Raw genomic sequence first — 65,354 nt, forward strand, 5'->3', positions numbered from 1 at the left:
ATTCAGTATCTTATTTGCATTTTAACCATTACAATTTATCATGGACAATTACAGTTTTATGCTGCTTTACTAACTTTATTTTTAATTCCTATGTAAAATTACCCCATTTTTAGTTAGGCATCATAGTGAAATTGCCATAACGTCTTTTAGTTTTCAAGAAATTTGTTGGGATTTCCTTATGTAATTCAAATAGATATGTCTGTTAATGAATATACTAGATTTATTTTATATGATTAACTCTGTATCATTTCCAAAGAGGTAAAGATAAGGTACAATTACCCCCTGTATAGGTGTTTTGGGCTCTTTCTTGAATAGTTGGAGTTCATTAGATTTATATCCTTTTCAAATTATAATTTATATTTCCTGGTTGAGAAGATAGGAACTATTAAAAAAGGAAATATTAGTTATTATCACGTGTTTGGGAAATTTTAGTAATCAGTAAACTTCATTATAACGAACATAAATTTTAGTAATTATCATGTAAATTATATAAATAGTTACAAAAACATGTATGGAGGAAATTGGTTTGTTTTGGTGATTTTGACAAATATTTGCGTTTATGAACAATGTCATACAATTATGTATGTTGTCATTCTAGTAAGTATATTATTATTTCACTCGATTAATGATTTGAAATAAGTATATACGCCAAAAGAATCTTCGAATACAATTATGAACAAAAAGAGCTTTTGAAATGTTCGAGTCTGTTTCATAGTACAGACTTCATCGTCAGTTTATAAATATTCCAAATTGAGAATTCATTTGTCTTTCGTTAGCATGTAATGCTTGTATTTAAAGAAAAAACAATGGTTGCAAAAAATATTATTATATCATATCACGTATTTGGAAGTTGTACAGCCACCAATACTCTTTTGCAAATGAAATCTCTTTTTTTCGAATTTGTAGTTTTGCGACCGTCGTGTATGAGTGCGAGAAATAGCGGAAAATTGTGACATTAGTAAAACATCAATTAACAAGATTATTACTGAAAACATGCCAATGACTAAAGAGTGCGCTACATGGGTACCGAATCTGTTAACAGATAAGCAGATGAAAATAAGTATTCCAGCAGAAGGACGATTAGATACTTTGAGAAAGAGTGAACGTTAACGTCGTTATCTCCAAAACGTCGTTGTAACAAGGGCAGATGCGACGATGATTTATATTTATATAGTTTTATAATTTTGTACACAATGCATAGAATTAGATACATTTGCGCATGATAGTAGAAATGTAGAAGGAAATTAAGCGGCTTGTTTCATTTTGAAATCTATCAACATTATTTTTCAAATTAAAAATCGTCCGTGTACTTTACGGACGCACCTCTTAAATCAATCAAAATTTTAAACATCTAACTCAGTTCCTAACTCGGCAAATAAAGAATAAAACACAGCATCTGGACTGAAACTGGTGGTCTTGGATAAGGGGTGGGGGCGTCAGGGATGTTGCACTCTGTACATTTCATGTAATTTTGTTGTGATTAATGCTTCCGAGCGATCACACTTTTAATCCAGATTATTTGCTCAATTGTTGGTCATGTTACCATTTATAAGAAGAAAAAGTAACTCCGTTTTTTAAAACTGGCATTAATAGTGCGTCCGTCTTGATTCCGGAGTGATCTTAAGTAAGGTTCATATTATTTATCACTACACTACTTATTTTATTATCAAAACAAATAAAAGATTCACAATAAATTAAGCACTGAAACATTGAAATTCATTATCATTACCATCTTTTTCGAAGTTAGCAAAAATCGTAATGCACCTTGTTTGTTTTTGATTCGTAAGTATTCGATTGTTTCAAGTACAATTTAATATTTTCTCCAATAGGCCTGTTAAAAAAACATTCCGGGTGTTACTCAATATTTTTATAACTTTTTAAACCAATTTGCAATAATTTTTGTTGCAATTTTATACTAACATTCAAATGACTAACAGGACACAAATAATGAACGGTTGATTTTGATTTTCGGTTGGCATTATTGAAATTATTCATTGTGCGTTCTATTTGTTTCATTTGTTAGAAATATTGACTGAATCCGAAGGGATAATATAAAATTGACTTGTTATTTTGTCTAATTCTGATATTTTTAAATGCATTTTTGTTTTCCAGACAAGAGAAAATGTTACTATATTTCTTTTTAAGATTTGTATCAAAACTTGTTTGATCATTTAATTGTTAATTTGTTTCAATTCCTGTTTTTTATGTTTTAATTATATTTAATATTATTATGATTATCTTTATCTATGGTAATTTTATTTTCCATATTTTATATTTCTTTTTGAATTGTACTTTAATCTTCCCAACGTTACATGTTTTATTTAAACTTATTTCTTTTCTGCCAACATATTTTGTAAGGTACACGTCCTTTCCTTCTTAATTACTTTTAAAACAAAATCACACTTCAATATTAATTAACCCTTTTCACGTTTTAGTGGCGCACAATCATAAAAGAGATAAATATGTCTGATTAAAAACAATTTTTGTTTTTAAAAAGTTTTACTATTGACACTATATACTTTTATAAATATGATAAAACTATAAATGTTATAAAATATGAAGAACATATGCATTTACAGTTTAAAGTGTAAATCTTACAGACTGATCTAAAAAATGTACATTTTTAAATGAAGATGAAACAAAATATAAAATAACTGTCAACGTAACACTAATATGCTTTTGTTGCTGACAGTTATATAAAATATAAACAATGACATTTAGATATTACCTCATGTAAATGCAATCCAGAAATATTCTCAGCCTATCCTCAGATATTAAAACGGTGAAATAAGCCAGCAATATTGTAAAATCGCACAAGAGTTACACATAAAAAAGTAAGCGTAAGCAGGCATGCAAAATTAAAACGCCATACAAAAAGTATAAATTCATAAAAATAAACATGCACCTGTCTCCAACTCCAATTTTCATTATCGAAACATCTAGATATCTATATTGTGAAAACAATTATCAAATTTTAATCAAATTGTAATTTCATCTATGATATATGTGCAATTTTATGATGTGCATCGAATACCAGTGTCAATTATGTAAATCATAAATTTTGTTGTGATTAATGCATGGAAGTTGGAAGTTTGTAGTTGACAACAATACTTCAGTCATAAATACGTTGAAATTTTACTTCTTTTGGGAAAAAATGAAACTACTTAACAACATGATCAGTGGCATTGTGGAATATCTAAAAGACATAAACATTAATTAATAATGACACACACCATAAAACATTTACATCATGGAACAGAAAATATAAAAAATATCGGAATTTTTTTCACCAAAATGGACTCGTCCCATGTACCTACATATGTGTTTACGTTACCTTACATTTTAACCAATGTAGGTAGGTAGGTAGGTAGGTAGGTAGGTAAGAAGATACAATGTTTCATAATAGAAAAAAATCAAGTTAATTCAAGAATAAACAATATCAATATTAAATATAACAGGGCCTTATTTATACATTGATTTACAGACCAGTAAGTAATTCAATTTGAGATGCTTTGAAAAATAATATGAAAATTTATCTAAACCTTATAATTCAGACTCTTTTTTAGTACTTAAAAATTCAATCAGTTTGAACGTACTTGGTCTTCTTTAATAGTATGGTTTCAATGTAAAGAGAACGTATATAGAGTAACTGTTGCATATACATCATTACTAGCAGAAAGCTGACATATGCGGTCCTCGCGGGTATTCTATTAGCAACATATCTACCCGTTTCAGTCCCAAGTTTATGTGACGATTATCTCTATTTGGCTAAGCCATTTCTATAAGTTTTGTTATGAAGAATTGTCAGATAGCTGGCCATTTCAAATGAGTTCTACAATTGCGCATATATAATACTTAACAATGGACTGTTTGAAATATCGCTTGAAAGTTTTTGTCAAAAATAGTCAATTACCATTTATTTTAAAAGTTTAACAAAATATTTGACGTCATATTAATATGGGTTGTTCAAGACATCAGATACTTCCGTACTCATTTAGTATTCTATGTGCATTAGAAGCGCAACATTGATTATTGTGTTCATTTAATTCAACTGAAGCGTACATAACAATTTTCAAAAGTATAGTATCGCTTTTAATTTCTTCAGCCAGTATATGATATGTTGCAAACATCGTTTAATAAATAATGGACAACGGCCTAATTCGCTATTGATTTCTGCACTGCGCAGTTACTTTATATCTGTCATGATAACAAAAATGTGAACTGGCAGGCCATGACATATTAACTGTATATAAACAATATTTAAAGATTTAATAGAATACTACATACTCGTATGTGTTTATTCTTCCGAATCCTGCTCCTACATTTCTTAACCTTTTAATTAAAGTTATAAATCTGCTCTATTCAGCCTGAAGAAAATATTGAGTAAAATACACGTATCGCAAGCAATAAATCGTGGGAATTATGTCATAAATTAGTTCTTTACGCTAATCAATCACAGTTTATATCAGAATGAAATCATGTTGATCAACAATTATCTAAATAACATGCTAAGATTAATACTCTCTGTGACACAGATACGTGCATGTTCATCAATGTGGTGTGGTATCGTTAAATACAATAGTAGTTGAAAATAAATCTAGGATGAAATGGTGATCGTTATTACGTTACTTACGTTATTTCATTTCGTTTTTATTCTTCAGGAAAGACAATTTCAAATCAATGGAACATATTTACGACTCTATTTTCTGGGAAAACTAATATTTGCGTATATTAAAGCTAAGACTATTTTAACTTAATGACTAGTATTTACATCAGAAATGTAAATAACAGCAATAACGTTTGCAGATCACAAGATTACATTTTACATTTTAGAACAAATCGGCAATACAGCATCTGTAAACAAGAGGAAAATTGCACATTTTACATATCTTTCTGCTTCTTAATGGCTGTCATTAATAGACATATATAATCGAATATGTCTTCATCTGAATAATGAGTGATGTCTCTGCCACATTCAAAGAAATTCAATTTCGCTCGGGGATCATTTAAATCAACGTTAAGTTTATTCGTTTAGCAGGATAAATTTCCTTGTCTGTCACTTAAATACAGGAGCTATTATTACTGTCGCCATTTGTTAGTCTGCTTTTATCGTATCTACCAGTTTGCAGGCATGTGTCTATTTATCAGAATTAATCAACAAACAGGGTGATAAATAATAATAAAAAAACCGTTTGCAGTGAATTTTAGATCAAAATCCTCTTTAACACCCTAAACGGCAAACTGATTTTTGTTCGGTGTGATGAATGGTAATGAAAGATTTAAGTTATCGTCCCCCCACGACCCTTCCGGCACCGATTTAAGCTGAAATCGAAACATTATTCAAATATGGATAAAGATTTGTTAATATGGAGTGTTTGAATGGATGGATTGATTGTGTGCTTGTAGGCGAACGGACGGACACTCTTAGGAAATAATCATCTCATTTTTAACAACTTTATGCAACTCTTTTCTACACCATCACTACATGTACGAAATAGATCATAACGTTAAGATGTACACAAACCCAAACCCCATAATATCTAACCCCTTTGAACGGACAGATATGCGATTTAATTGGGATAAGAGGTTATTTCTGTTGTTTTTGTTCTACAGAGGGTCATTGGCTCTATTCCTCTTTTGTTACGAAATTAATCTGTTGTTCTCTTTTGTTCTATTCTCTCTTTCTGTCCTTAGATATCCACCCCCTATTTCTTTTAAGACGAATGGTCGGAAGGACGGACGGATAAAGTGACATGTTCGGAGTGATTATATTGCCTAAGTCTTTAACATGATCGTATGATGCAGCTGATAATTGAATATTAGCAAATCGTGTTTACAAGTACGCAAAATGTAGGCTTTGTAAATTAACAAAGTGGAAAGTCACCCAAAATATTGAGCGAAGTACAGCTGGTACTTACATAAGTTCATAAGGAAAACACTTATTTAAGTGTATTGAATAATGACTTTGGATCGAGATTAATGTCCCTCGATTGAGTCAAACACGCATATAAAAGGTCACAAGCCGTTGCATTTACGTCAAGATAGAACTAGTAAGTGGATATTTAAATTACCAATGTTGTTAAAACTTAGTAACTTAGGCTTCATAACCTCTGATCCCCTTTCAAAATTCCATTTTATTTAGTTCCGCCCATTGTTTTTCTCGTTTAGGGCACACGCATTCTTTTTTACATGGGGATCATATGCCGCTTACATGGAATGGCACTTTCGTGTCACATTGAAGGTTCCATGGTAATCGCCATATGAACACATCTGCGGATGTTTCAAAATTCAAAATTGTACCAGTTCATGTTAAATGTTGAATTCTGCTTAAGCCGGTGCTAGGCGGCGTGGACGGTAGTTTGCACTTGACAGTACCGTCCATGAACAGGCTCAATAAATCCGAGGCTGGAACATTTCCAATTTTACCGTGTTAGGCTTTTTAGGGGTTCTTATTTTCTCGATTTTAATGTAAATTGCTTCTTCAGAACTTACTTTGAGTACTTTACTTTAAGTCAATTTTAAGATTCAATTTAATTCATAAGTCCCCTGCAAGAGATAGTGTTGTTTGATTAAATATTTATGGAAAGTCAGTCTTCATAATATGCAAACCATAAATTCAGCTATTATATCAAAAATAATTAATTTCCTTTCCTGTAACAAAGGTTTAAAAATATTTACGATTTTCTACCGTAAAATATGTTTATTTGTGAATACATTTACAGTAAAAGCATGGTTCTTTTAAAATCACAATGGGTAACGAAAATGTTGATATTGGTGATAACTTGAAGTATTTTGTATCTTTTTGATAAGCCCAATGTAAAAGAAATTCAAATCAGTTGCAGGAAAACAAAAACTATTTTGATCACAGAATGGTGCCAAAGAAAATTAGTAGTATAAAATCATGCTTTATCTCCGTAATACTTAGTATCTAAGTGTCAAACTGGCAAATCTGTGTCATGTGCTCTCTACTTTTCATAAAATTCTAAATCATTTTGTCAGTTTCCATTACCATATATACATTATTGAACTACATTGTATATGTATGATGCTTCACATGCGTCTAAAATAGACATTTGGGAACCGGTATATATCGAAAGGACAGGTAATATTGTTGTTGTTTTTAACCTTTCATTTCTTTTCTTAATATTCGTATAATCATTATGCTCCTTACAAGAAATGAAAATCAAATCCCTCTTAACTTAATTGTACTTATTATATGATCTAATATAGCTGCAATCTCATTGGTCCAAACAGTAGTCAACAGAACTTTTTATAAAATCATATTTACTGGGTTGGTATCATATTCACTGGCTGAATTGGATTTTCACAGTCTAAAAATGGATTGAGACTCATATTCAATGACCATACACCGTTGACTGTTAATTACGCGTGTTAATTAAAATAAATATTGTTGCGTTTTGTTCTTTAGGGCATATTTCTCGATTAAAATATCATTACTTTACTGTTTTACTTAAAGGCTACAGCGCAATGATGAGTATTAACTTGAATTACTTTTGTATGCGCAGCGTTCGAGTAGTCGTTGCACGCCTAACACGTGCGTCTTTTTTTCCCGCGCTTCAACGAGGCAAAATGTGTACATGTATATAAGGTTGTACTTTTTGTGATTTTTTTTTCAATTCTTAGCCTATTCATATAATAAAACAATTATTGACTAGTGAACCATTGAATATGATGTAATATTCACCGGCAGAAAGTCATATTGACCGAGGCGATAATATTCTGTGGCGTAGCCAGGCCAAACATTATAGAATTATACGGCTTTGAGTGGGTAAAGGGAGAGGATGCCCCGTTCAGTAGCCAAAAACAGGGTGTTTAGGGGTCTCCGCTCAAGTGAAGTTTGATGAACGCAATCTGCTAAAACTTAAGAGCACGTTCGCTGGGATACAATGTTCATTCTATGTCCCAGATAAAACTTGACATTTACTGTCTGGTTCCACAGTATTTATCTCTAAATTAAAATGCCAGGCGGGATTGTTTCTTGCTGCAAAGTTAACCATTATGTATTCAGCGTTAATTTCCATTTCCATAAGGACTAGCCCAGATAGCACGTCTTATAGTGGTCGTAGTGGATCTGTGGTACGTTTTCACCCTCTTTCTTTTGCCAAATGACCATTCGGCTGAAGCCATAGACAATAGCATAGTGAACAGTACAACAATACAACAACAGGCATTGGAGCAGTACTGCTCATTACCCAGAGGTAATGTGCTTTGTAACGTATCGAGAGTTTGTGTACGATCCATGGCAAGTTCCCGTCGGTCCACCATGTAACCCTGAATTATTCGGCGTTGAATTTTATATAGAGCCAGCATCTTTAAATGGAACCTTGTTTCATTATGCCCCCGCCATATAATGGCAGGGGCATGTAGTGTTACCCTGTTCCGTAATTCCGTCCAAAATGTTCATGTATATCCTGAATATCAAGATTTTCGGCAGTTCTTTTACTTTTTGTATATTGATTTTTATTTTTCTCCAGAATTCTTTTGGGTTAGCTTTACTTAGCTTTGCCAGCCTTTGTTTTTCATCGTTATTATATTTTATTTTATTGAAACGTATGGTTTTATTATATGCTATTTTGGCCTGAATATATTCTTGTCGTGAATTAGCACAGTGTTTGTTACGTAAGAATATATTTGTTTTTCTTTTGAACATAGATCTTGCATCATAAAAACACTCCGAATTAAACCAAGGTTGTATGTTATTTTTAAAATGTTTGTTCGGCTTCATCTTCCTTAAAATGAAATAAACATTTAGATAGTTTAAGCCATAACTTGCCATTTTGTATTTTTTCAATAATTTCTATATGTTTACTAAGATTTTGTCGTTAATATATTGATAGACCGCCGCTATATCGACCTTTCTTCGTGTTAATAGTCTTATTGCCATATAGGTGTTAACTACAATATCCACTTAAATCTAAGTTTAAACATGTTTGCTTAGAAACCCATGTTTCGGACAAAAGAACTAAATCATATTGATGATTAATTTCTAAAACGTCTGTATCTGAAAGTTTTCTACATAAACCATTTATGTTCCATGTTAATAATCTTATGCCCGAATTCTCGTGACAATCCTAATCACGTTTGTGCGGTGGTTCACATATCTTGCGATCAACAAAACACTTTACTTATTTCTTGTTAATAAAAAAATGTATTCCCGGATATGCGCGTAGTATGGTTGTGTTGTTCTGCATCGTCTACAATGGTTGGAAGGCGTTACGTGCGTCTCAATATTCTAATTTCTTGGGCGATTGAATTCCCACTCCACGTTTATTGTTTTTTAATGATTGTTTAATGTCAGTTTGTAAGGACTTAAGGCGTACCATTTCTCGTGAGTTATAGTCGTGAAATTTCACTATGGGACGAACTTTCCCACCACTTGTTGGACTGAATTGATGAGCACGAGCGAATGTGATTCTATTTTCGATTCAGTTTCTAATAGATTCTTTACAAGCTCGGAGCAGTTTTCATTTATGCCGTGTATGCTTTCTGGAATTCCATAGAATATGAGATGTTCTCTCATAGATCGTGCCTTCAAATCAAGTATTCCTCTTTGAACTTGTTTGCCTCTTGTTGATGTGTTTTAATGCTGGATTCGGCTTGTTTGTACATTTCATTGAGCTAATGCATTTGTTGTTTTATTGTGACATATTCTGTTTTTCGTTCGTCATTCTTATCACTTATAAATTGACAGGACCTTTACACATCGCTACCTTTGCCTTCTGTTGTTGATAGTCTTATGGAATTCTGATAAAGTTACTTTTATATTTCCTAATGTATGCTCCATTTGTCCTATTCTGTGCTCTATTTTGTCTATTTTCGGGATAAGTGCCTTTATAGATTTTACATCAATTAAGTCTGACGCCCATGACGGCGGGGTATTATCGTCATCAGTATGTACGAGTGCGTTTGAAGTCGCTTTATCGTGCGCCATATTTGGTGTCGGATAATGTGTTACTGGTGAGCCTGGTGTCGCGGGTGGAGTAATCATATATTGGTATAGTGGCTGCCCTTGCGGTGTAAGGAATTGTAAGTGTGGTGGTATGTAAGATCCAGTAGTAGCAGTTCCAGTCATATTTGGCGATGCATTGGGTTGTATTATCGATGGTGGGGTAGAGTCAGCCATTTTGTGTACTTTATCTGGTTGTTCACTATTGGCTCCCGGGGATGATTCCTTTTTTGTACGGTCTTTGCTGTTAGTCATGACGATTAATCTTTCAATTGTATAATTTAATGTTGCAAGTCATTATATCCATCATAACAGTAACAACTAAATAATCGCTCACAGCAATATAATAGTGTATAATAGAATATCAGTTAAATAGGATTAGCTCACTTATAATTATATCCTTTTGTATCCTTTTAAGTTCATAGAGATGTGTTCACTAAAGGTAAATGTTAAGATAAAATCCACGCAATCACATTGCATCTTATCAAAATATCCAGAAAATGGTCGTCAAAAGCACTTTTTAGTTAAATATTCCAAACAAAAAACATATATTCTTGTAAATAAATCCATAAGCTTTCACTTGATATAAAACTTGTCAAATTTTGTTGATATTTATTATAGATTAACAAATAAATATGCGAGAGAAAAATAACACGTCTAACCATATCTTGACCCTTAGGCTATTCAATTTACAAGCGACATTTCTTGGGTCATCCCTCTTATGATATAATGATTACATGTTTGATATACATTAACTTAATTGTACAATCAATATACAATGATGAGTATACAACACAAGCAAATGGTTTGGGCAACAAGTTCTTATAACATTCAACTAAGTTTTTCCTACTAAATGAATGATAACTTTTGAAGCAAGTTAAAAATAACATAATGTACATTTAAACATTATTTAAATCAATATTTAATTAGGTGTCACTATCTTGTCTGTCAGTGTTGTAAAGCAGTTTTCTTTTATATTTTCAGAGAGGCAAAACTTTCAGGACGAATATATAACAAAGTGAATACTATGTTAAAACCTGATATTTTACATTTTCACAGTAAATATTTTCCTTCCACATTCAAACAGATAAAATATTTTACAATTTTCTTTTGATCATCAGAGTTTTATACAAAGGAGAGAACAAAACACAAATGACATGCTATACATTACACGTACATCACCTTACTTTTTGTCCGACAAACACCAATTATTGGCATAATTAACAATATAAAAATTATCATACCATGTATGTATAGTCATTTTTGCACAAACACAAAACGTTGCAATTACTTGAGCCGGTTGCCGCAGAAAATTGAGAAACAAAGTAAAAAAACGAAATTAGATTTGATTCCCCTTTTTACATTGTGTTTTAAGGGTAGCCACCAGGTTAAAGCTCTCTATTACTTGTGTATCCGTTAACAAATTGCAATGAAGTTATGTTTTACATATGAGTCATAAACGATAATAAAGGTATATTTTGTTATTTATTATTTTCTCCCACAACTATTTCTAAGATATACTGTAGTAAACAGTAAGTGGCCAAATAGAAATTCGTTGAATTGCATATGTACGAGGGTTGCTCAAAAAGAATTGCTACAACAACAACATAAACGTTTATTCATGTCAGGCTCATATACAGAACAACATGACAGAAAATAAAGTTTTAAACATTGTACTGGTAATTAACATGGGGACAGTGATGAAACATCTAAATGTGCTCATGTAAACAACAATTAACAATGTAAAACAAACAAAAAAGACAGACAAAAAATACACATTGACAAAGTTAACCTACATAATAGTTTACTGTGAGTGAGAAAACGTTAGCGTTATGATTTGAATCCGATTTGCATGACAAAAACATGAACGCTATATTGAAGGTAATGAAGGTAAATATTTTTCAACACGGGTTAAATCAATGTTGATTGGCAGACCGTATGTTTACATACGCTATATAGTAATACAAAAACTACATAATGCACTGAAATAGTAAATAAATAATGAAACGTCAAATTCGCATGTAACAATTTAACAAGATACAATGTGTATAGGTAGTAGTAAGGTTGTATCTTCGTATATAAAAAATTGAATAGGTAAATTCAAATCTAACGGGACAAACTGAAAACAATACACCGTTCAGAAGTAATTTTTACGACTTTTACTATCAATGTCCTTGGCGCACGGGAAGCAAGATTTTTCATTCAAAGATTATCTAAAGTAGACGTGGCCAAGACTGAAGATCTTTCGGCGTAACCAAGCAACGGTGTGGTCAAAAATCGAGGTACAAATCAAAAGTGCTCGCGTACTAGTCAGAGTGAAAAATAAAAAATGGATTTATTGTTCATAGGAATATTTTGTAATAAGTGGATGGGTTTGCATCCACAAACATTAAGACAACCTACTTTTAATGAAGATTCTGACAGCACATACTGTTTACTTGAGTTCATGTCTGTTGAATGTCCTTTTAAAACTGACGTTATATTTTCAGAATTATATTCCTTACATGTGGCAGTAGGGCTATTTCCAGAATATTTGAAATGTTCACATATAGTTTTAGATGATGTACTTGGTAACTCCGTGCACTCATTGCAAAAAAAAGTATCGTAAATGATAATTTCTGAATTGTTGACAGCATTGTTTTCGTAAATAGTGTCAATATTGCCAGAGCACACTGCCCTCGGAACCTCCTACCTGTTATTGTCACTATCATGATCTGAGGATGATCTGTCCTTTGGGGGATAGACTGTGTCGTTCTTTGATTAAGTGTTATGTTGAGTATTGCTGCGTGGGGATGACAAGATGTCGTCTACGTTACTCATTTGTCAGCTTGATTGTCAGCTTGATAGGAAGATATGTTAATCGTTGCATGTGAATGTTCTTCCGGTATGTTGTTTAGTGAAGAGGTTGTATCTGTAGTCGAATGGGGTTTCCCTTGAGTTAAGTTTGGTGTGTAAGGTGGCTGATCGGGGCCATCGTCAGACCTACGAATATTATGGGTTGAAAGCTGTGCATCATATGCTTGACGAATACTATCTGATTTGGATTTAAGAGAATCAGATATGCGTTTGTGCACGTCAGTGATTCCGGATTCCTTGAGAATATCGTGCCAGTCCGGGAAGAAGTTGCGGGTGATTCGACCATTAACTAGCAGTGCAGCTGGGTATAATATCTTCACATTTTCTTTACCAAATTCATCTCGTTTGCGCTTGAATTCGGGACACAAACGTTTTCGTGCATCGCTTATCTCCCTTGGGTAGTCCCTGGAAATGCCAATACCAGAATTGTTGAGACGATGTGCATAGCCCATCAGTGCGTTAACCTCACCAGCGTTGCTGAATGTGGCCAATATGAATCTTTGTTTAGGTCTGTTTCTATCTAGATGTGAAGCTCGTGGTGTGAACACGCGGCCAAGTCTAAATGCACGGATGAGAAATAATTGAGACGTGTCAAGTTTCAAATTGGCATCAATAAAGTTTTTCACTAATTTCACCGGGTCCTCACCATTTGATTCGGAAATACCAGATATAACGATATTGTTTTCTCTACTACGGGCCTCTGTGTCTATACTTTTGTATTCTAGTAAACGAAGTCGTTGTTGCGTAACATCTAGCGTAGCGCTTTGAACATATAAATGTGATTCAATATTATCAATTCTATATTTTAAAAGTCACAAATTAGACATCCCTTCTAATATATAGTTCAATTTGTCGTCTGTTGGAAGCTTTTTCATTTCATTTAGGTCAATATCGCTGGTAATCTGAGAGGATGGTGGAGGTGGTGGGGTACACGACCTGTCCGACATTTCACCACCCGTTAAGTGACGCGCTCTCTTTGATCGATTTATATAGGTCCAGGAGTCAGAAAGGGGTTCAAACCTGTTCATATAAGGCCTTTCTGGGCCAGGAGAAGCATCGGATGTAGAGCTCCAAGATTGAGTGTCCATTTTTATGCGAAATAATGCGAAAATTCTATCTGTTTGCAGGACTTCAGCAAAACACATCCGCCATGTTAAATTACCCATAAATCTCCTAATCTGCTTATTGTCTTATCTCGTGATTCACGTGAGACACGATAAAAACCAATACATACCTGTATATGGTAATTCAATACCTACACAACGGTGTATAAATGTACATGTTAGACTAAGTGTAAGTGTAAGACATACAATTTGCCATTTAAATACACGCAGTCATTAACCATTGTAGTAAAACTGGTTGGTAGAAGCGTCGAAAACGGGCTTACATCAAAGCTCGCTCAAAACTGGGTTGCTCTTTGAAGCAGTTGATGACTGAACTCTCTACTGCTTATGGGCCTTCTTGTGTGTCTTATGACACAGTTAGGCGATGGAAAAAGAAATTTTAGTCTGGTGTAGAATGCATCAAAAATGCACCAAAATCAGGTAGGCCAAAATCTGCATCTCGTAACAAAATCGTTTCCAAAATAAAGGATATCATTGAAGGAGATGCCAGATTTACAGTTCGTGATATTGCACGAGAGGTAGGCGTATCACTATCAACGGTTCACTTTATTTTGAAGAAGCATTTGAAAGTCAGAAAGATTTCTGCTAGATGGGTGCCACATCTGTTGACCGATGAGCAAAAGAGGCAACGGGTTAAGGTGGCCAAAAAGCTGCTTCAAATATTTCCAAAATATGACAAAAAACAGTTTGCCAATGTCGTCACAGGTAATGAAACTTGGGTCCATTATTTTGAGCCCGTCAGAAAAGTTAGCAACAAAATCTGGGCCACAAAAAAACGCCCAATAATTGCCAAATGGTCTTTGAGTGCAAAGAAGGTTTTGTATGCAATTTTCTTCTCTGGTGAAGGAGTCGCAATAAATGTGTCGGTGAAAAAGGGCAAAAGTATCACTGGGAAGTACTACAAAGACGTATTACTTACGAAACTGAAAAAGTATTATAAGAAACGACGCCCTGTCACTGGTTTTAAGCATATCCGTCTTCTACATGACAATGCCCCCGCTCATACCTCCGCAATAGTTTCGGCGTTTTTTTTCAGACATTGCTCCATGTGATTTCTTTTTGTTTCCGAAATTGAAATCCTTCCTTGCTGGGCGGAAGTACAAGTTCCGCCAGGCACTTGAATCTGCAATTCATCTGTACCTTATTACTGTGCACAAATCAGCGTACCGTGACGCCTTCAAGAAGTGGATACATCGGCTTAAATTTTGCATTTCTAGCCCCGGGGCGTACTTCGAGGGCATGAAATCAATAAAGTTTTTCACTAATTTCACCGGGTCCTCACCATTTGATTCGGAAATACCAGATATAACGATATGGTTTTCTCTACTACGGGCCTCTTTGTCTATACTTTTGTATTCTAGTAATCGAAGTCGTTGTTGCGTAACATCTAGCGTAGCGCTTCGAACATATAAATGTGATTCAATATTATCAATTCTATATTTTAAAAGTCACAAATTAGACATCCCTTTGAACACTTTTGAGCTAACTTAAAATTTGAAGTCACCAGATAGAAATAAGCAATACATTTCGAACATCCCTCGTTTGTACACGAGTGTCATTTCGCTAGTGGCTTTGTGAATGCAGCGGATAAGGAAAATAATTGTGTAGTGATATTTTAGATAGTTGTTTTTACAAATCATACAGTCCTAGTCGCTTTTCAATGAAAAACAAGTTCTGTGATGATATTTAAAACCGTAAATATCTGATCTGATAATATCTTCGGCATATTATGTGTAAAGTTGATATGATTTCGATGGGTTATAAACGATGTCAGCGAAGGCGAAGGCGTTATTAAACAGTCATGAAATTGTCCATCATTTATTCTATAGAAGTCGTTTTCTCCTTTTATTACCAGACTCCAGATTTCATAACTTCTCTGGCTGAATTAATATCCATGCGGCTCACTATAAGATCGTACAATACAGCATGCTTTTGATTATCTTTTCATATCAATCAGATTGATTTGAAGAAACAACTGTTTATTAAAAACTGACTCGGCACTTTTAAAGCATTTGTATAAAAGGTGTTCCCAAACAGATATTTATTTCCGAATTTATTGATTTCGCAAATAATTTCAGTCAAGTATAGCTTGATTGATATCTTCAATAAATAGGATATTACTGCAAAAATCTAAATAAAACAAGATAGCACTAACTTGTTTCGATATTTTATGTTTCTCGGGTGAAAATAGTATAATCAAGGTTTTTAAATTACTTTTTTATAAAAAAAAATCACCTTAAAATAGCAATAATACCATGTCTTCAAATTCGAGATGATGTTACACTCTACATGCACACAAATGTAAAAGAGAATATCTTTCATTTGTTTATTAAATTACCCAATTCAAGATTTGAATATATTTTAATTCTTATATTTTAAGAGGAATTGTATAGCATTGGTTTGTGATGACCGTGTTTGAATTAGTTTAAATTACCACCATAATGGCGTTCATATCTTTATTTTAATATTGGAAAGGCTGTCTAACAAAAACGATTTGCTTTCGTATCATATGATATTATTGAGATGTAATTATTGATAAATATGTCAGCGCATCATTCGTAGACATTGATAAAAAGTGATATGTAACACGGGAAACTGTCATCAAATGATAAATTCGGAGAGAAGTTTCATATTTTCTTATCAGTTACCAAGACAAAATATTAAAAAACAAAGATCAACAAGCAATTGTGGCATTCCTAAAATAAACCAGCAATACAGATCCATCGGCAAGGAGCCTAGCAGTGTACTACACAAAAATAGTCTGTTTGTTCACTCTGGCGACTAAATACTCTAAATATGTTAATTCATGTACACCAATGTTGTTTTGAATTTTGAATTAAAACCTTAACATTGCCGAACAATATAGATAAAAGTGCAGACAACCATTTAGTCGTGTCTTACCCTTAACTTGCTGGAACCGGAAGTGATTAGTTTTCGCTACCGGTATAGAGCATGGCCAGTTTGTGATGTTAAAAAGATAGAGTTAGAGATTGCTCATTTTTTCTATTTTATATTTAAATCCCCCAAGCTTCAAGTGGATTGTGTCAGTTTTAAAGCAGAGCAAATTCAGCACTTTAAGGACATAATCGTTCCCTTCGATGTTCAAATACACAAACACACACGCATGCACGCACGCACGCAAAACAAATGACACTCACGAGACGGTATTAAATTTAATTGAGCCGCGCCACGACAAAACCAACATAATGGGTTTGCGACCAGCATGGATCCAGACCAGCCTGCGCATCCGCGCAGTCTGATCAGGATCCATGCTGTTCGCTATCAGCTTCTCTACTTATAATAGGGTTTGTAAACGAACAGCATGGATCATGATCAGACTGCGCGGGTGCGCAGGCTGGTCTGGATCCATGCTGGTCACAAACCCATTATGTTGGTTTTGTCGTGACGCGGCTCAATTATTCTTACTTTGCTTTCTATGTATGAAATTTGTACCAGTAGGCAAGGAAATACATGAGTAGGAAAGGTCCGAAACATGTCGTGAGCTGTCTTGTTATTAACATTACATATAACAATACTTGATTGACAATTGCACAAATATACTGTTATTTTTTTTCCGTATTATATTCATTATTATATGAATTTTAGATATCGATTTTTATAACTACAAGCTGGAGAAGAAGGTTACAATCTATCTAGAACTTTTATATCACTGTCACATGTGGCATTAACCTGTAAAAATAACCACTTAACTTAACGGTTTATTTTATTACGTTTGTGGACGGAATGAAACTCATTAACCATTGAATAATTCCAATTAAAATCTGACGGACAGAAGGACGGATGGACGGTAGGTCGATCGGTCGGACAATACCATTCAATTTTATAGGAGGGGATAATACAGAATCATTTATGTTTAGTTTACATTTTTATAATGGTTTTGTACTAAATAGTACATTGTTTGAATCAGTACTTAATATGTATTTATAAATGAATTCATTTACATACGTCGTATCTGTTTTATAAAATAAACGAGCTTAAAATACATATATAACAGAATCAAAATAACTTAGGACCACAATATATTTTTTATCAAACTATTAGATTTCAAAATAATTCCGATTTTCTGTCATCTACAATATAAAAATGAGTTTAACTAAGAAATCCAATTGCCTGTTATGTTGATATTTACATACTTATAAACGAAATATTGAGAAATATAGATGAAATAAAATGCTTATTTTCATTTTCCGTATTTTCACTGTAAACATTTAATTTTCACTGCAGTGAAACATATTTTCACTGGTGTCTTGTCGGACTACTTTCTTTTGAATTTTTCCAGTATAAAAAATTCAAGGGAAAAACTTTCAAATTGTATTTTTAAAAAGAGAAAACTATATATAATAAACAGAAAATTCAAGTTTTTTCTACAAATACATGATTTATTATCATCTTGTGGTATGAAAATTAACATATTTCACTCGTGGCTTCCGCCACTCATGAAACATTTATTTTCATACCACTTGATGAAAATAGATAATGTATTTATAGAAAAAAACTTGAATATCCTCTTTTTATTACTTTTCTTCCGATGGTTGGAAAATATTTTATATTTTTCCTTTATGTTAAAGTTTTACAAATGCATTAAAAATTGTATAGCATTTCATACTTAAAGTTTAATGTTTCCGTAAAAAAAATTCTTATATATAAATAATGTATTGACATCTACAAGTGACTACATGTGCTGCGTGCAAAATATATTATAGAAAAATAAAGGTTAAAGATCGACAACTCAGTAAACAATATACAATGATAGCTCGAATGGTTACTGTTCTTTAATAATGACTGACTCGACGTTAATATTATTAGTTATAAAGATTGTTGACAGGTTATATGGCCCTATATAAACGGCTGTTTGTAAATATAACCCGAGCCGCTAGGCGAGGGTTATATTGCAAACAGCCGTTTATATACGGCCATATAACCTATCAACAATCTTTATAACGAAATTATAATACAGCAAACATCATTTTTTAGAGAAAAAAGTAAGATTTCTTCATGAATCGACAACAGCCTTGTATATAAAACTATATAAACGTCACAATTATCCAATGAAAAGCGACGTTACAAACGTGCAGTATAATAAAGTATGTGTTATTAGAAAACTTATTTGTAACAATATAAGCCTAAATGATCATTTGTCCAAATGATAATAATCATGATTGGTGTTGTTGGTTAAAAATAAGATTGATCGCAAATATCGGATATATGTAATTTGTCATATCATGATATTTATTTTTATATGCTTTACACTGCATAATAAAAAGACAGATACACGTATCTTATATTTCTATATATTTCTATATAACTCAACAATTTATTTTTCTGCAGTTAATGACTTTTATTTCCTAGTATCATTATAATAAAACGTCCTATTGGAATGTAAATAATACGCAGACTGTGACTATCAATTTATATACATTGTATATATAACAAGTGCCTTACTCGCCTTTGTTCTTGTGTAGTAGTTATATATGCTCTTTGTTTGCAAGCATAGCGTGAAGCCTGTTGTGCTTTTATTTCATTAAAAACAAAACCCTTTACGTTAATGTCAACATTCTATATATAAATGGTGTACGTCTTAAGAGTTATATTGGCATATGTTTTTTTCTTCTTCTTTTTTATATAATAATAAAGCAAAGTAGCCATAAATCGTGTAACATAAATAACTTTTTTACAAACTCTTTTTCTCATCTCGGCATTTAAGGCCTATGTGGATCATCACAGCTAGTGAACACATATTTAATCTTTATTTGTGAACATTTAAAGGACGGAAAACGATACTTTCCACATCCATAAATCATTCTTGTATGGAATATTTAGTAAATTAACGGGATTAACAAAATTGTTCAATAAGAACCCTTAATAAACAAATTCACGTGTTGTTTGGTATGGACATTGAGTAGTTACTACAGTTTACACAACCTACAATGGAGAGTCGGATACGAGAGTCGATACATGCATTTAAAGGCGAGTCGGCTTGGAGTCCTATGCCTGAGCACTTATTGTTCACACAGGTGGACAAGGAAAAGTCGCCGACGCCCATCGCTACGGATGGGGAACAGATCTGTGAGGAATGTGGAATGAAGTTCAAATCCGAAGCGATGCTAACTTACCATAAAGTTGGTTTTTGTGTCGGTCCGTCGACAGATGAACTCTTCCTGGATGAAATTCCAACAGAGTCATCAATTGTGCTTCCTGGTGAATCTAGAGATATACCAACCAATATGGCCAATGTAATACAACACAGTGCTAAAAATACCAAACTACAGTCTTCTAGCCGAGTTATCAAACAGGTTTTAGTTTTGAAAGTTTTATAAATAGATATTTTTTCCATCTTTATTCGTGTTAGTATGTTATCTACTAAACAGTCGACAAAACACATCTTTACATCGTATAATCGTGCTTAAAACACGTTGATAAATAAACTAAATAGCACTGTCTCATATTGAATAGCAAAATTATGTTTGTGCAAATAAGTTTTCTGACATTTCAGGAGCCGCCAAAGTTAGAATGGTGTATGTGCGCGCATGGTGCAGTTGCGCCGGCGGCAATTAAAGTAGGATACGATGATAGCGACCAGACATATACCTATTTATGTAAGTTTCTTAAGTTCATAATTCATAGAAAATATCATATCAATGTTGCTATAATTACAATCTGACAAGTGAGCGGGAATTTGTAAAACATGCATGTAGATAAAGTTAAAATAATCCAAATTCTCTTTTTACAATGTTTATGGTAATTTGACCAAATATATTGTGGTGTTATGTGTTTTGGGTGATAGAACTTGTTTTGCAAGTTTGATTTTGTATGACAGTTATTTTTTTTTAGCTGATTTGGTTCTGGAATATAACATTTCTCAGTAACTCTGACCACTCCTTGTATTGCTTTCAAAGTGACAATATATTAGTTTATTTTCATTTATTTCTTCATAGAAATACTTGGTATTTTCTTTTCCATTATTTAATACATTAGATTTCTTCTATACTTAAAGTTACATTTAATAATTTCATAAAAAACTAAATAGCGACATTTCATTAATAAATTAGGTTTTATATCGACTCCAGATCTTATTTTGGTGTCCAAGCAATCAAAATGAGTTTTATTAGCATAAAAATAGGTAACCTCATTGTGGCGAAATGGTTAGTACAATTTCTGTTTGCATGAGAAACCCCGCCTTCGGATCATCCGTACATCAATATTAAATCAACAAACATGACTATAATTGGCAGTCCTAATTTAACGGTATATTTCCGCATTGTAACGGATGTTTTCATACAAATTTAATCTTTTTACGAGATGATTACTTTTACTGAACCCCAGGTTTAGTGCACCGTGAAGCTTTAACGGTTAAAGTGTGTTTGCACAAGAAAATATCACATTTGCTGTGTTCCGGATAGCAACTATAAAACTGTGACGCAGCGCATACACGAGCTCAGGGGCCTCCGTGGCCGAGTGGTCAAAGTCGCTGACTTGAGATCACAGGTCCCTCACCACTGTAGGTTCGATCCTCACTCGGGTCAAAATCTTTCATGTGAGGAAGCCATCCAGCTGGCTTACGGAAGGTCGGTGGTTCTACCCAGGTGCCCGCTCGTGCCTGAAATAATGCCCGGAGGGGCACCTGGGGTCTTCCTCCACCAATAAAGCTGGAAAAAAATCGACGAAAAATCTCGGCGGGACGCTCTAGGATGACCCGACTTGAGTGTACGGTCGCCCATATGGGCTTTCCGGCGGCGACCTTAAATAAACGCATTAAAAAAAAAAAAAAAAAAAATACACGAGCTCATTATAGTCTTCATTTGCATGTTAAAATTCGTATACGAACTTTAGTGTTACCTTGGGCTTTCCCGTTTAAAATCCTAATTTATGAACAATATTTGATGAGATTTACAACAAAACTTTTAAACAGGTTAATGAAACTGTAGAATGTTTGATTTTAAGGCCGACGGAAAAATATTTTTACTTTTTCATTTAATGTAACTTTAAAGCCTGGTATGTATATATCTATTTATTTGTGAACTTGTTTTTATTGTAATTTGAGTTGTTAATTGTGTAATATGTTGTATTATGTATTTTGTGAAATGTATTTGTCTTGTAAAATATTTTTGTAATGTGATGTCTTATTGTTGTTTTATTTTATAACAGGTTTATTCTTTATTGAATAAATATATATTTTAACCTGATTGACTGTTGTTCTACCAAAACCCAACCACTACATGCATAAAATTATTTGTTTGAATTGTAAAATATAACTCTGTGTATTTTATTTAATTTACCGACAACTAAATATCAAGTATTTCATTCAGGTGTAGCTCAGGTTGGAGAGGAGGTTATTCCAGGTACAGTTCTGCCACCAAGGAAACATGCTACTGTACTATTTAGAGGTGCTGAAATCAAAGCTACAGATTACAGTGTTTTAACAGATCTAGGAGGGTTAGCAACATGGAAACGCTGCGACACAGCAGGAAGCATACCACGTGGTGCCGTCAGGGGAGGATATGATTCTGATGAATTGCAGTATTTCATTGGAAGAGGAAAAGCTCCAGATGGTAACTGGTGTTGTGGGCAATACCTACCACATAAACAGCAGTGTTGTTTCGCTTGGGAAGGGAATGAATATAAGACAAAAGAATTTGAAATTTTGTGTAAAACTACTCCAAAACAGTACTTTAGCAAAGCAGAGATAAACGTTAAGAAGTCAACTGATACAACTATAGCCAAACCTAGGCAGACGACAGTTAATATACCTACAGATATCGAACAAGATAAAACTTTAACTCATGATTTTACAAGGAAGCAAAAATCCTCAACACAGATTTCAATGCATACAGACAGCGTTAACAATATAAATGAACATGACACCTCGGTTATTCTGGAAACTGGACGCCTTACAAATAGGAACGAATCTGCTAAAAATCCAAAGCGACAGGATACTGGTATCTTAAGTCTCGGAAAACCTAGACAGAAAAGGTCATCTGAAATGGTTAAATCTGGAACAGAAGTTAAATCACAAGGAAAGATCACGCCCACCTATTCAAAAGAAAATATCTCAAAAGAAAACAGTAGAATTGTTACTCCGAGAGAACTAACGAAGTCTCGCGCTTCAACAAGAAACGATCACTCAAAAGATAAAAGTAAAAATTTTAACACGCGAGAACTGACAAAGCCTGGTGCTCTAAAAGAACAGACAGTTTCGAAAGAAAATAGTAAAATTGTAAATCAGCGAGAATTAACTAAAACTAGCGTTTCAAAAGAGCAAGTATCCAAAGAAAAGAGTAAGATAGTAAGTCAGAGAGAATTAACCACGTCTGGTGCTTCAAAAGAACAGGTGTCAAATGTAAAAGAAAAGAGTAAAATCGTTAATAAAAAAGAATTAACAATACCTGTTGTCCCAAAAGAACAGCTATCCAAAGAGAAAAGTAAAGTTGTCAGTCAGAGAGAATTAACCACGCCACGTACTTCAAATGGAAACAGTGAGATAGTTAATAAACGAGAATTAACCAAATCAGGAACAATAGTAGATTCTAAGGACACAGACCAAAACAGACCAAACACCGGAAATGTTACAGGCAACACTAATTTACAGTTTTAAAGAACAGAATCGTAAGACAGTGACACGTTTAAATTGCTCAATTTATTACATCTAATAAATGTATACATCTTCTAATAAATTTATACAGATGTATAAAAAGGTTAATTAAACAAATACATTATTAACAGACTATGATAACTGAATGGCAACATGGTAAAGAGATGGACAAACTATTTGAGCACAAATAAGTGTTTAGTTTCGCCTCAATATTACTCGATAAGGTTACATTTCTACAGTAAGCACAAAATTCCGCATAGCCCTTAGTTTAACTATCTGTTCCCATATGGTATTGACAGTGAACTTTGGACAGCATTAATATGTATTTTATGTTAACAGTTATATACAGCTATTTTACTTACATTTTAACATTCATCTAGTATCCTATTGACTCACCTATTGTCTTATGAGTGCGAGGCTGATATGTCAAAGTTGATGGCCGGCTAGTTCAAATGCTTGAGACACAAATTATGGCCTTCAAATAATTTTATTTCAGATAAAGTTTTGTGGCTCAAACCATCAAAATCTGTTAAATAGATTGATGTGCACAATGTAATTTTAAATCCATGACTCGACGTCGACAGGTTAACATAGTCATTGTAGGCATAAGCTGTATTTATTCATGTAATCATCATAGATATCACCATTTTGTAACAATGACGTTTCATGCATCATCATTGGGCATGTGTGTTAAATTCATTCAATAACTGGAATAGGAAATCATGGGTCTCTTCTGTATTTATTGATCGGATCAAAACTGATGCACATATATATTTAGTGTATAGACTTTGAAAAAGTGTACCAGTCAATGCTTCAGATCAAATATACAAGATGTTGGCATCGTAGTTTCAGCAAGGATTAACAATGAATTCCTTTTGATCCATGTTTGATATACCCATTGTAGCGTTCCATTACGCATTGCTGTATATATAAACTATTTTTACTCCAAGTCTAAGTAGGTTGTTTTATCTATGGAACAAACGACGATTCTACCCTAGGGACTTAATACTGTCCGCTACGCATTGCCACAAACTAAATATCTAAACTTGTGACATGTTCTTATAAGTGGAATTCAAATAGTGTCATTCAGAGAGAGGCCAACGTGAACCGAGGTAATGATTGAGGTAATGATTTGTCGGGGAACACTTGGCAATATTACTACATACTCGGCACATTGTAGTTTTGGAGAATTTTGAAGTAATATTCCTTGTTTTGTCTCTTCAAGGAGTGTGACACTGGGACACTTTAGAGCATACATTATTATATAAATTTTGTAGATGTTCCCTTTAGAATGCTATACACGATAGCCAAATATCTAAAATTAAAGCCAAGTAAAGGATAACCTGAGAATACCTGTACAATTTAGTCTTAATTAATCTACCCAGTTGTTTAGACGAATATGTACTTTATTCCTTGAAAAGTGGAGGGACTTTATAGGGAATAAACAAAACAATAAACCACCAGAAAGTTTTTAGAGAAAATGTTATTTTCCTACATGCAATGATAACACTATAACATATCAATGACTGTAGTGAAACAACACATCCTTTAATGCATTTTCAAACTTTACAGTAAAAACTTGCATTTAAAATAAATATATACATCTGTACATAAACCTATCTTCTCTCACACACATTTTTGCTGTTTTTAATCAAGTTCTCATCAAAAGTAACAACACATGGATAAATCAAATACTAATACTAAGTTGCTTAGAAGAATACACAAGTAGATAGTATGTTACACTGTTTGACCAGTAATATTTTGAAAAGATGTTTTTATTATATTTTCTTACATGAAACATATAATAACAAGAGGTGTATGTTTTACAATGCAAATCACCTCACACTATGATTTTCTAGCTTTCTGGGGTTGAAAGACTTCAAAGATGTTAGCAAACTTGATTAATTGGATATCAACATCCATTCATATCTGCCTATACTAAATCTACTTGTGTAATCTACGGTAATGAAACATATAAACTTTTTTTTCAGTAAGAAAATACTAGCATGTGATCCGAGATCTTTTAAATAAGCATTTTCACATTCATATATGCAATATTTAACCTAATCACCTGTAGTGTATTAACATATTACAAGCAGGATGTCATACATTAAATCAGAATGATGTTGAAAGTGTAACATGCATACAAGCAGCAGCATGGCTTGTATTGCAATTTTTGTTAAACACAAGAAACAAACAAATTCATGCTTGATTTTCCCATCAATAACGGGAAACTATATGTTAAATTTCTGACTTATCAAGTGTTAAACATGACAAAATGACAATATTATAAAGGGTCCCTCCTCCCTAATTCTGCTGCACACAGTTTAATGCACTGTACATCATGTGTATGACATTCAAACAAAAACCAGTTACCATAGCAATAAAATAAATTTGTCATATATGGTAAAATGTAAAACATAAAATGTAGTGTATGGACAGCCTAGATGTTATAGTCATAACAGTTACCTTAAATTATGTTTGATGCATGATATACCATTTATAACATAACATAATATATCAGATTCTTACAGCAATGCAAGTCTAGTAAATTCAGGGTAGTAAGTTACTATATGCACTATAACTCTACAATTATCTCATGTTCAGTTGTAGGGCATAAAAAGGGCATGTATACAAACACAATTCTATTACATAAAACAGCACATTTAAATCAATCACTTGTAATAAAATGATGAAAACAAGGAAAGTAAACATTTCAAACTAGTGAAATATACATCAACATCTTGGACCCTTACACGGATTTCAAACCTGTATTTGGTTAATCAAATCCTTCAATAACTAAACAGTTACTTAGACATTTTACATTATACACATTTCAAAGATAATATCTGTTAAAATCATCTATTTCAAATATGCATCTTTTAAAGTAAATATTCACATATTCATATTTACTTTAAAATTTAATAGTGTCGAACGACCTGTGAAGAATAAGCTTGCCTATTAAAGAAAACATTGCATAAATGAAGCAAAAAGGGAGCTTTATGTTGTGTAATATGATGACCAAGTCTTAAAACACAGCAACAAGTCAAGAAAAAATATGAGCCGCATCATGACAAAACCAACATAATGGGTTTGCTACCAGCCTTGGCATCCACGCAGTCTGATCAGGATCCATGCTGTTCGCTTACAAATTCTATAACAAGTAGAGAAACCGATAACGAACAGCATGGATCCTGATCAGAGAGCACAGATGCGCAGGCTGGTCTGGATCCATGCTGGTCACAAACGCATTATGTTGGTTTTGTCATGACGCGGCTCATATGTAATAATCATAAATGTTTACCTTTGACCGTTACCACTAAGATAGATGCAGCCATTTATTCTATTTATAGTTTTATAACTTCTTTGCTATACTTATATATATATATATATACACAAACATTCAAAATCAAAATATTTATAACTCAACATAAACTTATGATGTCAGCAACAACAAATATCACATTTCTTCATTGCTTAACTGGAAAATAAAATGCAGCAGTACAGATTTATTTTGATTTCATTTTCTAATTATTTCTATTTTACTTGCTTAACAAAAAATTCAAATTTCTACAAAATTTTAACAGTTAAAAATATAAAAAATGACCTAACATAATTTAATGGTAACAAATATATTGCCTTCAATGTCATACATGTATCAAATACATAACCATGCATTTTATTTAGTAAATATATCCTCATAGTTAGTCAGGTGCCATTATAAATATTAAGCTGAATCTAACACTCTAACGAATTGTCAACGTAAGCAAAATCAGAATTTAAACTTTAATATTTGTAGCAAAAAAAAAGGTAGGCAAAGTTGTTATTTTCTTTTGTTTTTTGCTCTCTAACACTCATTATGTTATTATTATGTTGTGTTAGTGATGGCGTAAATTCACTAACATATGATATTAACAAATGTGTTACTAAATCCACATAAAATCTGTAAAACATGGCAGTAATTGTTTAAAAGATTTATAAATTATGTAGGAAAATATTGTTAGCCTTCTAACTGCATCTATCCCTAGATACTAATTGTTGAAATTCAACATATACATAACTCTTATCATCGACTGAAGCCTCTTTTTTTTATATAAAAAACATTCTAATTTTGTATTTACATAACCAAAAAAATAATAACATTTCTATATTATTAAACTAATTTTCTGTTTTCGCATTTTTAAAACTATTGTGGCCATGTATGAAAAAACTATAAATCTAAAACAATATCAATTATTATGTAAAATAAATATCAAAATTTACCCCAAAAAACTAAATGTAGTGTAAAACAGTTCAGTAAAAAATCACAAAATGTTTTATTTAGGTGGAAAAAGATAACTGATGTGCCAGGAATGGCTATATAACAAACAAAAGTATAAAATCTAATACTTGACTATATATCCTGAAAATATCAATTATGCTTTAACATTATTTTTTGTTGCCTAGTTAATGACCTCGGCATGCTGATAACTTGTTCATATTTCCTTATATTTATGAAATGATATCAACAACACCTGTAACAGACTCTCTCTATATTCTGCTTTTATAGTAATATAGCTGAAAGATAAAATACTTGATAGGTTGTGATAGGTTCCTCATTATATCAGATTCAAACGAAAAACAATAACAATAGAAATAAGAACTTCTAAACCATTCTTTCTGTATCATGATAAATATATATCAGAATAACAAAATAAAATGATATTTATCAGCTGTAATACAAGAGATGATGCAGGTTTAACAGAACAAGAGGGCCATGATGGCCCTGAAGTCGCTCACCTGCATATAGGCCCCCCGGAGCGGGGCCAGTTTAAACCCCAGGGCTTTTATTTGAACAAACTTGGTAGACACCCATTAGAAGATGTTTCATGCTAAACATCTAAGGTCTAGCTCGTTGGGTTTTTTAAAAGAAGATTTTTTAAGTTTTTTCTTTACACATATATTCAAAAACAATGACACCCCTGGGGCAGGGCCAGTTTTGACCCCAGGGCTTTTATTTGAACAATTTTTGTAGACACTCACTAGAAGATGTTTCATGCCAAATATCTAAGCTCTAGCTCTTTGGGTTTTTTAGAAGAAGATATTTAAAGTTTTTTCTTTTGGTTGCCATGGCAACCAGAGTTCTGCATGGAATTAAATTCTTTGAACAATTTTCAAAGGTGACCACCAAAGGAACATTCCTGTGAAGTTTGGATGAAATTGGCTTAGTGGTTTATGAGGAGATGTCATTTAAAGTAAAAGTTTACGGACGCCGGACGGACAGACGGATGCCGGACGAAAAGCGATCACAAAAGCTCACCCTGTCACAAAGTGACAGGTGAGCTAAAAACAAAATATTACAATCTCACAACATTAAAACCAAATTAATATCTTAAAGAGACAAAAATAAATCACCATTCCATGCGTATAACTTTACGAGTTTATTATCAATTCTATAGCAATACTTTTCCTTTCTTATTTTTTTTTTAATAATACTGAATAGTTGGTGTTTCTTTTAAAATACAATAATGTATCAGTAAATTTCAATCTTATCAAAGTGAGACTCACTCAAATCACCAGTTTTCTAGAAATAAACAAATGGCATCTTGAAATGATTAGATATGACACATTTGTTTAAGGTAATCACTTGTAATAAACAGATCCAAAAATGATTATCATATCACAACAGATATTGAGCACGAGATTTCATAGCCTGATATAGTCTCATCTGTATCTATGGTTACTACGGAAACAAGTCTGAAAATACTTCTCTGTGATTGGTCTGATACTACACTTAAATCTGTGAAATAACCAATCAAAAGCTTTCTTTCAGAGACTGAATTCAAAACAAAAGATAAGTGTCATACATGATGATTTTTACACTGGTTTTTATTCTGAACTAACAATATCAGATGAAACCTTCCAGACCAAGGAAGAGTTTGCTTTTACTAGAAGGCATACTTCTGTTATAAAATTTCATGACTAATGGCATAACAGATTTTAGATAAAAGAAACACATACACAAATACATACAATCTAATGCTGTTATTATCATTTACACATAATTTGATGAATCAAGAATTAAACAATTAGCACATTTGTTTCTTATCTATATACATATTTAGTACATTTCACCAAGAAAAGCTGTACAGAGCAAAATGTTTTAACAAACAGAAGTGTAACAAAAATGAAAATCAAGTCCTTTTCAATAAAAGCAGATTAAATTATTGTTTGTTTTTCAAGTAAATCTTAAAAATTGTATGTTTTTCAAGTAAATCTTAAACTAAAGCTTTAATTTCATACAAAATTCAAATGTTCATGCGAGATCATTGCATTTACCATCACATCAGGATATTAAATCTTTACGTAAATATTTCAGATCAGTAAGTTTTACACTATTCATGTTTTCATTCTTAGACTTTTATGATTTGGTAAGCAGGTCATTCAATTTCTTAATATTCCTTAATACTCAAAAGGTATGAATTTATATGAAAGCAATAATTATTGCTTATTTCTATTTTTTGTCTGCATTAAAATATCAAGTACCTTATTCTTGTTTAATCCTTATTTTATCAAACACAACACAAATATTCCAATCACCAACACTTGTGTATATTTTAACCTTGAAGATCACTTCAAAAAACTCTGATGTGTTTCGAAATTTCACTTTAATATTTCTGTACAAGGGTGTACTTGTCAAATAAAATCATAAAGCTATTGATCTTTTTGCCATGGTTTTTTATCAACTCCTTTATGTGCTGGTATGTGAGAATTCCGGCATTTATCACCATATGTACATCCGGTTGTTCTCCAAAAATAGCACTCATTTCCATTAACTGGTCCAGATTGTTTTTGGTTTCTCACAGCAGTCCCTATTGTGATTGTCCCATTACTGAAATAAAACAAAAATATATACAAATTCTAATCATAAGCTTACACAAGATATTTATATAATAATTTTTATTCACAAAATAATACTTCTGATTATATTCAGGTGAAATCTTCTCAAAATATGTTGAGTAGACAATTTTTGTGCTCATTTTAAACAACACATCATAAAGGTATTATTGCAGTAAGAATTACAGAAATGAAATGTGTCAATTTATTATGACAACTGGGTATAATGTGATTTAGTAGGACTAAAATTTTCCGATTATTAAAACCTTAAATTGAAATCGTATTCTGCACCTGCCTCTTTCTGGTAAAATATAAAACTGTTTTCATGTCGAGGGATTCCAAAACTTTAATACTACTCCATATGAATAATTCAAAGACAAAGAACTTGAATGAAAGGTTCCTTTAATTTAGCTTACAAAGTAAAATATACAATACTTCAAAGGGATAACTCACCAGAAAAAAAAAACAACATTATAATATTTAATGCTAATAAACAATGTAAAAGAATGTGTAAAACATCTTCATTAAACTAACTGTCCAAATTACTTAGTAATCGAGGCCTATACTACATACGTGACTATGTGCAGTAGGGGAAAATATTTACAGAATTAGCAAATAGTGTTAAGAGACTGAAAAGAGAAGAATTTTGAAGAGAACTTTTTATTTAAATAAAAACTTATACATACTAGATATCATCTAACTGCACTGACAATTTTTGAAAAATTAATTCTGTCAAGAAAAAATTGATTTATTTATAAAAGGGACTTTGTTGTGCACTGTCTATATGCTTCAAATAAATTTTCTCTGTTTGTGTTTTTTACTGTGGGTAAAACCACAAATTCAGCTGGTAATTATAACAGAATGCCTATAGGAGTAAGCTCCCTTGAATATCTTTATGGTAATTAAACAGAATGCCTTCAGTAGTAAGCTCCCTTAAATATCTATATGGTAATTAAACAGAATACCTACAGGAGTAAGCTCCCGTGAATAAATATAAAGTCCAGATAAAGACTACAGCAGCTATAAAATCAAGAACTTATAACAGTACACAAAAATACACCAAAAGCTTGCATCAAACTTCTACTAGGCGAAGCTCAGCTACCAAAAGCCCCGACATAAATTGGGAAAAATAAAAGACTGAAGTGAACTGGGGTGTGAAAATGAACAGAAAATTATAATAAAATGAACAACATTGATACAGGTTGTGCACATGGTATAAAAATGAAAATGACAGCATAATGGAAATCATATTAACCACTGTTTGCAAACCCAATTTTCTCTATGATATATGGGATTAGTCTCCTGATAGTACCAGCAACTTTTTTGGTGAGATGTCATAGAAGAGACGGTTACACTGCCACCTAAAGCAGCTAGGAACAGTTAGACCAGTGTTTCAAAATCTGTACTTTATTTTCACCAAAAAAGCATTATTTCCCACAATATTTTATGTACACAGTTCTCCCCCAACATTTTTCATCCTTGGCATTTTTTTCACCATTATCTGAATCTATTTCCATTACATTACTCTTATTCATGGGGAAAGTGATATCAGAAGGGAAACATTTTCTTTTATTCATACATATGAACAACTTCAGGTCAGAAACATATATATCAACCCAGCATATTTCTTTGTTTGGTTTTATGGTAGAAACCAGGTGGCACATACTAGATATTGGCAATTTATTTTCACATCAATGTTTAAACATTGTACATCTTTTACTCTTTTATAGTGTCTATTCTAGGATGCAAAATTTGTCAGAAATTGGGATATTTTCTATCTCACTCCTCAACACACACACAAACACAGGCATAGGAAAAAAAGAGATTTGTTTTACAAAAGGGCAGGCTTTATCATTTTATTATTTCAATTTGGTTAAAAGATTGTATCAAAGTTAATTAATTTTTAAAGAAATTTGTTTTATCATAAGTGCAGACAAATATGACAAATATCAATCAATATACCTATATCAACATATCAATGCCAAAAATATAAGTAGTTAAATTGCATTTCTATTGGGTTTCTTTTGTTTCTTTAATATTGCATAGAATTTTCAGATCCAAAGATAAACACTTTTTTTACAAGACCTTCGAAAAATTGCATAAATCATGAAATTCGCACCCTAGAATAGACACTTGATATACTTTGTACATGATTTTACAACAGCTCTCTCTCTCTCTTTTTATCTCTCTCTCTGCAAAACAATTTTGTAATTTCATAAAAATAATTAAATTCAAATGGTGAAAAATACGACAAGAAAGAAAAAAAGAAGGTAACATTTTATCATGCAGTATATACTTACATTCAGAATTTTCGTTTTCTACCAAAGTCAAAATGCCTAAGAATAGAAGTTTCCATAGTAACTGTTAAATTTATAGAAATATACCGATATCTTTTCTAAAACATGAAACCGTGAACCATAATAAAAAAATCCCCTGTTACAAAAAAGGTTTCCAAATTTATGATTTACAAATGTATATGAAAACAATCTGCAATGTCTCTAAAACAATGTCGCATTCATTTAATAATTATTATTCACTTATCTTAGTAACAAAAAAAAAACCTTTGTTCAGGGGGAAAAAACAAAACCAGGCTGAGCAACTGACCAACATTTTAACAGCATAATCTGCCTAAAACAAAACACATTGACAGGACAGTTGTAAGCACACACTAAAAATAACTAGGAAAACAAGAACATGTTTGGTTAACACAAATGCCCCAGCCATGATTCTTGTGACAAACAAATTTTCAAAACAGGTCTACCCATTTAATCAATTTTGGACAGAAAAATTGCGAAAATAAAATGTTAACAGTTATGTAACTTGACAAAGTCATATCCTTTCGTGAAAAATATAAGTTGACATGTCATTGCTATTTGATGAAGATGAAAAATACTCAACTTACCAATAAAATAAAGACTCCACCCAAACTTAGAGCCCCACCTGAGGAATGTTCCGTCTAAATATGAGGCATTGGTAAAAAAAATAAAGGCTGTAAAAATCTGTTGTTGGCACAGGTGACCATGATCTTATCTAACTACCAAATATGAAGGACATCAGTCAATATATATGACTGTATAAGCCAATCTATTTAACTCTTTAATTGGCACCCTTGACCTTGGCCCATTGACCCCTAACTGAGTACAAAGGAAGAAGACCATGTAAGTAACTTCCTACCAAATATGAAGCACATCTGTTAATAAATAAAGGCTGTAAAGTGCTTAAATATTTTTTAGCACTGATGACCTTGATCTATCTGACCCTTAACTCCATCCAACAGTATGAAGACTTCTCAATTGAAGTGCCTACCAAATATAAGACATCTGTCAATAGATCAAGATTACACCTGTAAGTGTAAAAATCTATTTTTAACATTGGTGATCTTAACCTTGACCAAGATGACACCTTACTAAACAAGAAGAAAGAGAATCTTCCTAGGCATGCCTAAATTGAATATGAAAGATGTCAATTTGAATAAAGGTTGTATGAGCAAAAATGTGTAAATTTATTTTTGACACCATTTACCTTGACCCAGTGACCCCTACCTCTACAAAATGATAGAGAATCATTAAAGGTATCCACTTACCAAATATTGAAGATATCATTTAACAAATGACGTAATTAGAAGAAATTTAATATAAATTCAACTTGCCGGAACAGGTTAACCATACAGGGTCCTATTTCAAATGTGATAAAAAGGGAAATATCTGGGAAAAATACATGGCATAGTTATATAACTTGACAACATCATGTAACTTGTATTGATAAGTAAGTGTAGAATTTATGAAGCCATTAGTACAGATAGAACTTCAAATATATCTAACTTGCCAGTTTAGGTTAACCATATCCACTTTCAAAGTACTGAAAAGGGCAATAACTTGAAAAAAATGGAAGCCATAGTTATGTGACTTGCCCAGATCATGTAGTTTATATTGATTAGTGTGTAAATTATGAAGCCATTGGTACAGGTAGAACTTAAGGTAAATCAACCAGTTTAAGTTGACCTCATACAGACAGACAGTCAGACGAACAGTTCAATTACTATATGCCCAGGGGCATAATAACTCCAACAATTCTAACAGATGCCAAGGGTATCATTCTTTTTTAGACAAAATAATAATAGAAAATAGTTCCATGTCTAAACCACATAATAAAATACATGCTCATTCACGTAATAAAACAAGAATAATGCAAATCCATTTAACTTAAAAGATAAACAATATTAAAGCAAAACATGGAGACACAATATAACTTTTATCAAGACGTATTCCAGTCAATTATCCAACTAGACCAAATGTCTTATACTGATGTGCAAAATGGTGTTGAGATTTTTAGTTTGCATGTCTACAAAAGAGAATCTGACAGAAAGAATGCATACAAACTCTAACACATATGCCCTAGCCAGATTCTTGTCATAAGCCAATATGCCCAAAAAAGTTTACCCAGCTATGAAAGAGGAGATTGCTCAAGACAACTTATTAATACAGTTATATATAACTTGACAGTGATGACCTTTTTTTTTATTGGAAAGAATGTAAATTTGTATGTCACTCCTATGAAGTTCAAAGATATTTACCTTGACATTCAAATATACATAACTGCAAGATATTGAACCCGAAACTAATGGCCCTAAAATTATAAGGTTTCCACCTACCAAATATGAAAGGCAATGATCAGCAAAAAAGGCTGCCAAAGTAAAAAAAATTTTTAAGTATTGGTGACCTTAACCTTGTGACCTTAAACATCAATCAAAGTCAGAGAATGACCCAATTTATTGTTCCTTATAATATGAAATACATCAGTCAATAAAGATAGGCTGTACGAGCAAATATTAGAAATTGATTTTAGGCTTCAGTGACTTTGATGCCAGTCCCCGCTATCACCACAAAAAGTTAGAAGACCATCCAAGTTATCTACCTACCAAATTGTAAAATATTGGCCTATAAATTAAGTTGCTAAGAGAAATACAGGACATTTAAAAATATAAGACATTTTCAACTTGCTAGAATGATAATTTCTGTCATATTTTGAATATCACATTGGAACATCATTCACAAGGTACTCTCGGGATGAAAAATCCCATCTGACTCACAAACATCTTACATGTTCTACCATATAATAAATGGATTACCTCAATAAATTAATTTTTCATGGAAATCAATGTTATTTCATCTATTACTATTACCTTATAGTGGCAAATTTATAACTTTATAGGGAGAGGAACTATATAACTTTTCTTTCATTCTAATCCCTTTCAAATTTATGTAACAACAAGAATGTCGAACGACACATATGCCCCCCTTTCTAGCCCTTGACTCACATAATTGGTAATTTTGTTACAGAAACTTGCCATAAATGGGTACATGGAAGTGTTCAATTATGGAAAAAAGAAAAATAATGAAGACTTTGTGATAAATAGTTTTCAAGATTATGAGATATTTAAGGCCCCTGTGACCTAGAACTTTGAACTAGTGACCCAAAATCAATAGGGGTCATCTAATAGGTATTACTAATCAATACTACAAATATGAAGACTTTGTGATAAATAGTTTTCAAGATTATAAGCGGAAACCAAACTGACATTCAAGAACCCTGTGAACTTGACCTTTGACCTACTCACCCCAAAATCAATAGGTTCACTTACTTGTGATAAAAAATCTTCAAGATAATCAGCGGAAACCATTTTGACATTTAAGGCCCCTGTGACCTTGACCTTTGACCTAGTGAACCCAAAAGCAATATGGGTCATCTACTAGTTATGACCAATCACATTGTGAATTATGAAGACTTTGAGATGAATACTTTTCAAGATAATCAGCGGAAACCATTTTCACATTTAAGGTCCCTGTGACCTTGACCTTTGACCTAGTGACCCCAAAATCAATAGGGGTCATCTACTAGTTATGACCAATCAATATGTGAAATATGACTTCTTTCTGATGAATACTTTTCAAGATAATCAGCGGAAACCATTTTGACATTTAAGGCCCCTGTGACCTTGACCTTTGACCTAGTGACCCCAAAATCAATAGGGGTCATCTACTAGTTATGACCAATCACTACGTGAAATATGAAGACTTTGTGATAAATACTTTTCAAGATAATCAGCGGAAACCATGTGGTCTACCGACGGACAGACCGACCGACATTAGCAAAACAATACACCCCCTCTTCTTCGAAGGGGGGCATAATTATATACATATAAAATGTAATATATATAAAATATTGAAATAAATATGTTTAAACTAAATTTATAACTTCTTTCATAAAGGCAAAATGACATCATTTTAATAATTCAGTTTAATTCTAACTTATGACAAAAAGATGTCATTTTACATGTATTGTATCCCTTGTTTGAGGTCAGTAATATACTTAATGGTTATGAATAAACATTTTTAAAACTAAAATTCATGACTATGCAAATAAATATATGTATGTATAATAAGCAAACATAGGTAACAGCTATGAGCATCGGATAAAAAACAACTCTGTTCACAACTATGCAAGTCCTGGATGTGTTACATAAATAACTTAATTATCTTTACTCTCTGCAGAGGCTCTTAACTTGAGGAGTTCATGTAACTTTACATGAAACATCCTACACCAAACACCCTTCTAATATAAGACAATTCACTGATTAAAAAGGCAATGTTTCTATCAAAAGCTTAGTACAATATCAAAGGACAATAACAACAGATAGAAAGCACGCACTTTTCGTGCAAGTAGTACCTAGATACATACCCCTAAATATCCTTATCTAGCAGAATGAAACAGTAGAAAAAGAGTAAAATCAGGCTGACTAGTATTTGTTTGAAATACCCCTACATAAAACGTTCATCATGTTGTAAGATAATCAAATAATAGTCAAGTGAAGAAAAGATCAGTTGTTTAGAAGAAATATAACAATGGATGGTTAATTAATATTAGAAATAAGTAGCTGATACACATTATCAGTTAAAATACATATAATAAAATATAATATACAAAGTAGGTAGTATGTCAATCATGAAAACATAAGTCTTAAGAGAAATAATTTTTGAAATGGTTTTTAAATGACCAAATAAGAACACATAACTGGTGTAAAAATGGTTGAAATAAACTCAACAACATGAACCAAACCTATAAAATACAATTGAAGAAAAATCACATACATTTGGGAAACAGTTTCTGAATCAAAGTCATGCTGGGAACAATTTGATGGTATATTATGCATTTCTTATACCTTTTTCAGTATTTGAAAAACTGGTATAAGAATATAGAATACAGATTAGTCAATGAATGTATGGGCAAGTGAAAAAAAATCTACTTTTATTAACAATGATCTTGACTATGACCAAAAAAAACACCTTAACTCCACACAAAGTTAAGACGATAACCCAAGGTGTGTATGTTACAAATATAAGACAGCCATCAATGAATGAGAAAAATGGCAAAAAATATATTTTAGCACTGGTGACCATGACCCCGAAAAAGAACACTTCCATCATTTAGAGTTTGTTTGTCTGCTTTATAAGCCAATTACAACAGATTTGTTGTCATATCTCCAACTATCTAGTAATACTAATTTCTCTTTAAGTGGCCAAAAACCAAATGATTTCTAAATCAGTGGTGAGAGACAAATGACCATTAGACTAAGATAAATTGTCATGGACCAGCTATGGTATACAGCTGGTATCAGTCAAAAGGATAAACTACAGGAAAGAACTACAAAATTTCTATACTACTGAGGACTATGTCACATGCTTAACATATATTTTACCGGAGCGTATAAAATGTTTAGATAAACACAAGGAAAAAATACAGAGGAAAACTCTCATCATTTCAATCCATAATGTTATACAAATTTACTCCTGTCAATTGTCAATGGATACAAAGTAAACAATGAAGAACTGTAAATTTCAGTAAGATATGAGAAAGTTTTCTACAAATGTAAGAAGGCCTAGCAACTTACTACATGTAAATTAGTTAGCTAAAAAAAGTGTAGTTTTTCCACCAATGCATAAGATATACTTGCTAAGCTAGCTGCATCTTTGGAGTTTTTCAAATCTAATCATTTCATTTAGCACTTAATTATATACCTTTCTGATAAAAAAAATCAGTGAACTAAATAAATCTAAACATTCTGGTAATTCTGTGAATCGAGGTGTTTTTCACACAAAGGTTTGTTTGTTCAGATTTTGTATTTCTGCATGCATTCTATTAAAGAAAATAAAATGAGTATGGTAATCTGGCAGATTTTATCATCCATGTTGATTGTATACAGTTGTGCTCCCACTCACTAGTTATTGAATTGTGAGAATACAAACTTGCCTGACACAATGACCTATCAGAAAAGCACACTCGCTGCCTTATTCCCAATATTCCTTTGGTTATTTACAAAAAAAGTTTCTCGGACCTAATTTCATGAACCTACAGAAACTTAAGGAACTTTTTTTACCAATATACAACAATTTGATACTTCATTAAACAAAAAGAACCTTTTTAAAATCTAAAAACATGTACACTGAAACAATGACACCGTGAAAGCATTACCATTTTAACACATAAAATTGATCTTTAAATAAAGAGCAAAAATCACAAGTATCTACATAATATTTAAAAATCAACTCTTACTTTTCCCTTATCTTCAAAAATGCATACTATGGGTTATACATGTATGTATCATAAATGATGGAAGGATGTTTCCGGCTTCCTATTACAAATTCAGGACAACATATATTCAATTCACTATCTCTAGATCTCTCACATCCTCGGTAACCCTAGGTATTTTCTGTCCGTCAGTTTTAAATGTAGTGTATACAGAATGTGTACTGAAGGTTCCAACAATGCTCAAGACATTATATAGTATGTATCAAGCACATATTCTTTTTATATAATCTTTTAATCTAGCTATTCAATAAGCTCCTGCACCTTGCATTAATAAAGCATTATATAAACAACATATGTCCCCCCTATCTGTTCATATTATCATAACAAAACATGAAAATTCTTGACTTCTGGAAATAATGACTTCTTTGTGGGTTTTTTTTTCTCATCTACTGATCCTTACTTTGAACTTTTATTTGAATAACAGTAGATTTAACCAGAAATATGTTATGGTGAAATTCTTATTGTAATTTACCAATTTGATAATTTAATTTATAAAGATAGGGATCTTCTAGGAATCAATGCACACTGGTCAATTTCACCAATCATGACTTCATAGAAACATGCAATGTTAATTTGAAGAAATTTCTATTCTCTTTCCAGAATATAGATGAGGAAATAACAAGGAATTCAAATAACACTGCATGTTGTATTTACGCTCATCTGTAAGTTAAAAACGGCATAACTAAAACAATATTGCTTTCAGAATAATGCCCCTTGTCTAACAACTGCACATTTTCATGATAAACAAAATGTTGGTCATTTTTAATGCAATGCCATCTATAGCTTTTCCATTTATGTCAATTATTTATATTGTAAAATGTGTAAACACAACCAAATAGGTAAGGATATCAGAATACCATTATACAGAACAAAACAATATGATTTTACATCTTATCAAGCTACACCTATACTATTAAACATTAAAATAACATTATAGTATGATCTGGCTCAAAAAGAACAAAAACATTTTGTCACACCTTAAATTATAAGTATCAAATTACTACAAACTAGAAATGTGTCCATAGGACATGGGTGCCCCCACCGCGCCACTGTTCTGTCAATCTTTTTACTAAGTCAAGGGAAATAACTCTACAAATACTGGATAAATCCACAAGCCAAACCCCAGGTGCAAATCTAAATATGCTGAGCAACCTGCCCATAAGGTTTAATGACTATGTCAAATCCTTTTTGAGTAACATGCGACACAAGTTGAAAATTGCAAAAATTTTCTAAGTGAAGGGCAATAACTCTAAAAATACTAAATAAATCCAGACCAAAATACCTGGTGCACAACTGCACATGCTGATCAATATTCCTGTAAAGTTACATGACTCTAGGTCAAATACTTTTTGAGTTACATGCGACACAAGTTGAAAATTGCAAAATTTTACTAAGTCAAGGGCAATAATTCTGAAAATACTAAAAATATCCAGACGAAAATACCCAGGTGCACAACAACACATGCTGATCAACAATCCTGTAAAGTTTCATGACACTAGGTCAAATACTTTTTAAGTTACATGCGACACAAGTTGAAAATTGCAAAATTTTACTAAGTCAAGGGCAATAACTCTGAAAATACTAAAAATATGCAGACCAAAATGCCCAGGTGCACAACTACACATGCTGATCAACATTCCTGTAAAGTTTCATGACTCTAGGTCAAATACTTTTTGAGTTACGTGCGACACAAAAGTGAACGGACGGACGGACAAGGGTAAATCTAAATGCCCGCCACTAACGTGGGGGCACAAAAAGTATTTCATAGGTTTTAAGAAATCTGAATAAAGAAGCAATATTTAGTTCTAGCATCTAATATGCTGACTAATGTAGATGTATTGTCTGAAAGCACAAAACTAGGCATGTCCCAACAAATCTCTACTATAGGGGGATTGAATAAAGAAGTTTAAACCACAAAAGTTGCAAAATCTTTCAAGAACAACAACAATATAAAGCGAAATTTAAGATGTCTTCAAAAATCCAGCAAACAATTTTTGATGAATTCCGTTAACTGCAGACCTTTCAAATTTCCATGTCCTATTCTTTCATTAGCGAATGATAATGATGTGCAGTTTATATGTTGATAGTGTAGAAACTTTTGTTTACAGAAGCAAGACAACAGTAACCTTACATTCTGTGTTACAACAGGTTAAATGTGCTATATCATGTTTATATCATATCTGGTAAGTGACTGGTAATAGAGATAAGAAAACAACACCATGTGACAGGTCTTTTTAGATTGCTCAAAGGGGAAGATTTTCTGTATATTCTAAAACTTAACTTCTTTATAAAAACATCAGACAACTTACATTTACTTGTATGATAAAATCTCAACTTTCTATAACAAATTTATTTCACCCTGTTGTAACTCATTTTGTAAGTTTGAGTTATGTCCAACTTTCACTAAAACCCTTAATAAGATATGTAATAAAGTATGTAATCACTTAACATTTTAAATCACAACAATATTAAAAGTAACTTTTATCAACATTAACTTAAGACGTATATTTTTCAAAATAGTTCCTGGGAAAACACATGCAAAATACACATGTATATAATACCAAAAATTGTCATTGTACTTTCTTCAAAGTTGTCTGCCTATTCATAGCAAGATAAGAAAGATTCAAACGTAAACGCAGCTTTTTTTTTTTGTTGGCCAAGTCATAATTTAAATAAAATTGTTCATGCAGAAATAAAACCTCTTTGAACATAACTTTGGAACATAACATCGCCCAATAAAAATTAGTCTTGAAAAACATGAAGAAAAAAAACACACACACTAAAAAGTAGTAACAAGAGAATGTTAGAAAGTCTGACACATTTAGCAATAAAACAATTAAAGATGTTAATTATTGGACTTCACTTCACCAAAATACTGTTACTTCATAATGATAAAAAAATGAGCCCCATAGACTTGCTTATTATGATGTAGCCAAAACATACAGTATGCGTGAAAAAAGACTGCATTTATAACTGGTGAATTGTCTTACCATATATCATAAACAAACACACGCACACACACTCGGACAAGACACAGATACAGTGAACATGTGCTCACCTTTTAGTTGTTGTTGTTGTATTACTTTGGTTTTTTCGTAAAGTTATAGTGCCATGATCATTTCCATTGGTAATTGGGTGGTCTGGAAATTTTATCAATAATCTCTGACCACCACATTCTACACCCTGTAATATAAAAATATCAGAATATCCTGGGATACAATAACAAACACATGTTTTAATTTTAAAACATATTTAAACATAACTCAATTTTGACATTAATTACATATGTTTATCATCAGGTGTCCCACAATGCATTGTTTCATGTAAAATCAAGCACCATAGACCTGTATAATGTTAACTTGAAATTATTGACTCATATTCATCATAGAGCAAGATGTTTCTGGAACAGTAGACTTTTTTTCCAACCGACTGGAACAGCCTGGAACGTTTCTATTGGAAACTCTGAAGCGAAAACAAATTTAACCACCAAACACAGTCAAGTTATATTTGTTCTTCTTGGTGTCTTAGAAAGGTAATAAATATTTATTCTGAGTGCATTGTTGTACAATAATGCAAGGTTTTCATTCAAATGCTTAGCAATTAATCACTCAGGTCTATCGACCGTGATTATATTCTTAGGCATTTGAACTTAAACGGTTCATTATTTTACAACAATGCATTAAAAATTGGATTTAGCTCAATACAGGATTGGAGCAGTACCTCTAGACGCTTGCAGAAATCATGATCACAAAATAGACAAATATCGTTTTTTTCGCCGATTTTTACATTTTTCATTCATTATCATACATAAATCGGTGAGTAAAGATGAATTAGACCTATTTTAGTTCATTCCGTTGGGTAAAAAGGCAAGATTTTAGCATTTTATGATTCAAGCGCCTTGCCCGGTATATACCGGAATACAGTATTTAGTGTGGTGCTCCAATCCTTTTTTTAGTCTCACTCTTAAAAATTGATATCTATTTCCTAAATAGACAATCTGTAACGAGTAAAAATTTTTTATTCAAGTTGTCATATCAAACCTGTAATCCAACCATAGCTTTCCCTGCAGCCTCTTTTGTTGAAAAATTAACAAATGCACAATATTTTTCTGGTAAACATCGTACACTTTTTACTTGACCAAATCTAAAAGAAGAAATTTTGTAGCATATAGACATTAAGATTCATAAAAGCATAGCTTTTAAACTGCTTTTATCTTATGGGTTCAAGAAACTGGAAATTTTAACTGGCTATGCAGTCACAAAAATCAAATATATTTAAGATTATGTTTTGAAATTAGCAGCAATGGGGAGCATATGCCTGGAGCAGGGTACCAGGGCAGCAATAGCCCTACATGTTTATCATGTTGTCAAGATGTTTGAACCAGACCAGGATTAACTTAAAATGATATATTCACTGTGACTGACAACTCCTCCAGGTTTGTGTTTTACAGTTTACTTTGATGAATACGTTTGCAAGTACATACACTGTGTCAAGAAGAACAAACCAGTTGTTATTTCCAAGCCATCTACTGTCAAAACAATGTACAAATGCCATCCAAAAGAGAGACAGAACATCTTAGACAAGTGGTCTTTATAAAGAGGTAACTTTGATATAATCAATCAAATTTGTCAAAGTGTGATCTTTATTAACACAAGTTTGAATGTACAACAAAAAGCATAGTAAATACTAAATTCAGAGGCTGAGCTTTGGAAAATACAACTCAGCAATGTATGCATAAAGACTCACCTTGCAAACATTTGATGAAGCTTTTTATCAGTTACTTCAGGTAAAACATTTCCCACCCATAAAGCAGTAAGACCTTCTGGGTTTTTAGGACTGCAATGTTAAGAACAGTACATGTCAAATTATCATGGTGAAAAAAGTTATTGAATTAAATCTCAACATAAGTCAAATAATATTATATCACATTAAACCGCCTTATTTGTATTTCATTACAAATGAAACTGAGCAACAAAGAATAAGCTAACTTACAAATTTTAACAAATATTGTTGTCTATTATTTCAAGTCCATGTGTTTTCTCAGAAACTTATCAGACATTATTTCAACTTCAGTTGATGCAAGATAGAGACATAAACTCTATAATTATAAATGTTTTACAAAATATCAGTATCATTTTCATTTATTTCATAAAATGTTAAAAACATAACATAAGAGTGGTCTTACTCCATTTTTGTATCACTTCCCGATGTCCGAGAATTTTGCGAGGCAGCAGTAAATTCTTCATCATCGGAAACATAAACTTCTTGACTACTTGTTAATGAGTTTTCAGCTGAAATAAATACATATATTTATCAAACTGATATATATCATAATAATACAATGTCATTTCAAAGATACAATTCTCATGATATATGATATTTTTCTTTTCTATTTCAGGCAATATGAAACATGAAAAATTGTTTCCTTTAGTTACTCAATCACTTGAATTTTATCTAAAGAATTAAAGATATTTGGGGGTTTTTTGTGATGTTTTATGTTGCACCCACACATTACAGGTTATATGGCAACTTTCCAGCTTTAATAGTGCGGCTCTAGGCATGATTTCAGGCACAAACAGGCACCTAAGTAGAACCATCTATGTTCCATAAGCTAGCTGGATAGCTTTATCACATGTAAGATTTCGAAGGCACGGGCGCAGCTCAAACTTAAGCAAGGAGAGGCAAAGGGTTTTAAGCCAAAACAACCACTCAGCCAAGGGCACCTCTAAGTTGAAAAACATGCACAAACAGACCAAGCTGTTGTAATGTAGATTTCATTCAACACTTTTGACAGACACTTACCCACACCCGCTAATAATGAATCTAAGGCCGCTTGAACAGTTCCGTATTTTTTTATAGCTGCTTCGGCTTGATGCCGTGTAAAACCCATTTCCTGGAAAACATAAATATCTTAAAAATATATTGTCTTAAAAGATCAAATAACCACTAGTTTTATATACTATTGTCTTTTTAACACAGAATAATTATATAGTTATAGTTTATTTTTAGCTTAATTGTTTTCAGAATAAAACTATTAAGCTAAAGTCATTTAACATCAGACTAATATTTCCCTGATGATATTATCATATACAGATGAATTTATACCATGGCTTAAACCTATCAATGTCCTAGTTTTCCTAGAATTCTCACCTAATCACACAATACATACAAGACTTTCAATGTATGTTTCACATTAAATTAAGAATTTGGCAGTGAGTGATAAGTTCCTGTATATCATTGCAAATTCAAATCATTTGCTTGATCTATTACAAGAAATATTTCAACATTATTGAATAAAAATCTATAATATCTCATATTTCACAGTGAAAAGTTAAGAATCATAGTCACAATTTAAACAATCTTTTTATAACTTACCATTATTTGATGAGTTCGCACTCGTAAAAGTTCTTGAACAGCATCTTCACAATTTTTATCTAATTTAAGCACTTGGGTAAAAGCTTGCTCTGCTTCTGGAAACATCTGAAAAAAATAAACAACCACCAGCTAGCAATTTCAAACTATAATTTTTTTATTTAAAAGGTGAATGAGGAATGATTGTAAGCTGAACATTCTTACATATTGTCTGTGTTATATGAAAATGTTACAGGAGAGATAATAATGACTGAAATAGAAAAAATAGTCCATTAGTTCATATAAATATTCCTTCTCTTTTGATTATTTGTTTAGTATTGTACTATTAAAGGAAAGCCAGAAAAAAATATGTTTTTGTTTGCAACAAACATAATGAATGACTTTGCATTATCACATGTACAGAGCTTTTTCATTAGTAATAAAATTTGTTGGTTTCAAACTTTAAAACATTAAGAACTCACTTTTAATCCAGCCAGAGCTCGGCCTTGTCTAAAATAGCCTTTCGGCCAATCTTTTGCTAATGATATTGCTTTTTCTGCATCTTTTAATGCCCTGAAAAAGAGTTAACATTTTAAAACCTAACTTCTTTCATCTAAATTTAAGTTCTATAAACATACATGCAATTGGCATTTAGTCTATACTGACGATTGGGAAATTTCTTATTTTTATATTGAAATCTCTTAAAACTCACAAAAAAAAGTTTTAAATTTAAAGCTGCAAAACAAGCACATTGTAAAACTTTATCTTAGCATTTTCAATCTAACATGTTTAAATTAAAAATACATCCATAAAACAAAGTTTCCAGTTGATTCCAGTGTTTTTGTCAGTCTACAGACTAACTGCATTAAAGGACAGACAGGTAAGAGTAAAGCTATATCACCCATTGTAAGTTATATCCATTATTATATAGTTTAAATGGTATATCATATTTTTTATATAAGATCCTTTATCAAATAACAGTACTTAATACATTTATATCATTTTTAATCAATATGGCATTGTAATTATATTCAAGTACATAGAGGTTATTCGTTTAGTTCAGTGTAAGATTGGGATATATTTACCAAGTGAGCACCAAAAGGTATATTTCACGATGGGCGCATCCGCGAGTGAAACATGAACTTGTGGTGTTCACAAGGTGAAATATATTTAGATCTTACAATACAAATTTTCTTTTTATTACATGCAAAGAAACTTTTTACAAGACATTTTAACCTAGTATTTAATGAAAGCTCGCCAAATAATAATACAATGTGACGTCATGTCATTAAGTTGGTTTCCAGTACTTTGCACGCTGGTATTTCACTGAAACAACGTAACAGGTTTAAATTCAAAACAGTGAAAAATATCAAACTGTTTCAAACAGTGAAATTATCAGTTTATATATCACTGATATATTTCTATAAACCTCCGAAAAGCATGAAATAAAATGTTTTACTTACTTTTCATATTGTTGTATTCTATCATAGCAGTAAGATCTATTACCAAAAAATCTGAAATTCAAACATTAAAATGTCATTAAAATTATAGTGATAAAAAAGATATTTTAAATCAGTCACAAGCTAACTGTAAACTAAACATATAACCCAAACTTTTAATTGATTTTCGCCAAGTGAAGGATATCATTACATAAATTATCTTATTAACATACTCATACTGATTTTTACCAATCAGTAAAAATATTTGTGTTATACAGAGTGTAAAAACATGCCAACTGTTACAGTGACACTTTAAGCATGTCAATGAAAAAGCTTTTTTTTCTGTGGACAGTTGTTATTTTGGATATGTGATAAATAGAATATTATATTCGTGTAGCTTCATTACTAAATAAATCATGTTTGCCAATTTTTTTAATTCCATTCTTTTATTCACTCAGATCATACAAACATGAGGCAATAATACAATTACATGTACATAATAAATGCCATGATAATGTCAGAGGCTTGCATAGTATAATTTTATTCACACATTCAATACATTCAGTATTTAACTTACACTTACTCAATATACCAAGTCACATATCCTACATATCTAACCACCATGGGTACAATGCCTGTAACTGTCTTATGCTCTAATTACAGAGTTGCTTATTAACTTCAGGATACTGTTTTCAAGATTGGAGCTTTTGGCCATATTTGATTGGATACATTATGATTTTTCAAAACTACTGTCTTGATTTATTGTATCATAGTTTAAGAAATTCTTTAGACATAGAAGCAGTAGAACCGAGAAGAAAATACACAACTATCAGGAAGTTTTTCAATTGTTCTGAATTACTCTCAGCTCAATAAATAAATTCTTCTTACCTTCTAAATAATGACTTTAAATGTATATTTTTAGACAGTCTTTATTTTAAAGCAATAATTGGGGTTATCAATTACAAGGTTTATAAATCTGAATAACCTACCTAAAATCCTTAGGATCTAATTTTATAGCTTCGCTAAACAATTCTATTGCAGCATTATAGTGACCTAAATGAGCCATCTCGTTGCCTTTTACTGAAAAAGTAAAAATGAACATATTTGAAGCAATAAATTTAAAATATCTCTGATTTTAATTATTTTTACTTGTGAACATATATATGATAATTTGAATTTTTAATTACATTCAACTGTAACAGATTAATTAAGGCCCATTTACCCTAAAATAATGTACTCACTGTCAATATAGCTGTACCTGCTTTTGCTTATTTTGCTTTTAGGCAATTAGTGCAGTAAATCGGAAATTTGTATAGAAGGTAAAATACTGATTTGTTCACATTTTGCAACCTTTTTTGACAGATTATTTCTCATTACTTCTAGTAATAAGCATCTAATATACTTTAATTATTAAAATATAACTAAAGACATGTCTGCCCCTTTTAAAAAAGTAAAATATTATTCATTGCCGAGGAATAATGTGCCTTTCAAATTCTTACAATCTGATTACAATTGGAATACACCTTTCTATGGGGTATACTCCCATATGTGCAAAATTCCAATATTTTTTTTCCACAAATACACATTACCTCTGCACAGAACATTTACAAAATGGAATATATATCATTGTATACTGAAGAAACTTACTTGCAAGTTGTCTACTACGTAGAGTTTTTGGATCTAATTCTTCGGATTCTTCATCGCTTTTATCTCCCTTTTCTTTCCTCTGCCTTGAAGGCGGAGTTTCCACTGATAATGGAGATTTCTTCTTTTTGTTCACGACTTTGGTGAAAAATGCTGAATTTGGATCGAAGCCCTGAAATAATCACAAGTATGGTAATAACAAAGTAACAGTACAACAGTCCTTGAGTCATTACAGCATGATCAAGCTCATACAACAACATTTCAACTTCAAGGTTTTCATTTTTATCTGAGGAAAAATATGTGCCAACAAAAACAATCAATTTGGGCAAGGGTCAAGGGGGATATTTTAATATACAGGCTGAAAATACAACTCAATGTGCTAAAATGTACTTACTGCTTCGTCCGAGGATGTTGATGCATCACCCCTGGAAAATAGATAATAATGATGTTGACATGCAAGACAATTTACATAACCAGAATATCAAATAACAAATAAACAAGAGGAAACAATTAAATTAGACTGATGCCTTATTGGTAACTATATCAAGGAACCTAAACTTTATTTCTAAAATAACCCCTTGAAATGCAAAAAGCAATGCACTAATAATGTTATTTTTGGTGTATTTTATATGTGAAAAGAAAACATAGTAATATTGAAATGCAAGTCATATTTATCAAACTTGACACAAGGATCTGCCTTGTTATATGTTGTTTTAAGTTAATAGTTTAACTGTTTTCAGAGATATGAAATGTAAATTTTAAGACACCAAACAGATGGGGACATGATCAAATGATTTTTTTAGTTACTCAACTATTTAAGGTTTGAACAAGTATAGTTTTTTCAATATTTAATATAAACACTTACATCATATCTGTTTTTTTATTTTTCTCTGGAATATTTTCAGAAATTTCTTTTACTTTTTGTTTTGATGATTTCTTTTCCTCCTACAATAACATTCAATAATTGATTAGTTTCTCTTGCACTCATCCACAATTGAAACAATAATTAAAGGTAACACTCAATTCTTAAAATCATAAACTCTACAAGAGTAAGAAAAAATGTATATAATTTTATAAAATATTGAATATTCAATATAAGAAGTATTCACTTTAGACATATTTTAGAAAACAGTTCTGATTTGTTCATAAAAAAAACAACAAAGTCATTCAGGATAAAAGAATACATGTGTCCATGCTGCCCCCACATTTCACTGTTTTGTCACACTATGAACAGCATGACAGTAAGATGAAAAGTATGGACAAGGGAGATATAATACTGCCATGAGAGGAAATGTAAATACAGATATATACTTTAGACAATAACCACTAAGTGATACTTCAACTTATATTATAATGGTTAATAACAACTAGGACCAACACTTTAGAGAATGTCATTTTTTCTACTTTTACTATGATAAAACTGTGGTGTTAATACCTGAGGTTCAAAACTATCAGTGTCTGTTTTTTCTTGTTTCTTCTTTTCTCTTCTTCTCTGAAAAATATATATAAACATTACTAGAAATTCTTCTACAAAGGAGGCAAAGTTTAAATGTCTATTTTTTTTCTCTTACGTTCTGAAGTGAGTATAAACTTGTGCATTCTTACAAAAAACAACCCAACTGTTACTGCCTATGCTGGAATTCACCGCACACTACATATTGACTGTCACTAAATATATTTAAGTATAGTAACAAATGATATGATTTAATTCATTTAAATGTTAAGGAATAATACAACATATCCAAATCTAGCATATATCATATACTCGAGTATATATACAGAAAGAAATCAATTAAATTGTCAACTTCAACACATAATAATATACATTTTTCTGGAATTCTATGAACAGGAAGGACATAACAGGTACAGACAGGATTATTGTTTTTATGTAGGTCATAGAATGTCATTTAGTTGTTCATTTTTTGTAATTAAGCAACAGCAAGACAACATTGTAATAATTATATAATAAACCTTTTTCTTTGCTCTTCTTTTTTCTGCTCTTCTCTTTTCTTTTTCTTCCTCAGTTATCAATTCTTCAGCATTACGACTGATTTCCTAAACATGATACAAAAATTTTTGTTAAGCTTAAGATTAAGCTGTAAAATACAATTCAACAAATTACAACCAATGTCTTCAAGTTATATAAGATGTGAAGAAGATAAGCTAAGGTATGGATGTACATAACCATAAAATCTTAAATAAATGCACTTTTTAAAAGCAATATCATTTTTTCTTTATAACAAATGAAAACAAACTTGTTTTGTTTTAATTCTAACATCAAAACTTAAACCAAATTATTAACTTGTCTAGCATACCACAAGAAAAATGTTAATTAATTTAGGAGTGAGTATGGTATATAATAGGCATATAAATCATATGATTGAGTACCAGGTTGATAGTTATAAAATTTATAAAAAAAGTTTCTGCTGCTCTTCCAGTTTTTACAAATCAGTTATGAGAAAAAAAAACAGTAACTTGTACAAACAAGTACAAAATCCAGAACCACTAGACAGGTCAGAACTGAAATGTCTTTATCTTGGTAAACCTAACAAAACTTATAAATCATCTCTACATAATTTATGATCAAGGTTATAGTACCTCAGCTGATAATTTTTTGCCCATGATATCTCCCTCTTCCCGAGCTTTCTTCCAATCTTGTTTAAGTTTTATTTTGTCAGGAAATAGGTTAGAGTACTTCACTTCTTCTTCAATATCCTCATCATCGTCATCATCATCCGAGGAGTCATACCCCGAACCATTGTAGGAATCTGTCAAACATATACATCATATCTTATAAAACATATCTTTTCAAATCATATAAAGTAGTACTGGGGAAAAAAACAAAAGTGTTTAAATAGCCCTTCAAATACTTACCAGCCTGTTTTATTAGTATAAAGGCTTACTGTTTACTTTTGCAGTGTAATTCTATACACATATTTGACAGTCTTCATACATTTTAGTGCACAATATTATGAAATACTTGGAAATAATTTCTAAGGAAATATTACAAGCTTTAGAGACAAAATTGTAAGACACTTCTCTTTGTCTTTGTAATTATGAAATATACTTAATTTGAATTTTCTTTTTATTATATACTTTTTCTCACTCTTGTGCTAACAATTCAAAAGACTTTCCCTTTGTGTGTATTGGCTGAATTTAGAAGAAAGTGGTTCAGCAAGGCACCAGTGAAAATATAGAAAATATGCATGTTATTTCATTTAAATATTTCTCAATATTCCATAAATGCTACTATCCTACACATTGTAATTAAATTTGGGCGTTTTTGAAAAACAAGAGGGCCATGATGGCCCTGAGGTCGCTCACCTGTATATAGGCCCCCCCACCCCCGGGCCAATTTTTACCCAAGGGCTTTTATTTGTTTATTTGAACAGACTTGGTAGACACCCATAAGAAGATGTTTCATGCTAAAAATCTAAGTTCTAGCTCATTGGGTTTTTTAAAAGAAGATTTTTAAAGTTTTTACTATACACATATAGTTAAAATGGGGCAGGGCCAGTTTTGACCCCCGGGCTTTTATTTGAACAAACTTTGTAGATATTTACTTAAAGATGTTTCATGCTTAATATCTAAACTCTAGCTATTTGGGTTTTTTCAAAGAAGATTTTTAAGTTTTTGCTATACACATATAAGGAAAATCAATGACCCCCCTCCCCCCGGGCGGGGCCAGTTTTGACCCCCAGGGCTTTTATTTGAACATACTTGGTAGACACCCATTAGAACATGTTTCATGCTAAATATCTTAGCTCTAGCTCTTTGAGTTCTTTAAAAGAAGATTTTTTAAGTTTTTACTATATGCATTTAGGGAAAATCAATGACCCCCTGGGGCGGGGCCAATTTTGACCCCAGGGCTTTTATTTGAACAAACTTGGTAGACACTCATTAGAAGATGTTTCATGCTAAATATCTTAGCTCTAGCTCTTTAGGTTCTTTAAAAGAAGATTTTTTAAGTTTTTACTATATGCATATAGGGAAAATCAATGATCCCCCGGGGTGGGGCCAATTTTGACCCCAGGGCTTTAATTTGAACAAACTTGGTAGACACTCACTAGAAGATGTTTCATGCCAAATATCTAAGCTCTAGCTCTTATGGTTCTTTAAAAGAAGATTTTTTAAGTTTTTACTATATGCATATAGGGAAAATCAATGATCCCCCGGGGTGGGGCCAATTTTGACCACAGGGCTTTAATTTGAACAAACTTGGTAGACACTCACTAGAAGATGTTTCATGCTTAATATCTTAGCTCTAGCTCTTTGGGTTCTTTAAAAGAAGATTTTTTAAGTTTTTACTATATGCATATAGGGAAAATCAATGACCCCCTGGGGCGGGGCCAATTTTGACCCCAGGGCTTTTATTTGAACAAACTTGGTAGACACTCACTAGAAGATGTTTCATGCCAAATATCTAAGCTCTAGCTCTTAGGGTTGTTTAAAAGAAGATATTTAAAGATTTTTCTTTCGGTTGCCATGGCAACCAGAGTTCTGCATGGAATTAAATTCTTTGAACAATTTTTAAAGGTGACCACCAAAGGAACATTCCTGTGAAGTTTGGATGAAATTGGCTCAGTGGTTTATGAGGAGATGTCATTTAAAGCAAAAGTTTACGGACGGACGACGGACGGACGCCGGACGGACGGACGCCGGACGAAAAGCGATCACAAAAGCTGAGCTAAAAATGTCATTAAAAGAAATAAATTCACCACAGCCTCGTATATTTGTATGAAACTAGATGATTAATACATGTTTTGTCCAACGAAAAAACATGTAAGTACAGTTTTTGCAAGTTCCATGCATATTTAATAACTGTTAACAAATATGTCAATGTTTTTAGATCTGTTTTGTGTGGGAGAGTAGCTTTAATAAGTATATAATACAAGATTGCATTTGAGGAAAATGCTATGCCACCGCATTAATACAACAATAAATAGTAGTGTAGGAACATATTTTTTTGTTTCTATACAATTGAAGATTGTCATAATGCATAGATCCCTGACATATCTAATTCTTATTATCAGATTAGTGGTTAAATCTATTGTTAATCAAATAAAAGATCAGAGTAGGAATATATCAATGCACTTGAGTCTAGTGAATTTGGTGGTGAAGGTCATATTTCACACAGCCTAAATTTCATGACTACATCAAAGGACAACACAGTTAGACACTTTGTCAAAATCTAGGTCAGCTGATTCAAAGTTCACTTTACATTTTAATCGGTGCACATGGTTCAAATTTCATATCTGTAGATCAAAGCACAAGAAAGTAGGTCACATCATCAAAATCTAGGTCACCTGATATCAAAGTTCAATTTTACAACTAAAACTGTGCACATGGTCAAAATTTCATTGCTGTACATCAAAGGACAAGAAAGAAGGTCACTGTCCCCTTGGACAAGGCAAAATTTTGACCCAAGGGTTTAATTCAAAACAATCTTGATACAGGTCCACCAAACAACATATTAAGTCAAATATCTAAGCTGAAGCTTTCTCCCATTCAGAAAACAATTGTTTTATTTTCTGTTTTTACTATGTGTAAATAATGAGAATCATGCCCACGGGCAGGGCCAGTTTTGACACCAGGGGAAAAATTTGAATAACTTTGGTAGAGGACCTATAGATGATATTACATGTATATTGCAAACATCAAAGCTCTATGCCTTGTACCTTCAGACAAAAATATTTTTTATTTTTTTACTAGATAATGAAAATCAATGACCCCGGGGCGGAACCAATTTTGACCCCAGGGCTATAATTTGAACAATCTTGGTAGAGGTTCACTTTGCAAAGTCTCATGCCATATATTTAAACTCTAGCCTTTGTAAATTCAGAGAAGAAGATTTTTCAATTTTTTACTTTATACATATAAGGAAAACTAGCGCCTCTGGGGTAGGGCAAATTCAACACTAGGGGCATAATTAAAACAACTTTAGTACAGGACCCATAGATGATATTATATACCAAATATCAAAGCTCTAAGCCTTGTACCTTCAGACAAGAAGATTTTTAATTTATTACTATATGTTCATAGTGAAAATCAATGACCCCTAGGGGTGGGGCCAATTTTGACCCTAGGACTATAATTTGTACAATCTTGCTAGAGGTTCACTACACAATGTTTCATGCAAAATATCTTAACTCTAGCCTTTGTCAATTTAGAGAAGATGATTTTTTAAGTTTTTACTATATACATATAAGGAAAACCTATGGCCCCCGGTGTGGGGCTAATTTTGACACTAGAGGCAAAATTTGAACAACTTTGGTAGAGTACCTATAGATGATATCATTTAACAAATATTAAAGCTCTAAGCCTTGTACCTTCAGACAATAAGATTTTTTTTATATTTTACTATATGTAAATATTGAAAATCAATGACCAACGAAGCGGGGGCAATTTTGACCCCAGGGCTATAATCTGAACAATCTTGCTAGAGGTTCACTACACAATGTTTCATGCAAAATATCTTACCTCTAGCATTTGTCAATTACTAGAAGATTTTTTTTAAAGTTTTTACTGTAAGTTTTTACTATATACATATAAGGAAAACCAATGACCCCCGGGTTGGGTCGATTTTGACCCCAGGGCTATAATTTGAACAATCTTGGTAAAGGTCTACCAGACAATGCCTTATGCAAAATATCTAAGCTCTAGGCCTTTTGGGTCTTTTCAAGAAGATATTTTTAGTTTTTACTATATGTACATATTGCGAAAATCAATGCCCCCGGGCGGGGCCGATTTTGACCCCAGGGCTATAATTTGAACAATCTTGGTAAAGGTCTACCAGACAATGCCTTATGCAAAATATCTAAGCTCTAGGCCTTTTGGGTCTTTATAAGAAGATATTTTTAGTTTTTACTATATGAACATATAGTGAAAATCAATGACCCCCGGGCGGGGCCGATTTTGACCCCAGGGCTATAATTTGAACAATCTTGGTAGAGGTCTACCAGACAATGCCTTATGCAAAATATCTAAGCTCTAGGCCTTTTGGGTCTTTACAAGAAGATTTTTTAAATTTATTCTTATAATTCCTTTTGGTTGCCATGGCAACCAGATTTCTGCATGGAATGAAATTCTTTGAACAACTTTGGAAGCCCTTCACCCAAGGATCAATCCTGCCAAGTTTGGTTGAAATTGGACTAGTGGTTTTTCACAAGAAGATTTTTTAAGTTCACTATATAATCTATATAACACACACACACACAAACAAACAAACAAACGCACACACACACACACACACACAGGTGAATCGCTATATGCCACCGCATCGCAGATGCTGCGGTGGCATAAAAAGATTTGTTAACATAGAATATCACTTTTTTCTATTACTTACTGATTGGTCTGGTAAAGAAAACTTCTTTGAAAAGTGAAAGCATCTGGTCCTGAAACATATATTACATTTATTTTTATCAATAATTTTAGTTATTAATATGTCAGACAACATACCCTTTCTACACCCACATTAAGTACAATTATCAAATGCAAACATCAATTACTAGCTATAACCAGACACTAGCACAAAACTATCAATATCTTTAAAAGGAAAATATTTCATCTCAGAAATTGTAAACTTTATCACAAGCCTTCTTTATAAAAAAGATGGGTTTACTATATAAACATGTTCCAAAATGCTAAATATATCTATTTCTCAAAGTGTTTTGGCAACTCTTATTTTCCCACATTTACTTAATATATGACAATTCAAAAATGTACAAATTAGACAGACACAGATCAGTTCAGAAAAGGGACCAACGGAAAACCTCTCATGTAGGACAAGTTCATTGAAAAGCAGGGTTAAGTTCAACAAAGCCTCTGCCAATTGGGGTCATGCTCAAGTTTTTTCCCTTTTTCCATGGGATAAAGCATATTTCAGTGGGGGGAAAAATCATTTACTCAAAGAAATTTCAGACTGATCTTGACCATGGCTCAAGTATTACTCATACATATAAGTGGGTTTGTCTATCAAATAACATTTATTGAAAATTCAACAATATGACCTTGATAGTCGAGATCATTTAAAGGTCAAATTCAATAAATTACCCAGATTGTCAAGGTTACATCAAGTTCAAGGTCATACATCAGTTATCAAGGTATCAGTTCTGTTATAAGATTTGATTTGTCAACATATGAATCATCTTCATTGACAAATAAAACAACGTTAATAACTATAACTGAAACATTATATACTTTAGGATAATTGTAAAATGATAAAGTCTTACTAGTGTCATGTCATCTGTACTTTCTCCTGTAGTCAATCTTTTGTAACTCTTACTGACAAGCTTAAATTTCTGTAAAATATTCAAACATACATGTTTCATTAATAACTATGTATGGAACCACAATAACTTAACCTATTAAAACTTCTGCCTATATCTTACAAGGGCGTAGCGCCCATTACGCACAATACGCAATTGCGTATAAAAAAATTCGGAAGGTAAAAAAATAAAGTTGAGAAAATCTAAGTTTTAATGATTTTATCGCTATAAATCTAGATCTCAATTTCTGTTTACAAAATATTCCGTTGCGTCATATCGTTTACTAGTGTAAACTATGATTGCGTCACTCTATCGTATGACGTTTCAATATATATGCAATAGGAATTTAAGTTTCTCGTTAACTCGAAGCATTTACAAACTTACTGCACAGAGATAAATGAAAAGATCAGCATTAATTTATCATAACAACTTATCGTTGGTTAAATTCTAAGAAAATAAAGATTATTAAGACTTTTCTTAAAGATTAAGACAAATCCTTTCTAAATCGTTTCCTTTGGAATAGCTCTATTTTAAAACGACTTTAAATCTTTTAAGTTCTAGATCCATCAACTCGGGACAAAATTTAATTTTTGGTGTGTTGTTAGTTGTAAAAATGAAAAGAAACATCCGTCAAATTCCAGGACAAGCGACCCTGTTTATGGTCCTAAAACAGGACCATATTCAAGTCGATAATGAATCTGACCAGGCAGAAACAAAACAGAATTCACAAGACCTAGCATGTGAACCTCCTGTGATCAGCAAATCAGACGCCAATGTCGCGTCTCCTTCTCTCCTTTCTTCTTCTTCTCCGCCCACCTCCTCTTCTTCGTCATGCCCTGCTTCATCTCCCCTCGAGAACCGCTAGAAGCTCCCTGGGAGCACGATTCCTGGATATCGGAAGTGTTGATATCAGAAGCCGACTAAGAATGCTAGATTCTAATAAAATGTTGTCCTCACCGAACGGTTCGAGCCAAATACAGGTTGGGTTGCACCTCTCAGAGAACTCAAAAAAGGGCAACAAGAACTTCTGAAGGCGAGTGCCGGACTGTGTGTTTGAGCAAGAGAAGCACCCATCTACTTAAAGTACATCCCTTTATTTAATGGGGGTATTTTGTGCTCCATGTTCTGCCTTTAATGCGTCTGAAAATGTGCTTGTTGCTTGTCCGTTGATTGACTGTAGCAACGCTAGAAAAGTCGTAGATGGGGACACACACACTCAAAAGAACACATGAATTCTATCACAAAAGCCGACCACTATGTACGCATCTGCAGGAAGGAAGAGCAGAATGTGGTCGAGTTCGGATCAACGGCCTATCGGCAGAAAGTACAAAAGATCGAGAGGCGTTAGCAGCCATCATTGAGGCCACATTTTTTGTGGGCAACAATATATATCTATGAGTAAGTCCGTTACTTTCTCATCACCGCCTGAGGAGACCTATGGGGTGATTTAATATCTCGTTGTATCTGGGAGTGGTATCTGGTAATTTCCCTACTTTCTTACGATGGAATAGAAGAGTTCTCGGAGTATAATTTTTCTTGTGCATTTGGAAATAATTAATACATATACACTTGCAGTGATTTTTCTCGCTTAATTGGGAAGAAGCCTTAGCCTCTTGATTTGGGAAAAATTATCGCTAAAATTGCTAATTTGGGAAGAAAAAAGCATGTTTCAGTTCAGATTTTAGGGAAAACTGCATGATTTTAAAGAAAATTTCAATTGGGAAGAGGCCCTTTTTCTGAGTCTGTTATATATGTAGGAAAAATCACTGACTTGGATAAATAAGACTGAAAAACCGTTCTTACCAAACTGATTTGATGAGAAATGCTAAAAAAAACTTGTTATCTGGTTAAATGCGTTTTACAATTGGACGGGCATTCATACATAAACCAAATTCATGATCTGCATCCTAATTCAAACTTCACATGGAAAAATGTTTGTGTATGTTTATATGCACGTGTAAAATAAGAAAACAACATGGCGTACACTTCCTTTTATCTTCAAAAATCTGTTCGAAGTTATAATGAAATAAGTTAAAATGTAAAACGAGCAGCTATATGTTTATCAATTTATGGGGAAAAATGACTTGAGAAAGCTATATGCTTTACGTGCAAAAGTTGCTTCAAGACATGCCAGAGTCCAATATTTTACATCTAATTTTTCAAAATTTTCCGGGGGAGATCCCCCGTACCCCCACCAGCGGGAGGGGGACACCCCCTCCCGCACGCTCCCCCTCTCGGCACTTCGTGCCTCGCTTTGCGTATAATTTTTCAAGCCCTAGCTACGCCCCTGTCTTATCCCTTGTGCTCTAACAAGAAATATACAATATATATGACAAACTTGTAATGATAATGTATTAACATTAAATTAACACTAGAAATAGCTTGTAAAACAATTCTTTGAATTCAGTTTAAGATATCTTCAGTCAGTTTAATCTTACAAATGTATAAAGACTAAGTTATTCTAAATATTAATGAATTGTGTTAACAGATCAACATCCAAGGTGAATATCGTCTGGGAAATTATCCTTCATTTTTTAAATTTTTTCCTCAAAAAAAAGAATAATTACTTCTGAATCATGATAATCATTAGTGTGTGACTTGTACTCACAAGAAGATTAACAACACATCTTTAAATGGTCCTGTTTTGTTTTGCTAAAAATACTACACTTTATCTTGTTTGTAAAGTTTTAAACAGAACATTGCAAGCTTTAAGATAAATAACTTACTGTGAGAGCATCTTGTGAACCACTGTGTTTATCTGGGTGCCATTTTAACGCCAGTCGTTTGTAACTTGTTCTTATAGAATCCTGGTCCACTCCTGAATTACAAAAACAATACTAATATATAATACAGTACAACACTTGCCTACCTGAGTAGTTTCAGCAAAAACAATCTTGTCAAGTAAAGACCATAATTATCACTGAATCATAATGATTAAATATTGAATTAAAGCAACCAATGTCTATATAAGTAAATTACCAAGCATATTCATATGAACTGAATTCAAAACATTGTGAGATAAGATCTCAAACCATCTAGTTAGAAGTAGGTTATCTCCTTCATGTTCAAAACATTGCAAAAAATGATGAAAAGTCTGTGACAAACACGAGTTTCATTCTACTTTTGTTGTACTTTAGTCACAATCTAAAACAATTTAGGTCACAATGACATCATGATACCAAATTGAGACCCATTTGGGCTGGATTTCAGGACCAATTGACACCTTGGTTTAACCACCAAAATTCCTCACTTAAAGAATTTGATGTATCAAACATAAGCAGTAAGGTAAAAAACATGGATATAAGCCAATTTAATTATAACAATTGGAGGTATGCTTAAAATCTCTCAATAAAGTTTTAAGTTATTAAAAATGCAGTGTAAGAAATTAGGATTTGAATCGACTAGGCTGGTCGGACTACCAGATTGGAATATTCACTAGCCCAAAAGACAGTTCACTAGCACAATTCATTTGTTTACATTTGCCTCTGAAAATACAATACCCTGGTCGGGCTTGTTACAATGGAAAGTTGGTAGCCTGAGGAGAAATTTAGTAGTCAGGGGCTATAGGACTACTGCTAATTTCGAACACTGAAAATGATGAAATTTTGGAATATTACTATGCCTTTTTTTCCCTTTAGAAATAGTTACTGTTTTCTCCTGAATCCAGTGTTAGTGACCAGTTTAATCCTATTGTGCCTATTACAAAATTTAATGATTTGAGTAATGCTAAAAGCACAAGCAAGTCATCCAACATCGGCCAACATTTTTTAAAATAAGTCAATCATGTATTCTGTTAAAAATAGTATCATTTATCACGCAACTTCTATGGCAAATGCTTGATAACACTTGTCTGATAATTATTTGTTATTAAGTTATTAACCTGATAACAAAAACAAGACCCATCAATTATAAGACTTAACACAAAGGTTCCCATTTTACTTTTATCAGGTGTTTCTTATATCACTGACTCTCATTTAGTCATTATCTAGTGATTGTCTTTAGAATTAAAATCAAAATGAAACTCATGTTTCAATTTAATTATGAATACATTAGATAGTGAACAAGCATCAACACAGCAGATATACGGAAATTTTCCAGCTTAACCCATTACTTCATGAGCATTTTGTGAAAAATGGCTGTTTTATATCGAAAAGTCTCGCGTTACAAGTTCAAATTGGTATAATGCTATAAAAACTGCTTCACTACTAATCAAACTTGGCACAAATGTTGACTGGACCATTGCCTTTGCAACAACATGCTCAGGCTTAAATTTTCTGTTACCATGGCAACCAGGGGACATCTCAAAATTGCCAAAGATCACTATTTTGCGTTGATTTTTCTCATCAAAATTGATTTAAATGTGCTGCAACTTCTCAAGGGTTTGAGATAGTCAAATGCTTTTCAGCGTTGGTTACACGTTACCTTATGATCGATCTGGGGTCATTTTTAGCCTCTCACAAGTCCAAAATTTTCTTGGCGATGAGGGGGACTGCTGCCCTGGGCCTTCAAACCCCCCAAACAGAAGGGGGCACATCCCCCATCTGGCAACCCCCTGATGTATCTTTTGGTTGGAGGGCCGCTTTTTTTAACAACATTTTTCAAACAGAAACAAGTGTTGGGGGCCTAAATAAGGCATTTTTTCACCATTTGAGACAACAAATAGTGGGGGTGGGGGGTGAAAAATGCGTTAAAAGTTGTGTATATCACGTAATGGGTTAACTAATGCAGTATGACCTATGGTGTCTCTCCATGCATGAGTTCAGGCATGAAGGGGCATATAAGTAGAACCACTGTCTTTCCCTAAGCAGTGTCTGTGAGCAGGTGTTAAATTTAGATGTGTCTACTGTCAATGCAATACTGTGCCTTTGGCTTTATAAAATACAAACTGGTGAAATTTATATACAATATAGGGCCCAGTATTTAGTCCAGTTTTCGCTTATAACTTGTTTTTTTTCTTCCAGTTATGAAAAATAATCGGTATATTTATAATGTAAGAAGGGAAGAGGGCAGCGACTATGGGTGAGTACATGTAGCATTGCACAGGTATTACATATTCCAGGACTAGTATATATCAGACGTTAAGGGCAGCAACGGCTTGTTATAGTTTATGATAGTCAAGCTTGACATAGATGTCATGTACACCTGTACCTGCAAGCAAAAAAAGGCCTACATAAGGAACTATTGAATTCTGATGACTTCATCAGTCCAAGGCAGGCATAATTTGTTTGACAATTTATTGATTTTAACTGCGTTTCTGATGCATTTATGCAATGTGTTCGTCCAGTATTTTTTTTTTCAATTTTTAAAACAACCTGTGGCTTTCTGAAGAGAAAAATATTGCACGAAAAATGCAGAAATGGGGAGATCAAATTCAAACAACTCTGATTAACTTAACACCTGCTATTTTTCCTAAATGATGTGAACAATGTACATGGATGTTGGTGTTTAACATGAATAAATACGATCTGCTGCCCCATTTTACTTTCATTTTAGATATAGGAAAAAAGGTGCGTTATAGTTTCATATGATGCTTTGATTGAGCAATTTAAAAAATAATAATTTACTTTTATCATATTTAAATACGCCATACAAAGAAATATTCATTCACTGTGAATTTAGTGTGTTTTACTCTAGTTCTGGCTTCCATAACTCTCTATGTCGCTTTAATTTTGACGTTGTGCGACAGTAAAGTTATGGGTCAACCCTATTTGCAAAGGCTACCAGAATTTTGGCAGTTCGTGTGCCGTACATAAAAACCTATTAAAATGATCTTTATTAATCAAATTTGGCTCAAATAAAAATACCATTTGATAAACAAATCAATTTTGAATCAATTCATGTTTTGTTTTTAAATGAAACTTCAATGACATTGTGTACCCAACTGTTTGTTAGGGAAATATGTAGATAATGTTTACCAATATGGAGACTGGAGTCTGCTTTCAAATGAAATCTCGCGGGACTTTAATTTTTGGGAATTCTAGCATCTATTTTTAGTAACGGACCATATACTATTTTTAGTAAGTGTACAATTTTAAATAAAAACAAACCAATAATTCACCAATCATTACTTAAAACAATATAATCCAACATGTTTTGGTACAATGTCTGTTATTGAATGAATAAACTGTTATTCATAATTGCAAAAACATGTTTTCAATAAAAAAAAATTTGGGTCACCAAATGTCATGCAAAGGTATCCGAACCTAAATTCTAGCTAGTCACATGATAATTAGGGCAGCAATGGTGGCGAATTTTATGAATTGTGAACCCACTGATAAACTCTGAGGCATTATTTCATCAATCTAACGTTTTGTGTTCAAAAAATAGACTGAAGTGTCCCAAATATATCTAACTTACTACCTACAGGTATAAAAATAGCTTTTGTCTAAATCACTCAAATTTATTGAATTACAGCATGACATAAATATGTCACGGTTCTGGTTGACTTTCAAATATGGGATTGGCTTCAGCGAACAGGTCAAGCAGTACTATAAAACCTGTTCGCTGAAGTCTCTTTAGATAGTTTTACTCGTGAGAGTTATACCGAAACAGTGCAATCAGATCTCTTCCTAGTTTCATTTGTTGACAGTTTGGGCTTGAATATATCTTGCTATGTATAATCAATGTGCCAGTGTTGTTTTCTTAAAGAGTATTTATTTATCTAAGATTTGACACTAGTATTGTTAAGCTCGGTGATAAAGTGCAGTGTTCGAAATAAGCAGTAGTCATATAGCCCCTGACTACTAAATTTCTCCTCGGGCTACCAACTTTTCACAGTAACAAGCCCGACCAGGCTACTGTATTTTCAGAGGCAATATAAACAACTGTTTTGAACAAATGAATTGTGCTAGTGAAATGTCTTTTGGGCTATTGAATATTCCAATCTGGTAGTCCGACCAGCCTAGTCGATTCAAATCCTAATTTCTTACACTGATATAGTACACGACTCTATTCTATTCGGTTCCCGCAAATGACATCATAGACTTATACGAGGTCTCCCGTGACACCTAAATTGTCATGGCCGACTGTAGTCGGAGTAATTGATGTTTTACAGTTAAATAGGCAATTTTAATGACAGTATTAATATTTTGATAATTTAATTGACCTTTTTGAAAACCTAGCTAAACAACGTTTTCCGGTACATTACGGATTTAGCTCTGGGGAATTACACCAAATGAAGTACATAACACAGTTACATAATATTTCTATTTTTCTATCATTATTTTACAGTTTAAGGTGAAAAAAAATGATGTATTTGAAAATTATCAATATTCCTTTAATATCTATTGCAAATTTTTCAAAAAATAAATTGTTTATAAAGAAAATCAATAAAAACAAGAGCCCGGTTTGAGCCGGGTGATGCTCCCCGAATAGGTTTTGGACACAGGAAAGTACACCTCTTGTAGTTTCAGAGTTATGTCCGTGGAAAAAGTTCAAAGTGCAATAATTCCAAAATTAGGCAAGGCAGAGTTACAGTTCTTTGCACTGCACTTCTAATCAATGTGATCTATCAACCTACAAAGTTTCTTGATGATATCTTTTATGATTTCCAAGTTATGTCCTGGACAATTCAAAAAGTAAAAATAAACAAAGGGCAATAACTCCAGAATTAGGCAAGGTAGAGTTATGATTCTGATGCACTGCACATCTACCCATTGAGATTTATCTACCTACAAAGTTTCATGTTGATATCTCTTATAGTTTTACAGCTATGTCCTGGACAAGATTTTTCTAAAAGGGGAGATTATTCAAAAATAAGGCTTAACAGAGTTATGGTTCTTTTGCACTGCACCTCTACTCAATATGAGATCTATCTACCTACAATGTTTCATGTTGATATCTCTTATAGTTTTAGAGTTATGCCCCGGACAAGATTTTTCTATAAGGGAGATAATTCAAAAAACCAGGCAATATAGAGTTATGGTTCTTTGACACTGCACTCCCCCTCGATGCCCTCTACCACTGTATGAAGTTTCAACAAATTATCTCCAAGGGTTTTCAAGTTATGTTCCGGACAAAGTTCAAAGTTCAAAGTATTAAAATAAACAAAGGGCAATAAACTCCAAAATTAGGACAAAAAAGAGTTATTGTTCTTATGCACTGCACATCTATGCATTGAGATCTATTCACCTACAAAGTTTCATGTTGATATCTCTTATAGTTTTAGAGTTATGCCCCGGACAAGATTTTTCTATAAGGGAGATAATTCAAAAACCGGGCAAAATAGAGTTATGGTTCTTTGACACTGCACTCCCCCTCGATGCCCTCTACCACTGTATGAAGTTTCAAAAACAAAATTATCTCCAAGGGTTTTCAAGTTATGTTCCGGACAAAGTTCAAAGTATTAAAATTAACAAAGGGCAATAACTCCAAAATTAGGATGAAAAGAGTTATTGTTCTTATGCACTGCACATCTACCCATTTGAGATCTATTCACCTACAAAGTTTCATGTTGATATCTGTTATAGTTTTAGAGTTATGCCCCGACGGGACAAGATTTTTTCTATAAGGGGAGATAATTCAAAAACCGGGCAAAATAGAGTTATGGTTTTCTTTGACACTGCCCCCCCTCAC

At 32.5% G+C, this 65,354-nt stretch overlaps 2 protein-coding genes across 3 annotated transcripts; one reads left to right on the forward strand and one right to left on the reverse strand.

Annotated features, from left to right (window-relative positions):
- The first annotated feature begins 19,475 nt into the window (after positions 1-19,475).
- Positions 19,476-24,530, forward strand: LOC132722977 (uncharacterized). Its single transcript, XM_060707606.1, has 3 exons — positions 19,476-20,261; positions 20,462-20,564; positions 22,275-24,530. The coding sequence occupies exons 1-3, from the start codon at positions 19,896-19,898 to the stop codon at positions 23,558-23,560; spliced, it is 1,755 nt and encodes a 584-aa protein (XP_060563589.1). The 5' UTR covers positions 19,476-19,895; the 3' UTR covers positions 23,561-24,530.
- Positions 24,531-25,021: 491 nt separating this feature from the next.
- Positions 25,022-59,587, reverse strand: LOC132722978 (uncharacterized; the record flags this gene model as incomplete). 2 transcript variants are annotated; one of them, XM_060707609.1, is given in 20 exon segments in its annotated part: positions 30,290-30,428; positions 32,734-32,769; positions 42,138-42,262; positions 43,120-43,222; positions 43,826-43,915; positions 44,265-44,370; positions 44,882-44,972; positions 45,455-45,559; positions 45,913-46,003; positions 46,894-46,944; positions 47,859-47,949; positions 48,517-48,685; positions 48,908-48,938; positions 49,379-49,458; positions 49,949-50,005; positions 50,485-50,568; positions 51,112-51,281; positions 55,859-55,907; positions 56,745-56,813; positions 59,507-59,587. In XM_060707609.1, coding segments are annotated over 19 exon segments (1,677 nt in total), but the record flags the coding sequence as incomplete, so codon positions are not given.
- Between the last annotated feature and the right edge of the window lie 5,767 nt (positions 59,588-65,354).

Source organism: Ruditapes philippinarum, unplaced genomic scaffold (genome assembly GCF_026571515.1).
Source record: "Ruditapes philippinarum isolate M1 unplaced genomic scaffold, ASM2657151v2 ctg6064_1_1_1_1, whole genome shotgun sequence".
NCBI classification, from domain to species: domain Eukaryota; kingdom Metazoa; phylum Mollusca; class Bivalvia; order Venerida; family Veneridae; genus Ruditapes; species Ruditapes philippinarum.

Excerpts from the sequence above, each read along its gene's own strand:
- LOC132722977 (XM_060707606.1), top strand. The coding sequence starts at position 19,896 with ATGGAGAGTCGGATACGAGAGTCGATACATGCATTTAAAGGCGAGTCG. Across the intron at positions 20,262-20,461 it reads CTAGCCGAGTTATCAAACAG|GAGCCGCCAAAGTTAGAATG; the intron begins GTTTTAGTTTTG and ends CTGACATTTCAG. Across the intron at positions 20,565-22,274 it reads CCAGACATATACCTATTTAT|GTGTAGCTCAGGTTGGAGAG; the intron begins GTAAGTTTCTTA and ends TATTTCATTCAG.